We start from the raw sequence: 72,089 nt of genomic DNA, 5'->3' as shown, positions 1-72,089 counted from the left end.
CATTTAATTTATTGTATTCTATAGATCTTACATTAGCATTGAATCTTTAAGATGTGGAACAAGTCAAGAATTATGCAAATTTTTGGCGCAATACAATAAATACAAACGTATCAGACGCATTCTAGTACGAACTATGGGTGGCAAAACTATCATTTGATAGACTATAGTGAAATTTTTCATAATACAATGAATCCAAAAATATCAGACATGCAAGCGTCATGTTTTTACACTGTAGTGCAAGGTTTCACAGTACTATAAATAAAAACATCAGACTACTTTCAGATAACCGAAATGTATTATCTCAGAATCCAGAAGGAAGTAAGTCCAAAATCTCTTTGAAAGTTTCATTTTGTGTACATAGCTTTATGACTTACTTCCTTCGAATATCGAAAAATGTACGTAACTAGCCACCAATTTGGGAGTACCAAGATAAAAAATAAACAAAAAGTCCTATATATGAATCAACTATAGCCTAAAAATGCATATTTTGGCTTTTACTTTTGCTTTCTGATGCAAGAAGACTAAATCTGTTATAAAATGCAGCATTCCATATTTTTTTCTGCATCAGCGTTTAAAGGTATTCGAAATTTTTTTAAACAGATTAAGGAAACTCAGAAGAACATCTCCTATAAATTTTAATATTCTAGCATACACATGAAAATTTTAGTAAAATATTTTAGAGAAAATCTTATGAAAAAAAATGAAAATATTGAGATACAAATGCCAGTTTTTCTCGTAAGCTATAGGAAGGATTGAAATGATTTTTACATGATCTATATTCGAAATTTAATTTCGGTAACTAGAATCATTTTTCTACGTCAGTCTGGAAATTATTAATTTTTTTTATTTGAAAAATTAATATAATTATCTCAGTTTTTACAAGGTTTTTCTTCACGTAATTTATTAACATTTTTATATATTTACTAGGATTTTAAAATTTACAAGACGTGTTTGTCAGAGTTTCCTTAATCTGACTTTAAAATTTAAAGTGTATACTTTTAAGTTGATATGATACAGAGCAAAATCGGGCTGGTGTATATTATAGGTCTAATAGACTTAAATTTCCTGGTTACCTTAACGGCTTAACACGAGCGTCGAATTTAAGATCATTATCAATGATTTCAACATGATTATTACACTTAGAATTTGGGTAGAGGCAGTGGCCAGCAACAATGAATGCATAAGATCTCACTCCACTCTGTGTAAGGATAATGAAAAACAGTTAAAATTCGTTGAAAAAGTTTGACGCACTTCCAAAGTCGAAGTTTTCTATTGAAACACTCATTTAGAATTTAGTGACATATTTCTTAGGAGAGGTTCTATCAAGGTAATCTTTCTTTATGGTTTACGAGGGCAATAAACGTATTGGCGAAACAGTTTCTTTCCCCCCCCCCTTGCTATTCCGGCGTTGCGTGTCATTCTAACCTACGAAGCCACTTTACAGCGAACTTAACACTTCCTACTTGTTTTTGGTCTGCGTCACTTTCTCTGACGAGATAAACTAATGCTAGGGACAAGAATTCAGTCACTTATAAGTGCCCTGACAGACCACATGTGATGTCTTAATCTTCCCTGCACTTGCGGTTAATTGAAACGAGAGTTTCACGCAGCCGGCCGAAACGAATGTTTCGCAGTACACTCGTTTGTACCACAGATATAAACCGAACATAAAAACCGTTCTGTACATTCAATTGAACGAAACTACAACCCATGTCGAAACTTGTAATAACCGAGTTCCCAATTGTTTACTTGTTCATTTCGTAAGACTGAAATGAAAACGGTTTAGTACTGTTTGTAGATCAATTTAAACTTCATGTAAAATAATATGTAGTTGTCATTTACATGCCATTAATACGATGAGATGTGGACATGCAACTTACATGATTCATTTACTTCGAAAACGACATTGAGTGGTTTTCATCATGCTTTACACATAGACTTACATACCCTCGTCTTGAAAGGAGAAGGTACATTTGTAAAATCAACGACTTCGGTAACTTAATTCGTATTGAAAATAACTACTACATGCAAAATTATATATACACATAGGGTCTAGATTCACGAGGATTTACAGTCTTTACGGAGCTTGTTTCCAAAGACATTTTGAGCAAAATATGTCATATACACATAGTTCCCATTCTCAATATTTTCAGAGTAACACTAATTTAAAGTTGTTTGTAAAATACGTTTTCTCTTTAGTCTGAAGGTAAAAGAATAATGCAAATAGAGAATGAACCATTCAGAAGTATAATTTCTTTAATTGGCAAGTATTATGAAGCTAAAAATGTGCTGTCAACTCCTTAGTTGCTTCGTACTTACATCTTTTTCTATTTTTAACTAGAAAATTACATTATTCTTACGCACTTATCACAACAATTATTACAAACCACACCACTTCCACCGACTTAATTATTTGCAGTTCATTTTTGCATCCTAATTTACAGTCCTGGAGAGTTTACAACACATTTTAAAAGATGTCGCCGTCCGCTTGAGTACACCTAGCCGCACGCTTGTGAACGGCACTCGTCGGTCTACGTAACTACATACGGCTATCTTTTATTTCCGTAGCGCTCGCGCTGGCTGCCGACTGCACGCTGGCCAAGATCACGCGTTCACAGCAATGCGTTCCAATAACGAAATGTAACTCTATAAATATTGAGAGTAGGACCTATGTTTATGTAACACTTTTTGTTCAGAATGTCTTCGGAAATAAGCTCCGTAAAGGACGGTAAATCCTCGTGAATCACCCTATATATATATATATATATATATATATATATATATATATATAGGGACATCATTTTATTTTTACTTCAATTTTTATTGTACCTGAGTTTTTGAATGTACTTCACTCCCACCCCTTCTACTAGTAAACTTTCAACCGTTCACGACACAGAGGCGAAGGCGAATAAGCAGTACTGAGTTAGTGAGTATAGTACGTTCCAGAAATATGTTAGCGTTTTCCAGTGACGAAAGAGCTTTCAATATTGAATCATATTTTCGTACAGGTACTGTCGTCCGTTTGCCTACGTCGCATCCCGGTTTCCCCCCAACTGCTTCTGTTCACCCTCTGTTAAGTCTAGTAGCTGGGCTATCTTAGCTCTTTTCTGAAAACATTAATTTCTGTTAGGAATTGGACGTCTACGTAATTAACTGTCACGTGATTACCCCTCCCCCTTTCTACGACCCTGCGACAAAACCAATTGAACGGACAGTAGATAGCATTTCTGAGTAATTTTATCTTTTCGGGTCGGGCAGAAGTGAAGATTGAATTTACAGTACGTAAGGTATTCGTTTATAGAGTAGGTACGGAATTATTTCAACATGAGTTACTCGTACGAAGGACGAAATTGGTAATTGGAATTACGTACAATAGTCTATAGTGCGATAATATGCACAAAAGAACTGAAGCCTGTATCGAAATGAACGGCCGCCATTTTAAAAAATGTGTTTAAATATCCATATTATGATTATTTTTCAATTTAACTTCATTCTCTATATTGTACGCTAATGTGCTGTAACAGTACAATATACACTGCATAATTAATACGTCCAAATGGATAGCTCAATTCGTGAGTAAAAACACTGCGTGTTAATACAGTACTGTATTTTGATTAAACAAAAACCTAATGAAAATTATCAAACTCAAAATTGCGGTATTTCCTAGTTTACATAAATGGATGAACTACTTTTCTTCCCCCCTATACCTAGTAAAGTGATTTGTATTTTACGCCAGTAACATCGAACTCCAGTCGTGGAAGGGGGAGCAAATGGTGTTTCCTGTTTCAATCGTTAATAGAAAGGTATAGCCAGGTTAATATTAAAAATGTTACTAAAAATAAAATTATATATATATATATATATATATATAATTTTTATCCGTGACGCGTATAACCATAGACTACCAAATGCTGGCCTGATATTATTTTTGGTTATTTAGCGAATTTTCTTGTTTTGTTTCTCAGTGCGCCACTTTCAAGCGCTAGAGGCTAGTGCAATCGATAAGATAGATAATAATTGAGAATAGAGTTGAGACACAGAATCCAAACATCGTCTACCTTATTGCATAATCCAGTAACGCTTTGCTTAAAATGAATTCAAGTTAACAGCTTTTCCTTATTTCTTTTTTTTTTTTTTTTTTTTTTTTACTTGGTTATTTAACGACACTGTATCAACCACGAGGTTATTTAGCGTCGATGGGATTGGTGAAAGCGAGATGGTATTTGGCGAGATGAAGCCAAGGATTCGTCATAAATTACCTGACATTTCCCTTATGGTTGGGGAAAAACCTCGGAAAAAATCCAAACAGGTAATCAGCCCAAGCGGGAATCGAACCCACGCCCGAACGCAACTCGGGATCGGTAGGCAAGTCCATATTTCTCAGTGATAAACTAGTTGTAATTGCTTATGTTTTATAGAAAATTACATAATAAAATAATATAATACATTATAAAATTATGTGTCAAATTCGTTTAATATTTGTGTACAATATATATGCGTATGGTTTTACTTCTCATAGAAGTTTTATTTTTTCCATTTTCAGCGCTATCAAAACATTACATATTTTAATTATTGTTGGAGTCAACGTCGCAACTCTCATTATAAAGCAATTCTAGAGTCTAGACATTACAGATAATGACGGATTTATTATTTCATAGGTCCAAATTATTTTAGTTGAGTACATAATGTAACTAGATGTATTAATTGTATGTATGTTATATTCCGCTGTGTCGACTGCTAACTGGTGTAATGTCAGCGCCAACTCTAGGAAAAAAGCAGAATCTCACGCTTAAGCTGGTTTGAAGGTCATTGAAATCAGTTCTGTTACATCAAAGGTACCGACGCGAAGTGTCCATACTTGTAATTCCCTATACGCTGATTCAACTACCTACTCCTTTTCAATTCTCTCCTTTTCTTGTCTTATTGTTTCATCCCCCTCTTTTTTTCTCCATTTTCTTGTTTCTACCTCTCTGTTATTAAAATAGTGATCCAATACTGATCTGCTTTCATTCTAAGTTAGTAATATAATTTTACATAAAATTACGAGTTAAGCAATCATGTGGCATTGGTCTTGTTACTGGCAAATGCACCACGACTGCACCGTAAGATTTATTAATAGACAGTACGCAGTCAGGATATTGTTCTGTGAATGAATGGTGTTGTCGTGTTTGCAAGCAGATTATGGCATGTAGCGACGCAGGAGTGGTAGCCGTGTAACATAAGGTACAAGATCCTTGTTTTTTTTTTTACATTATTCCACGATAGATGGCACAACAATTCTTTGTTTATGGATCTTACGTACGCAAAATTGCTCACGGATTCCGGTTTAGATCAAAGACAGGAGCGAACTCCGGTAACCATAACGTTATGATAATCCTGCTCTAACTCAAAGTGTTGTCAAGCTATCACTGTCGACAGTGAACATCAGGGGAATTCCTATAATAATACAAATTCCAGCTGCTCCAAATATGGCTGAAGTTAGTAGAGGAACTTTCAAGGGCTTAAAGAAAACAGATGTAGAAGCTGGGAAATATTTAACATCAGTCGGATACGCACCCATGACTTTGTGGAAATCAGGTCAGCTCGGTTATTGACTTCAGCAATGCTTCTTTAAGGGGATACTATGGGGAAATAATGCTGAAAATTAAGAAAATCCACTTTTTATTATCTTAATTATATTTGAAACTGTTTTAAATGATCTAATCATATACAGTAAAATCTCTTGTATCCGACACCCAATTAACCGGCAATACCAAAACAACGGCATTTTTCGCTAGGCCAAAAAAATAGACATTCATGCGAAAGGGAAGAGTCAGACGAAAATGTTAGTGGTTTTCGTGGATCATACATGTATTGTGATTACTCTTTACGTTGTTCACGCATGAAAACAAAGACAGAAAACACCGTTATGTCCTTGGAGTAGATCGGGTAACATCGGTAAGCTGTCACTTGGGCCTTGCAAACAATGCACAGAAACGATATCTTTAAATTTACCACTTGAACTCGTCCGTTTCGAAGGGGTGTTGGATGAGTCTAAATAGGAAAGTGTTTCTACAGTGCGTAAAAGTTTCATTCCAGTGATAGTAATATTAATTAAACAAGCAGACATTAGAGATATGTTAAAGAAGTTCAAATCATCGAGTGCTACTTCATCATCTTTATAGTTGCGACGTTGGCTACACTGCTCTTCACGTCACATAGCCGCCATTTAAAATTGTCACAAGGTTACGAAAACTTTTAGTATTTTTTACGTTATTATATATTACTATAATTATGAACTCTTGAATATTTATTTATTTATTTACCTATTTATTTGTTTATTTATTTATTTATCTAGTGGCTAGTACATGATATTTACTATCATTGACTGTGGGAAAAACAAGAAAGTGGTGAACAAAACTATGGAAACTCTTGAATATAGATTACCGTATTTAGTATTAAAAATAAACATTTACATATTTCAAAACTATTTTTTAAATATCTAAGTTATATGAAAATTACTAAACTTCAACATGTAAAAAAATGTTTGTGCATTACAGTATGTCCTTATATAACCTATAAACGTATTTTCCAATTATCCGGCAAAATCAGTTGTCCGGCACTGGCTTTGTCCCACAGTTGCCGGATACGAGGAATTCCACTGTAATGAAATGCTGTCACACATACGGTGCGTGAGTGAGTTGAGAGAAATGGCTTTTTTTAATGCTGTTTTCTCGATTTTGAAATTGTAAGCAGTTTGTTGAGTAAAAAGGCTCCTTGCACAAAAATGGCCAGATTGCTCTCAAACTTCTCACAGTGGTCAATTAAATATTGATAAATAAAATTTAATTATCATATGTATGAAATATTATTATTAAGGTTCTTCGGGCCATATTCATATTGCATTTAGATTAGAAGTGCTGTAATGGTAAATTCATGCAATTTAAAAATGTATTGCGGCTCTCTATTTAGACTGAGCTCAAAAAGCTAATTCACTTTTATTCCCATGATTATTTTCAAGCGCTTGAGCAAATGTGAAGTAAGAAGTTTTAAAACTTTGACGCTAGAAGCTTTTTTCGTGACGTCAATATAAAATAAATTTAACAAATCTAATGTCAAAACTAATAATTCTAGTGACACCAAATTTTGTACAGATGATGATAGTATTGTAGGCCTGTTTATGTAGTTTAAATGTCACGAATTTTGGCTGAAAATTATGTAAGTTTTAAAAATCACAATATGTCCCCCCTTAAAATATCTGCACGTTAAGGGCAGAAATCCGTAAAATTTTTCAACACTTAAAACCTGTTTCTCCATGTATTATTAGAACATTTAATGGCTGTCTAATTCAAAACAGTTTGTTAAATTTCGTTTCTTCATGTCTTCAACTCTACTTCGGTTTAACTCCAGTTAACTTTTGAAGGATTTTACGCAGTTAACTCTTTGACAAATAGTTAAATATGGCAGATGACAACATAGCTATTCAAACAGAATTTCATTGTTAAACGATGTCCAGCTATCCACAATAAGTAAATTCCTGCTATCTGCATTTGGCCAATAGCAATTAAAGTACCATTCCCGCAACTGTTATAATCCCATTTTACCAGATGTTGATGTATTAGTACATGAACAAGTGCGAACAACAGCAGCGCCGGCTGGGAAGTCAGTGGAAGTCCGATAAATTCCAAAAGGAACTACCAGTATGATTCAACCATTGGACGTATTCTTTTTCAGACAATACAAAACATATTGGATTATGCAATCAAGGACGACCATTTTCATTCAAAACTTCATGACAGAGATACCATTGTTATTCTGCATTCATTTCTCTACAATCAATTGAAGGGTTCAGAGCCATAGTGGGCCAAGCGCCATTCATTAAACATGGAGAAAGCAAAGGTTAAAGTTAAGTGAATACCATATTTTAATGAAGACTGACATATCATTTATTTTTAACGTGCATACTTTATATTACTTGCTGCATGTTTCATTAAATTATGGTACCGTACTTAGAATTAAGAACCCGGGTTAGATCCCCGGCGACGGAGCGAATTTTTCTCCTCTAATAATCGTTGTATGAAAATTAATTACTATAATTTTCAATACAGTTTTGAGATACTGTTCACTAATACTATGAACAGATTCATAAGTGAATTGTTGAGTTATGAATGTAAAATTAGATTATGACCCTAATAATACATATTGGTTAAAGTCACAGCGTCATTTTATACTGTTTTACTGAGAAACTCTTGAGTCCCTCTTGTTAACAAAATATAAAACCATGTTTTAAAGATGCTTTTACTGAAGATCAGAAAAATCAAATCGATCATGATATCAACAGAAGTTAATTAAATTTGTGTGACATCACTCATCTATTACAAGATATAACTTCTGTTAATGAGAAAATTTTAAATTCTGTAATATAGGTACTACAAAAAGTCCTGTCTAATTATATAAAATGTTTATCTCCCAAAACGATCACAGCTCTTAATTCAATAAAACGGTAATATTTTTATGAGTTTTAATTATAATTAAAGGAAAACAAAGCCCTATAGTTTATTTAAGTCTTCTATAAAAGAAAAATACATAGCAGGACTTGCAATAATACGTATGGTGGTCGTGTTCCAGACTGTCATTTATTTCCTAACCTATACTGAGACTTGCCACTTGATCTTATCACAAACGCCAACTATTCGTAGAATGGAGGAGGAGCACTAAAACCGAGCGAGTGACCTTAGCAATAAGCGTATGATATTAATGATCATTCGTGACGTTAATCAAATGCGATTCGAGACTGCAAATTACTAAATCAAGAACTTCATAGCCAATAATAAAACATCAGACAGGTCAAGCTGACGCCTTCTTTTGTCGTGTCTTACAAATCAAACTCAATGTTAAAACAAGCGATGGTAAAACAAATGTTTTCCTTATACGATGGTAGGCATTAAAATAATTTAATTGCTGCAACATATTTACCATTTCATTCGTGTTTTAATCGTCTTAGATATTTTACATACTTAATATCATACTTATGTCCTATTTAATTGTATTGTACAGCTTTCATTATGCAGTGTCGATATTCTGCTCTTCCATGCAACAAATCTGTTCATTCTACTATTTTATGTCAATACTCGGAAGTGAATGTGATATCAAAAAACGCATGTAACAAAAATAAAGATTTATATTTACTTAATTATTAATGTTCGAATAAATGAGCTGTATCAGGACAGGCTGTATAGGACACGGTCTTGACTTGTTTCAGACTAAGTAAACACTACCCTCTTCCACTAGCTAAAACTCTACCTGCTGGGAAGTGTGTTTCCCACCCCCTAGTTAAAATATCAGCGAATGGACAGTACAACCGATACGAACTGAATATACGTCGTCACTATTGTCGGCTGGGAGACACGAGAAAACTAGTTAAGGTTTGTAAACAAAACGCACGGACCAAGCATGCCTATCCTGATACAACTACGTATCTTCTCTTTTCTTCTTTAACGACGTGAAAAATGGAAAGTAGAATTAAAATATTTTCTGAAATTTATATATACCCTTGATTAAAATTTCTTACAAACAGTAAATACTTTAGAAAGAAAACTGGGATAACTTTACATATAATTTCATCTGAACTATATTCATTGATATCATATATATCTTCCTTAGTGTCCAGAAGCGTTAAAATAAAAAAAAAGTCTACAACATAATAATATAGGCTATTTTCCATTGTAATGCGGCTGGAAGAAATGGAAAAAAAAAACACAATCTCATCGAGAATCGAAGTCGGAACCTTGCGGCTAGCCGTTACTCCACAGCGATAGACTATATCAGCGGTGGCCAAAACTCGAGCTGCAGTGATTACATGCGACAAACAGCCTATGATGTAAGGAGACGGAGGAAAGGTACTTGGCATGAAAACTACAACCAGTGGTGGTTCCTGTACTAACATCTTGATCAATCCCACGGATAAAAATCTCAAGCTTTGCTGTATCAGTAATGTCACTGTTGTCATTAAGAATAATATACGATTTTTCTTGCTTCCTTTTTTTTTAACCTTCCTCTTGAATATAATCAGGAATTTTCTAAATTCTTCTCTCGGTACTTGGTCGAAAAATTCCTAGTTTTTTTAAATTAAAAACTTCTTATGGACAAGATGTTTAAGCTGTTTTAATCATTATTCTTTTGAGAAATTCTGTTTAATTAAAAGGCTTTAGAGCACGAGATATTTAAAGTCCCATTAAGTAGCTGACTTCCTCACATTTATTTAACTCATCCTTCTCTTCCTGGCTATGATTTAAGACATGTCAATTCCTGGCGTTTAACAGTTCGTTGGCACATAATATTGAATCAGATTTTCAACAATATTATTATTAAACGAATAACTAATAAATAGTTACCCTCATCTAAAGATTAAGAAGATTAAAATTGAAATAAAGCCTAATAATTTTATCCTTCTAGGGATAAGATCTAATAATATCAATAAGTTATTCATGCATGTACAGAAGAATTATAGAAACACATAGTTAGTGGTCAGTAATAATAATAATAATAATAATAATAATAATAATAATAATACATTATTCAGCTGGCAATTAATGTTTCTATACACTCCTACTTGAACGGTTGAGCAAGGTAAACATATTACATTTTGTCCAACAGAACAACAAAAAAATTCTCCTTCTCATTCTTTACGACATGTCAATTCCTGGCGTTTAACAGTTCGTTGGCACATAATATTGAATCAGATTTTCAACAATATTATTATTAAACGAATAACTAATAAATAGTTACCCTCATCTAAAGATTAAGAAGATTAAAATTGAAATAAAGCCTAATAATTTTATCCTTCTAGGGATAAGATCTAATAATATCAATAAGTTATTCATGCATGTACAGAAGAATTATAGAAACACATAGTTAGTGGTCAGTAATAATAATAATAATAATAATAATAATAATAATAATAATAATAATAATAATAATACATTATTCAGCTGGCAATTAATGTTTCTATACACTCCTACTTGAACGGTTGAGCAAGGTAAACATATTACATTTTGTCCAACAGAACAACAAAAAAATTCTCCTTCTCATTCTTTACGAAACCACCTCTTACTGTTAGAGACAGAGTTTGTACAGCGACATGATACCGCCACTGCTTGTCTTCAGTACGTGAATGAAACACACAGCAATGTACAGGAAGCTCCTCGTACCCGTTTGAATGAATGTCTGTGATTACACAATGTAATCTTTGGTCACCGCTGGACTATATTCATATTACTGTTGATAATAACAAGTAAATACAGTTTACAAAAGCCACTCGACTCTACGGCATCGAGAAATTAAAACGAAAATATAATTATCCACTTTTTGTTCCTAATAACGGTAAAATGACTATAAAGGATAACTTTATGCATTAAATCTGAACACAGGAAAGGGCTATTTTATTAGGAAGTATTGGATAACTAAATATTTATGTTGTCTTACAATAATAACGGAGTATCTCTTATTTTTGTCCTAAAAAGTTGCATGGGAACTTCCTGTCCTCGTGCAGACTGTCTAAATATTTATCCAAATTTCATAACATTATTTACAGCTACAGTGGAAAATGTCTTAAAGAGAACGAACAATATGGAGGGGCGTGAAATAAAACTAAATAAATAAAAAACATAAAGAGCACAGGACGGGTACATCATTCTAGCACTTCCTACGTTAAATATATATATATATATATATATATATATATATATATATATATATATTTTGTTTAGTTTTCTCCGACAAACTTCTCTTCTAGAAGAACATGAAAGAATACGAAATGTAAACACAGAAATCATATAAATCAACTACCCATAATCAAACCATAAACATCAAACAATGTAGAGGATGTTAGTATTTCTATTCCTGCGGTTTTCACAAGACAGTAACAACTTGTTAACTCACCATTTCACCAACTCGAGCTCGAAGAAGAAGAGAAGGAGAAGCGGCCGAGATGACAAGGAAAGAAATGGGACCTGAAAAAATAATCAACATTAACTAATCACCTTCCTTATAGTTTATACAAAAAATGACACAGATAGTGTGTGGAGTCTTACTTTACTCATGCTGGGAAGTGTCGTCATGTCAGACAACTCTTCTCTTATCCAAAGAACCGTTAATTCCATTTTTTTAGGTACAAGATAACTATAGAAGTTGTCTCCGTATATTGAAATAAGGAGTTGTTCATTTAATACGTAGGAAGTATTAAAGAGTGCACAGTACTACAGTAAGAAAAGAAAACTAAAAAGAATATGGACAACGGGTCTAAACAAGTAGCTGGTATAGGATTCTTAAGGCGTCGCGACAGAGAAATCGTGTCAAACTCTGGAAAGTTTACAATGACAATGCAAGAGGGACCTAACTCAAATATATCTCTGGAAATAGTATTACATTATATTAAATTAAAATTCTTGAGGACAGGGCGTGGAGAAGGCTGGCTGTAAGTAGGAAAAAATGGAGGAACATTTAGGATTGTCGAGCTAATGATTTTATTCTTACATTAGTCTTTTGGATTGCAGGACAGCCAATTTTCTATAAACTATTTCGGATTAATTCAGTGCAATAATTTACTTTAAGTTACTGTCAATAAGGTAAATGTATTGTTTTTATTTTATCATAGATAGGAAACAGAAAGTTGAAATCAATACAAATATGAAATCTACATCGACATGGGGAACTATTAATAATGGAATTCCTCAAGGATCAATATTAGGTCCCCTACTTTTTCTAGTGTTTATAAATGATCTTGCCCCCCTTATAAAAGATGTAGGTCATCCCATATTATTTGCAGATGACACAAGTATAATAATTACAGCCAATAACTCCAACACATTCCAATCTTCAACAGAGGAAATTCTCTTCAAAATATGTGACTGGTTCTCAGTCAATAAATTAGTATTAAATTGTAACAAAACTAACATAATTCAATTTAAATCCTGTCCAAATTCAACGTCGCAAATTTATAGCGCAATAATTAACAATAGATCCCTATTAGAAACAACAACAACCAAATTTCTTGGCTTAAAAATCGATAATGTGTTAAATTGGAAAAATCATATTAAAGAAATTACCCCCAAACTAAATTCAGCTTGTTTTGCTATTAGATCTATGCAAAAGATAGTAAATATCAATACCTTAAAAACAATATACTTTGCATACTTCCACTCGGTAATGAGTTTTGGAATAATATTCTGGGGAAATTCCACAGATAGTAACAATATATTTCTATTACAAAAAAGAGTAATTAGAATAATAGTAGGTGCGAAATCTAGGGAGTCGTGTAGGACTATTTTCAAAAAATTACAAATAATGCCCATGGCTTGTCAGTATATCTTTTCATTAATAGTCTTCCTCGTATGTAATCGTGAAAACGTTGTATCTAATTCAACAGTTCATAACATAAATACACGTCAAAAAATGACTTTCATACTCCATCGGCAAGTCTATCGTGCTAACAAAAAGGAGTGCGTTATATGGCAGTAAAAATATTTAATAGCCTCCCTATCGATATAAAAAATGAAACTCAAAACATAAAATTATTTAGGGCCAAATTAAAGAAGTACCTAATTTCTCACGCCTTCTATTCTGTTGGTGAATTCATGACATTCAATAACACTTCATGAAATTGATACTAAAACTATGTGTTGTACTAGTAGACTATATTGTAAATCTCGTCTGTATATATTTCATGTAGACTGTGACTATAAATTAAGATTTTATAATAGTATTAAGTTTTTTGACTTGTTCCATATTCTAGCTGTAAGCATGTATGAATACCACGGAATGTTAATAAATACAATACAATACAATACAATACAATACAATACAATACCATCTTTGCATCACGTTGCTTTAAGGCTTTATGTTTTCTGTAGAGAAATGTTTTTGATTATGAAGAGTATTTATTCTCCTAAAAATGTATATACGAATATTATTAAAACCATACAGAATAATAATAATAATAATAATAATAATTATTATTATTATTATTATCATTATTATTATTACTATTATTATTATTATTTATTGCTATAATAAAGATATATTATATACACCTACATACATATATATATACTACTGAAGTGTGTAATGGTTGATTTCATTGTTAATTTTCAAAACAAATTTAGTATTGTGCTTTTATAAATCAAAGTTTTTGTAATGTTTACTTTGTCGCTCATTTTCTCTCAGAAACTAATGTAGTTAGAAGCACGACAATTTTACAGTTTATCTACAGTATTACATTTATTGCTGAGGATTAGTTTCAGGTCATTTTGGTAAAAACTTTGTTGTGCATGGATATTAACGTAATTTCATTTTTCTTAAAACGTAATTGCATACAAAAGAAATCATAACCTATTATTTCAACAAACTACACTTTCTAACCAAGAACTCAGAATTTTTGAGATAATAAAAAATCAGCAGTAACATATTCAAAGAGATGTCTTTAATAGTTTCTGATTTAAATATACCTAAAATGATTAATTTAACAATGGTAATATAGAGACCCTGATCTTACCTTAATTTCGACAACATCGCTATAATTATAATCTGCAAAATAATGCTAAATGTACAATGCAAAAAATAACAATTCAGATTTCGATTTTTCTGCAATCAGAGGACAATGCTAGAAAAGTCAAACATTAGAAACTAGAATGAAAATGTTAAGTTCATTGATAAAATCAAACCGAAAAATGTGAGAAGAATAGGCCTATGAAAAGCGAAGTCGAATGATTTGAGAATAAATCGATTGTTACGGATCTAGTTCTGGTTTAAAATAACATTTTCGTTAACATATATGATCTGATTTAAAATTTTTAAGGCCATTCTATAGGCGATCAAAATCCGAGTTCTGTTAATAACGGCAATGAAATTTTTTGTATCCTATCTACATTAATTTTTTGTACTGTTATATCGGATTCCTTAAAGGAGTTTCAGATTTCACTGCTTGGCGTCGAAGTGGAAAGCGTAGGTAACAGCAAGCCGGGTAAGCTTGTTATTACCGAGAGGAGCGTAATAAAATAGTACTTGGAGGCATGGAACAGAAGCAACAAATAACACACGCAACGAGAATAAATAAATAGAAAAATATTACAGTAAACAAACCCGTTTCGCTGTTTCACTGGAACAGCGAAGAAATTCCTCAACATTCACCTTGGACATGTCTTTCAATTAGTAACTTTACCTCATTTACTACTTTTATTTTATTTTACTTCTAAATAACTAAGATGAATCGGAGTAAGTGTAAATGTGGGGCAAATATAAGCATGTTATTAAACGGAAAGATATGAGTGTATAAAGTGAAGCCAACTATCGAATGTTCATGCTATTAGAAGCTACTTCAAATAATATTCTTGAGTGGAAATTTTTTCTCGCCCAAAATACAGTACAAAAATATGATTCTATGTGTCTTTTGATTATTTTGATTTGCCTTAAGCGTATGTTCTAAGGAATAGGCTGTAAAGAATGGTTTTATTTAGTTTGTGTGTTATTTTGTCATTTAAATATTTATAGTGTATTAAATATCCAAAATATGAAATTCTCGTTCAATGTGCCTTTTTATTCTTTCAATTTTTCTTAAGGAAAAGTTGTTATGAACATAAAAATTGTTTTTTTTTTATTTAGTTTGTGTGTCATTTTGTCATTTTAATATTTGCAGTGTATTAAATATCCAAAATATAAAATTCTCGTTCTATGTGTCTCCTGATTCTTTCAATTTCTCTTAAGCGAAAGTTCTTAGGAACATGAAGAATCCCTTTTTTATTTAGTTTGTGTGTCATTTATCATTTAAATATTTGCAGTGTATTAAATATATAAAATTTAAAAAAATCGTTCTAGGCTATATCTTTTGATTCTTTCAATTTGTCTTAATTAAAAGTTTTTAGGAACATAAAAAATAATTTTTTATTTAATTTGTGTATAATTTGCCATTTAAACATTTGCAGAATATTAAATTCCCAAACTTTAAAATTCTCATTCTATACAGAATGTAATGTTCTTTCATATCCAATTGCCTCAGACATATTCTGATCTTTGCAGCAGAACGGTACAGACCGATTATTTAGTCCTGACAGCTCAGCGACGCGAAAGGAAGGAAGTACTAGGAGTAGTGGTGAGAGCTCCGGAGTGGAGATAAGGGCGAGCGGTCAGTAAAGAAATGCAGTACAGCTTAACTGTACAGGAAATATATCGCTTTAACGCACGCATGACATCCGATCGCTCCGAAGGCAAGCGAGTGGCTAACCCAAACACCCCTTGGCGTAACTAAATGGACTCGCCTGACCCAGCGCACATCTCCAGCGACTGTCAGGACTAAATTATCGTACTGTACTAGGTTACACTAGCCCAGAAGTGGGGGCAAATGTAAACTATGAACCGACAAATATGTTTTGCATTCGTGGATCTCAAATTAGGCCTAATAACGTAATTTTTCCTCGTTTCATCATAGTTAGGTAAGGTATTGATGATCACCTGTTTAAATCTTAGACAAAATTGTAATATCAATTCAGCAAGTTTATAAATATCAAAGTTTAACTATTAAATTTATAGGTTCCGCTTAACTTATTTCCATATTCTCCTTTTAATTATATTTATTCCATATCATCCCCTGGGTCAATAATAGTTTATTCTATTAACGACTTCGTGCAAGTGTTATCAAAATTCCATCCCAGACAGGTATTGTGACATTCATAAATGAACTATTTAATTTTGGACAGGTTCTCGACTTGACTCAAAGATTTCATCAACTTCCTCGTTCTACTATTCCTACACTATTGTGTCATTCCCTTCCGTTCATGGTGATCTCGTGTCATGATGATTCGTCGTTGAACCAGAGTTTCGCGGTTTAAAACCGGCCGAAACTGATAAGATCCGGTGGATTCTTAAAAAATTACAGGTCACGTATGAATTTAATCACAAATTACATATTCGTCATCATACAATTTGTCTTATATTACATAGTCACCACCACACAGTCATCACAAAATGTTTCACATATTGAGTATTTGTCATCCCTCAAAGTCACATACTTTATGACAGGCTTCCAGAAATGGGCAACAATTGTGGCGTTGCGTCACTCATCGGATACGTCACTCACCCCTTCCTTCCATCCCCGCGTCATTGACTTGGTAGGGAAGGGAATTTGTATTCAGTGTCTGTCTTATGTGATTGCGTACGGGCCACAAATACGTCATTCAACGCCTGTGCACTATGGACGGGAAACCAACGCTTTCCCCATGCTTTCCACCCCTCTCTCGCCAGTTCTGTATCCCTGTTTTATGATAACTTACACTCGTCATCGCGCAATTCATGACATTACCGCATATATTTCATAATTTCTGAGCTCTTCAGGGTTGTTTGAATTAATATGTTGGAGGCTGCAATCAAATAGGCCTATAAGTAAAAAAATCACACATTATATACTTATTTTTACTTATTTACATAACAATTTTAGCTTAATAATCATTCTTCTTATTTTTAAAAGTTAACACAAATTTGGAAAACACATTCGTGATTATTTAAAAACGTATTTCAATTTAGACCTATTTCAGCAATACAAACTGTATCATAATTTTCTCAATCTATTTCCTTACACATAAATTATTACTTGGACATAAAGCAATTTTCTAGCATTGGCAGTAAAGTGTTAAAGTTCCAGTAAATTGTATAAATTTTATGCGAAAAACGGGTCATTACAAAAGCTGCTGAACCTTAGTCAAATTTAATGTGATTTCAACCAGACTTTTACAGATGATACATTAAGCATCTGTGTGTATCACAATAGTCTTTTTTTTTAACTAATGTCGGCACCGCAGCCGGAGGCTTATTGTGCCTAGACCCACAACTCTACTGAACACGTGCACACATTGCAGGACTCCCCCGTTTACTTTGTCAGGGTACCCGGGGGCCACTGCGAGACACCACACACACATTGGGGCAATGGACAGACAACCAGTCCCTGTGAAGAGGTCCGAATTAAATCCCCCTGACTTCAAGACCGGGGATCGAACCCGGGCCACCTTGATCAGGATCCAGCACGCTACCTCAAGACCAAGGAAGCGGACATCACAATAGTCTTATTTCATTACTTCGTATAATATGGCCAGATTTATAGCACTGTATGATAATAGCCCTCTAGGTGTAACACAGAAGGTTATTGCGATACGCTGGTTTTATTTTAATTTTATCTATTATTACAAATAAAGAGAGAGAGAGAGAGAAAAACTCATCCGGCCTTAATTAAGGATGACCACGAGGATCCGGAAATGAATAGCAAACAAATACAATTAATTAAATATGAATAGTGTTATAAAAATAAAGTGTGATAATTAAGCATCATTGATTATCAATTGTAAAATAAAATCTTAGAAGATGACTAAATTATACTGATAAAAAAGATGTAAATGGCTAAATGTAACTCAACTTCTTCATATATGTCTAAACAGCACATTATTTGATTTTTTTTTTTTTCAAATTTTTATATGTTTTGATAGAAAAATTACAGCAAAACATTGAATTTTTGTACAATAATAGTCCTACTTGTGTATTTTTTCCTATACCTCATAAAATTAATGTATAATTGAACCTTTTACCCGTTTCCTTGTAAAATTATCTAATCGTTTGTAAAAGCACTATTCAAATACGTCATAATGTTTAACAGTAAATAATTTAACTTTGTACAAGAACAATACAAGAATAACAAACATTGAGAAATCATGTGACGAGATGTTCTTGAATGGAGCTGCCGTGACGGGCCGTTTGCTTGGAGGGCTATCCTATCGATGCGTGGGAGGACAGACGACGGCCTCTGCCTCTAGGAATCGTGAGCGTCCCTCTATCTATAGGAATGAATTGCTTGTCCTATCGTGACGCATTCGAAGGTGAACACAAAGATGCAGCCTTGCGTCCACGAGCATGATGAGGCGGAACCGGCCGACCTCCCTTCGATCTCCAGCTTCGGTACTCTGGCCGTGAGGCACAAACTTGATGAAAAAAAATCCACAACACCCATCACTTTTCACCTACTTGTGTTTGTTGTTGTTTCCGTTTTTCTTTTTCTCCCAATTAGTTTTATAAAAATCTTCCGCAACATCTTTCGAAGTGTGTTCCCTGGTTTCTAATATTTCCAGACAGTCGACAAATACTCCCCGGAATTCTACTAGAGAATTGAGGTGACATGAAAAATTCCATTTCTTGGCTGGGGGATAGGCCTACACATTTATGAATTTATAACCCCGATGATCTGAGGCAAATAATGATTATAAAGCTTTTCACACGACTTAATTCATCCGTCTCATCTTCTTCGTGACTACAGCATTTTGTCTGGACGCATGTAATACTTATCATAACTAAAGGCCAGCGTTTGGTCACCGAGTGAAGAAAAGTTAGCTGTGCTATGAGGTATAGATGATAGCACACCACGCTTCACGTTCAGTATAGTCAGCGTAGAAGATAATAGAAAAAGAGTACCAGTGCGATTGTAGCATGGTTAGGTGTCGATCATTAGTCTTATTGAACCTGTTATTTGCCTATATGTATAGGAAACAGAAACATACAACCGCATCATACACACACAACCCACCCTACCACACCTGGCTCGATTACAACATTACTATAGTTTTGCATTTTTGGTGGTGGACAAGGGTCATGCAAAAACACACATCGTTGCATCATCTTTTATATATGCAACTTCTTGTGAAATTCAAAGAAGTTTCCCGAAGTATTAACATTGCTTACCCGAAAGAAAGATAACATTTTCGTTTGAACATTTTAAAAAATACATTTTCATTCATTGTAATGGATATAAAGAGGGCTGCTAAATATCACAGTTATATTTTTTTCATGTATGAACAGAAGTTATACATTTGTATTGTTTGAACGTTTTGTAATATTTTCATTACAATTATAATTTACTATATAGACTTATTTCTTTTTAGAAATCACAAACAATCATGCATGTTTTTTCTTATAATATAAACAACCATCCTTTCCTAAAACATTGTTTTGCAGAGGAATACATTAGTTTCTTTCGTAAGCTGACTGTACAAGTTTATCCACATCCAGTATCAATTGTACGATCCTTGCTGAATAATTTGTCGCACAAGACATATGTTCACTAAACTTAAAGTTCAATGTGACCAAACACTGCGTTCTTATCATAGCTAACAGCGCCGAAGTCTTACATTACAACTAGGCAACATTGCTTAAGCTTGATGACTCGATCTCTAGAAACTGAGTCGCATGAGAAGTAGCTTAGCAGAGTTTAATTGTTTACACCACCGAGAAAAAATTCTTATTCTTTTCACTCTACGGTTCAACACTAATTTTGAGATCATATAGTCCTCCATTTATTCGACATGCTCTTTCCAATTATTCCTGTATTAGTTCATTCTTTCTTCTTTCTCTCTCTCTCTGGGCTTATTTAACAACGCTGTAGCAATTTTGATGTTATTTAGCGTCGATGGGATTGGTGATAACGAGGTGGTATTTGGCGAGATGATGCCGAGGATTCGTCATAGATTACCTGACACTTTCCTTACGGTTGGGGAAAACCTCTGAAAAAATCCAACCAGGTAATCAGACTAAGCGGGAATTGAACTCGCGCCCAAGAGCCCTAGCCAACTAAGCTACACCGGTCGCTCATTCTTTCTATTAAGTTAAAGATATCGAATTTCCTTCTAATATCCTAATTTCTCTTCTTGTCTAGCAAAATATATCCAGCGATACTCCTTAAAAGTCTCACGTTTCTCGATCTTTCTCTGTTTATTGTCCAAAATTTTGTGCCGTATAGCCTAATATTATGGGAACCGGCATTATTTTGTAAAATTTGAACTTGGTCTCTTTCTGAAAGTTCTTATGGTGTATTTTATTGTACCGCATATATAATTCAATGTACTGATATTGTTTATAATATCTTCATTTTTAAAGTAAATATGAAATATTGCAGCCCAAGATAGTTGAAACAGTTAATTTGTTCCATAGTCTTTCTATAATTACCTTTGCTCTTAAATTATGCGAGCCTTTGAATCCTAAAACTTCAATTTTCACTACAGAAATGTTTAGATTGTAATCCTCAGTTGTGTTTTTTAATTTAATTACGGCTTTTTCTAAATTATCTTCAGAGTTACAAATCAAAACCTGGTCGATCTTGTGCAAATAAAATTATATTTATAACATAAATCTAATTTTAAAATGAGTTTCTAAATTATAATCAAAATTGAAATTGATGCTTGTGATTGATTACCAGGCAGCGCATTTTCGTTCCCAAACAGGTTAGGAAAGTTATCGGTTAGTACATCCTGGAGTTTTAGAGTTGAAACTTTGACCCTAAATGCTTACGTCAGGACGCTACGAAAGGTATAACCTAGTTCGGTACATAATAATAATGAAGCTACGTGGGATTCTGCTAAATTGAAATGGTCTTTCCAGCTACTTTTTAACCAAATAAACGCACTAACATTGCGAAACTAGCTCTGTACAAAATATTAGTGCTACATATGACAGGAAATATAATTAAATCGATAATAACACTGAACAAGTATATACAATATATACTACAGAACATAATAGTAAACATGATACACACTAACTGTAAATACTTTATAATATATACAATTAATTCATTTATCGAAATCAACTCCGTTACGGTGAACAAAAACATATAGGCCTATTCTCAAATTATGAAATTCATATATTTTACTATAACTGCCAGTAACAATTTGTTTAAGCTAATAAAATGTTCTTCCTACGTCACATGACGTTACAGGGACACCACAATAATAATAATAATAATAATAATAATAATAATAATAATAATAATAATAATAATAATAATAATAATAAAAATAACAAAAATCAATATACAAATTAGTTATATTTAAGTTTTACACAATATATACAAATAAATCATTTATCAAAACCTTGCAATTTTACCTTGCTTATGCATCCAAGTGACGTAATAGATGTACCAGAAGAAACTACTCGATCCGCTGTACGTTTGGTAACAGAAATGCGCTGCCTGTTGATTACTGACGTTAAATTTGTGATCTTTTCAATACTTTGAGTTTTTAGGCCTATATTTATCTTTAGAACCTAGGCCTATCTAATATGTAATAATGCCATGTTTTGGAATTGGTTTATTTTATAGATCTTTATCTAGCGTCTGAGTGAGATGAAGGTGATAATGCCAGCGAAATGAGTCCAGGGTCCAACGACGAAAGTTACCCAGCATTTGTTCTTAATGGGTTGAGGAAAAACCTAGGAAAAATACTCAACTAGATAGCTTGTCTCGATCAGGATTCGAACCCGGACCCGCTATTTTCACGGTCAGACATGTTAACCGTCACACCACAGCGGTGGATAATAGAGCCATGTCAGTTCACCTAAAGTAGGAACTTACTATAGATCTAACCTTTTAGAATCTGGCTCCTGTAGTCTAATATAAAAAAAAAAAACTTGAAATACTGACCAGAAAAGCAGTAAAGAGGTTGAGCACGTTCCTATTAGTAACGTCGAGTAACTGTTGTAGTGAATCCGTAAGTCACTTTTACACGAAATAATGATTTAAATCTTTACACGCCAGATTTAGCTTCTGGGACGAATTCTTCGGATGTTTCTGTGTCCTGTCTGAATGGAGCGCTTCCGCGTTGTATGTTATGTCGATTAGTGACAGTGACTCGACGTTTCGACGCCTGCAATTGGAGGATGAAGGAGAGAAATATGCGAGCGTACAAGCTGATCGTTAGCCGTTACTCTCCTTGCACGTGAAGTTAATGAACAGTTGTGCCGCAATGTTTATGTCAATGTGCGCAAAGACAATTTTGCACACAACATGGCAATTTAGACATGTTAACATAGTGATGGTAATAGTAACAGTAACAATTTCAGCGGTAATACAACTAATATGAATGACACTCGGGAGGAAATTAAACGCAGAATAAATATGCGAAATGCCTGTTATTATTCGGTTGAGAAGCTTTTGTCACCTAGTCTGCTGTCAAAAAACCTGAACGTTATAATTTATGAAACAGTTATAGTGCTCTGTATGGTTATGAAACTTGGACTCTCACTTTGAGAGAGGAACAGAGATTAAGGGTATCTGAGAATAAGGTTCTTAGGGAAGTATTTGGGGCCAAGAGGGATGAAGTTACAGGAGAATGGAGAAAGTTACACAACGCAGAACTGCACGCACTGTTTTCTTCACCTGACATAATTAGGAACATTAAATCCAGACGTTTGAGATGGGCAGGGCATGTAGCACGTATGGACGAATCCAGAAATGCATATAGAGTGTTAGTTGGGAGGCCGGAGGGAAAAAGATCTTTGGGGAGGCCGACACGTAGATGGAAAGATAATATTAAAATGGATTTGAGGGAGGTGGGATATGATGATAGATACTGGATTAATCTTGCTCAGGATAGGGACAGATGGCGGGCTTATGTGAGGGCGGCAATGAACCTTCGGGTTCCTTAAAAGTCAGTCAGTAAGTAAGTATCATTATTATTATTATTATTATTATTATTATTATTATTATTATTATTATTATTATTATTAGACTAGTTTATCTTTAGACATTTTAATAAGATTCACGACAAAGCAGACAATGTCCATGTTTTAGGCCTAATGCTCTCTTGGTTTCGCAATTAATTCTTCCTGTATGATGCAGATAGCCAAGAGATAACGTTGGTCACTGTGAAAGCTTGAAGTCTGTAGGCACTTCCCACAGTTTCTGCCATTTTATAAGAAATTCTTCTCCATGATCAAGATATAAATCTAAGTAAATAGATAGTATCAACTGAATGCGAGATGCTGGCAGAGAACATGAGGAAGAAGTAATAAAAAGACGGCAGTGAAAGCTAATGTTAGTCTGCTGAAATTATCAACGGCGCCAAGTAAAACACTGCAAGTGCACATTCCGATTTTACTCCTACAAGAATGTATCTGCGAAGAATAAAATTATCAATTTTGAGGATTTTAAACTAATTTAGGCCTAAAGGGTTCCATTCCAATGTCATTAAACTTCTTTGTGGCTTTAACTTCCGAGAACTGTATGTAAGCGAAGTTCAATCCCCTCTTCTCACTTTAAAGATGATAGAGTAGCTCATATGTTTTAAGCACTGACATGTAAATGTAAATTTTAAGCATAATACTCGTAGTTATGTGAGTATTACAGTACATATACATAGAATTAGATCACGTTACGGAATGCGCGCTGGTTCGAGTCCTCATGGGGGAAGAAATTTTCTCATGAAATTTTGGCCAGTGTATGGGACCGCTGCTCACCCGGCATCGTGATGCACTTGGGGAGCTACGATAGGTAGCGAAAATCCGGTTTCGCAAACCAGCTACAACGGCTGGGGGATCATCGTGCTAACCACACGATACCTCCATTCTGGTTGGATGATCGTCCAATTCTGCATGTGAGCGTGAGGCCAGCAGCAGGCTGGTCGGTCTTGGCTCTTCATGGGCTGTAGCGCTATGGATTTACTTTATTTTATACATAGAAATAGAACGAGAAACTGATAAAAATATATTGATTTATTACTTACTTGCTTACAAATGGCTTTTAAGGAACCCGAAGGTTCATTGCCGCCCTCACATAAGCCCGTCATCGGTCCCTATCCTGTGCAAGATTAATCCATTCTCTATCATCACACCCCACCTCCCTCAAATCCATTTTAATATTATCCTCCCATCTACGTCTCGGCCTCCCTAAAGGTCTTTTTCCCTCCGGTCTCCCAACTAACACTCTATATGCATTTCTGAATTCGCCCATACGTGCTACATGCCCTGCCCATCTCAAACGTCTGGATTTTAAGTTCCTAATTATGTCAGGTGAAGAATACAATGCGTGCAGTTCTGTGTTGTGGAACTTTCTCCATTCTCCTGTAACTTCATCCCGCTTAGCCCCAAATATTTTCCTAAGCACCTTATTCTCAAACACCCTTAACCTATGTTCCTCTCTCAGAGTGAGAGTCCAAGTTTCACAACCATACAGAACAACCGGTAATATAACTGTTTTATAAGTTCTAACTTTCAGATTTTTGGACAGCAGACTGGATGATAAGAGCTTCTCAACCGAATAATAACACGCATTTCCCATATTTATTCTGCGTTTAATTTCCTCCCGAGTGTCATTTAGCTTTGTTACTGTTGCTCCAAGATATTTGAATTTTTCCACCTCTTCGAAGGATATTGATTTATTACTAAAATGAAAAAAAGAATTAAGGGTGAACAAGGAAATAATGAAAAAATAGCACATTAAATAACAAAAGAACATCATCCATAGAGAAATTGGGTTTACAATTAACGAAAATCGATGGCATTTGGATAAAGGAACATAAGTCATAAAAATGAGTTTTGAGTTAAATGAAAATTAAACATCGATACCTTACTGCAAATAATGTTCTACGCAAATAAAACACATCAAATACTATTATTGTTATTATTATTATTATTATTATTATTATTATTATTATTATTATATTGAGAGGGAAGGTAGCAGGCAGGTGAACGATACGAAGCGTAAGCCCGCTCACGGACGTAAACAGTTACAGGCAAGCCTGATCGACAGTTTGCCTGTCTCTGGTAAAAAGCACGATGCTGGTTGTATGTTTCAGCAGCCACATTCCAAAGATGGGGTGTATTCAATATGTAATGGAGAGAATTGTCCAAGGTTACAGGGATTGCAGATTTTAGATTAGTTCTATGGATGTTTGTGACAGGACAGTTTAAGAGGATATGTTCCAAATCTTCTTCATTATTGTTGCACCAGCAACAACTACTAGAGTCAACAAGATTAAAGCGGTGAAGATACTTCTGAGTGATAATATGGCCTGTCCTGGCTCTTGCTAAGAAAGTTTGTATGTGCCTGGGAATGTTGCTGAACATTTGTAAATCATTAGGTTTCTTTTGAATGTTTTGAAGTACTTGGCCTTTATCAGAAGAAAGCCATAATTCGACCCATAAATTTGTTAAATGAGAATTAACTGCAGAATATGCGCTGGTTAAAGAAGTTATTTGCATAGGTTTGGGCCCCAAAGATTTTGCCTGTTCAGCAATATTATCTACAATCTCATTTCCAGTAATGCCACAATGACTAGGTATCCATTGGAATACTGTTTATTTTTGAAGATTTACTTTAAGGTTCACTCAGCCTTCTATAAAATTGAGTACCGGGTCTTTCCCGGGGGTAAAAGGCGGTCAGAGCGTGGTGCCGACCACACCACCTCATTCTAGTGCCAAGGTCATGGAAAGCATGGGGCTCTACCTCCATGCCCCCCAAGTGCCTTCATGGCATGTTACGGGGATTATTATTATATTATTATTATCATTATTTTTTGCACACCCACTTGTAGAATTTAACTTGTGTTTACCCATGGCGAATAAAGCTCTATTTGCATAAAAATGGCTTAACCTCCTTAACCCGAACACTATCGATATATCTGTAGTGCTCGGGAAAAGTGGCACAAATCAAAAATGTTAATTTTACAGGAGAAGGAAAAAAACTGTCTTCGCACTGGTTTATGTCGATTTGATTTTTTTCTGTATGAATTGTTGTAATGGGAGAAATACTTATGTTTCTTTTCTCAAGCGAGCAGATGTTCCGTAAGTTGTCAATAAATTAATAACAAATGTTTATGGAAACTGACTTATGGCACTTTTCCCAAGCATTGCAGATATATACAGAATGTTTCAGAAATACTTTGACAAATCTTGGAGGCATGTTCCTCACACCAAAACAAGAAAAAAAGTTAATATAAACATATGTCCGAAAATCCTTAGTGTTTTAGTTATTCATGAAAGAACATAATGAAACGTCTGTTAGATATTGTCAGCTTGGTAGCAAGTGTTCCAACTTTAATCAATTCAGAAACTCATAACAAATGTTCAAAATGTTCTCCTCTTCCTTCCATACACGCATGCACTCGTCGTATCATGGACTATCGCACCCTTTCAAATACTTCCACAAGGTGTCGAACGGTAATCATGAATGTACACAAATGACAATTTACTGTAGTGAACAAGTCTCCTTTGCAACATATAGCCACCTAGGATACAATGGGTGCATCAGTAGACTTGTATTGATAACATCACTTGATTATCTAACAAAATGAATATTATTATCGGTTACAAACTCAAGTTCAGTTGTTGGATTGTACTTCGAAACGCGTTGAACGTAAACTTTCATTGTTATGAGTTTCTGAGATGATTAAAGTTGCAACAGTTGCTACCAAGCTGAGAATATCAAACAGATGTTTCATTATGTTCTTTCATTAATAACTAAAAAACTAAGGATTTTCGGACATATATTTATATTAACTTTTTCTTGTTTTGTTGTGAGGAACATGCTCCCAAGGTTTCTCAGTATTTCTGAAACACTCTGTATATATTAGTTGGCATTACATGCATACATTCATACATACACAAAAAATACACATATACATTACAAGCACGCACACGCGCACACACAGTGGTTGCATATGATTTAAATAAATACATCTTTCTCTGTTTCATATGTTATAGTTTTGTCTAATTGTCATAATGGATATAATTAATTACGTTGCCGTTCCCCAGAAGAAGTTTTTCCTTCCACATAAATATTCTGCAGCAAAGTAAGATTACGAACCTTGCACTATTTAAGTTATTAGGTTGCTATCTCAAAGGAATTATACCTGCATGATTCCTCCTCCCCTCCCTAGAATTCCTACTCTTAAATGAACTGCCTTTTCTTCGGTTAAACTTTTGTATATATTCGTAGAATCGAAACGTGGAAAAGAACAAAGATCAGACTGAAATAAATTTGTTGGAAACTGTGTCGAGATATGGAGAAACAGATCAAAAAACATAGGCCTACATAAATATAATGTACTGTATGCATGCAATATACTGCAATTATAGATTTAAATATTTTTACTTTATTAATCACAAATAAAATTTGGTTCCCTATATAATTTGAAAATTATAATCCAATTGATAAAGAAGTGTGGATCGTCCCCACAAACGCTGTGATCGACATTTCCAAATTATTACTGACACATGATGGATAATGATAAGTTGTTTTGAAGAAAATGTAATACACACATAAATAAATAAAAAACATCATAATTAAAACTTATCGGAATAACAAAATTAATATTAAAATACTAATACTAGAATAATGATGAGGACGATATTATTATTATTATTATTATTATTATTATTATTATTATTATTGATGTGATGAGTAATAATTACAGTACACTTAATGCAGTTCATTTGTCTATTCTTAGAACTAGCCGTACCCGTGCGCTCCGCTGCACCCGTTAGAAATAAATAAAAAGTAATTACATAATTAAAATAGGACGTTTGATCCAGGGAACATTCGTGTTTGATAGAAGGATAAATCGTTTAATATGTTACTTAATTTAAATTGCATCCAAATAATTAAAATGCTATCATTTTGGTCCAGAGACACTCATTTGGTGCAATGACAATTCCTTTAACCTGTTTCTTAATTTTTATTACATGCAACCATAGTTTAATGAAGATGGACATCATTTAGATTTAATGTCTATACTTTATTTTACTTGTTATAGGTTTCCATTGAATTATGGTAATAACTTAATTTTAACCCTTGTTTTCTACGTATTCAGTAAATGGCGCTTGGCCCACTATGGTTCTGAACCCTTCAAATAACTTAAATTATATTATATAACATTACATATTATATTATATATTATATTATATTATATTATATTATATTATATTATATTATATTATATTATATCAGAAGTTACTGTAATAACATTATAGCATTATGCCCATCTAGAGAAACTACACTTTCCAATGGTGAAATAATAATTAATTATACAAATCGGTTAATTTAGCTTCCGATATTACTTCATACAAACACAGAAACATTCTCTGTAAGCTACCTTTCATAGCTTTCGATTGTTGCTGTCCAAGGCTCATTATAGACGAAGTCATTTGTTTTTTAATTCATTACACGGCCTTAGATGGCAGTTATTTTAATTTTAAAACTCATTTATCTCATTAAATATCAGTCCAATCAAAATTTTGTATGGAGTAAAACTTATCGCAAATTATTTTTAAAGAAACTTTTGTTATGTATCATGTTTCAGCAAAATCAATAATAAGCGAGATATTTCGATTTATTTAATTCAGGCCCCCTTATAACCCCCCTTTTAAATAAAGTATTTTGAATGCCATATAGTCTAAAATCTAAGTTACAACGAACTTAATTTATATTCCAATTTTCATATAAATCGGTTCAGTCATTATCGCGTGAAAAGGTAACAAACATACAGACAGACAGACAGACAGACATACAAACAAAAATTTCAAAAAAGCGATTTTCGGTTTCAGGGTGGTTAATTATATATGTTAAGTCCAATTATTTTTGGAAAATCGAAAATTACCAGAAAAATTTCGGCTACAGACTTATTATTATTAGTATAGATAATTCAAACAATCAAAACAAAATCTACCTCACAACCGAGTGATACAAGATAGCTTGTTTGCTCGTAGAGTTTGAACTGAAACGAAATAGATTGTCGCTGTGATATTTATCAACACCAAACACAAATCACTCTCTAACTCCAACAAAAACTTTGAACTTACCGCTATTTCTCTACGGCCTTGTTAAGGCTATACATTTTTCATCACTGAATATTTTATCGCACGAGGTGTAAATAAAATGTATGAATTATTCATAATAAACTTTCTCGCTTGAAATTGCTTTGCAGCATTCACGGCAGAGTGCGGTGAACTCGCCGTAGATACCTGTAAGTTGAAATAATGCATGAGGGCATGGCATTTTGTTACAGATGGGATAGAACTTATTCAGATCGTATATTAAACTTTTGAATTGAGGCGAAGAACAGCATCTGTCGGGTTCTGTACACTATATCATACACCACGGGAAGTGACATACAGCTCAAGAGCCTTGTGCGTGCTACTATGGTATTACAGTAAATATACCAAGAAATTTACGTCAGATTTATAAAAATATGGCGAGTGTGTCCAGAGAAATGCGAACAGTAGCCCTGAAATTTCTTCTTTTTGTCTTTCTTGTACTAAAATTATTATCACTTTTGTACCCACACACTCCTTCGCTATTATTCACTAAAATTCACATTGTGTTTATAAAATTGTACCTTCTTCATTTATCCGGTCTTAGCAAGTCTTTCTTCTTGTTCATTGTTTTTACCAGAATCCAATGAAGGATTAATTCAGGTCAGCTGTGGTTATCCACCTTCTTTCCTTGTACAGTATTATAATTCTCTCATTTATTATATCTGTTGTATCCATCTACTTCATTTTCTCCTTTTCATATATCGCATTTCTCCGCTCCTGTCTATCTCGAGTCCCGTTTTCAAAATTTATCAGCCTGCCATAATTTAGACACTATCACAGCACTCCACATTATCCATACACTCCCAACGAATATCTCATACTCATATTCTTTCACTGTAACTATTCCTAGACTTTGAAATTCACTACGGAGTAATGTCAGAGACTGTGAGACATCAAACGAATTTAAGAATGGACTAAGGAAGTATTTATCAATTAATTTTCGTTACAAATAGTAGTAGTTTCAAGTTTTTCAATTCCTTTTCTGATTATGTATATAACAGGATAATATATTAAATTACCTCATTATTATTATCACTATTATTATTATTATTATTATTATTACTATTTATCATCATCATCATCATCATCGTAAGTGTTCATTATTGTTTCACTAACACTACTTATCTAACTTTTTATTATTTACTTGTACTCTTACTATCCATTATTATTACTACGGATTCATCATATTATTGTTGTACGCTATACATATTATTGCAATTATTATCGTAATAGGTAAACCTAGTGTATTCAATTAGGGTCTGACTGGGCGAAACAGAAGGCTTACTAGCCATAGCTCTGCCAGATTAAATAAATAAATGATTTATTATTATTACTTCTAAGATAGTCTAATTTATATAGCAAATAAATTATTTTCAGACAGCTATTCCTAAAAAAAAGACATCTTTTAACGTTACGCAAACGTGCTAAAATTAACTATTATAGGGCAGTATGAGAAAAATACTTTTAACATTAGTGCGAAAAGTATTTTAACACTAGAGTGAAAAGTATTATAACACTAGAGCGAAAAGTATTTTAACACTAGAGCGAAAAGTATTGTAACACTAGTGAAAAAATTATTTTAACACTAGAGCGAAAAGCATTTTAATACTAGTGAAAAATAATTTTAACACTAGAGCGACAAGTGGTTTAACATTAGTGCGAAAAGTATTTTAACACTGCAGCGAAAAGTATTTTAACACTAGTGAAAAAAATTATTTTAACACTAGAGCGAAAAGCATTTTAATACTAGTGAAAAATAATTTTAACACTAGAGCGACAAGTGTTTTAACATTAGTGCGAAAAGTATTTTAACACTACAGCAAAAAGTATTTTAACACGAGAGCGAAAAGCATTTTAACATTAGTGCAAAAAGTATTTTAACTCTAACGCGAAAAATATTTTAACACTATTGCGAAAATTCCTCTCCGCATATGATCAATGCTTCTTAATGTTGCCTCTCATCGGTTACCTTTTCCTACCCCGAGTATTTATTCCGTTCACCATTCCTTCCAGTACATCCTTCAAGAGGCAATTTTCTTCTTAGCCAGTGGCCAGCCAATTTCTTTTTATTTTCCTGATAAGTTTCAGCATTATTCTTTCTTCACCCACTCTTTCTAGCACAGCTTCATTTCTTATTTTGTCTGTCCACTTCACACGTTCCATTCTTCTCCATATTCACATTTCAAATGCTTCTAGTCGTTTCTCTTCGGTTCGTCGTAATATCCATATTTCTACCTCATACAGTCCCACATTTCATACAAAGCACTTCACTAGTCTCTTCCTTAGTTTAGTTACATTCTATATACAAATATTTAAAAAAAAATGTACAAAATTTATACTTGGCACCATCTTTTGTCACATACAATTTTTATAAAAAAATTATCCCATTCAACAAAGTAAGGGACTCAATTTCTGTTTTAAAAAATACGTATTTCGTAACTAACAGCTTAACGTTGAAACTGGTTGCCCCTAAGAGATTAAACTTTTGTCTCTTCGTGGAAGTAAGGTCTATAACCTCCACCGTGTTAAATCTCAATAACTAATTGCCATGTCATAATTCGGTCACCATTTGTCTCCTACAGGTACTGAGATATAACCGATTCGTTAATTTATTGTACTCCAATATCCTAACACTCTACGTTCAAGTTCCTTAATTAAGCCCACCACAATGTTTTACAATCAGTTCATGTTTATAGCATTGTGTAACTTTCACGGAGCGAATCTGAGGATAGAAACCGAAATGGTATGCAATGCAATTAAATTTTATGGCTTATCAAAACCACCAATATAAAGCTCCTGGGCAATTTGGCTACCGAGATCACAGCTACACCTGCCAACTGTCATTATTTAAGCGGGCGGTAGCACACACCTATGCAACCCTCATTAAAGTTGTCTTTTGGGAAATGTACTGCTAAGAAATAGACCTAATTAAAGTAAACTATGCAAAGCCTCTCTATATTCTATGTCATACGCTTTACTTTGCATACACTACGTATTCAGATACCCTAAACATGGCTGTACGTTGATAAAACCAGTACTGTAAGTGGACGTGCTTTATCACTGCTAATTGACAAACTCTGAAGTATTTTATGAGGGTAGGTGCGAGAAAAAATTCGTTGTTCACTTTTTTTTTATTAATTATCCTAAATGCACTACCAACGCTTGTCTCCATTCTGACATCGTACCTGAATTTCCAGATTGCCAAATAATTACATTACACTAGTCCGTGAGTCATGAAAATTATTTCTAAAACCAACCAGAGAAAAAGCAAGTTCTAACTCTTTTCCTGTTCCATAAGGACTGTAAGCGTGGCATTCGTATACATTATTTCACGAATATAATCATATATAAATAGCATTAATAAGCTAGGTATGAAATGTCGTTTAAAACAATAAATTAAGTGCAATAACAAACCCACGACATTTCTTTACATTTATGTTATTTTCAATGTAACTTGATCATCGCCGAACTTAAGTGCTTTGGGTTTGTTCGTTTCCCTGTGACGTCATATACCGCCAGATTAAGCAGATTTAATAACCTACCTCACTATTTTGTCGTTATCCAAAAGTTGAAATGAATGTGTCAAAAGTTATTAGAGGCCTACATTATTGTCATGATGTTAAATATGTTTACATGCCAAACATTCCACAAGCTCTAACAAGCGTTTAGATTGCCACGATTTCGGTTTACGAAGTGGAGATGACCTTGAGACCTTGGCTACAAATGACGTATTACTCGACCAAGGCCATTGGAATCCTGCAGCCCGGAGCCGTGGCGCTACTGCTCCTGCGTTCTAATACTGCATCGCGATAGTTCACATTACGCCCGCAGCTCCATTCGCCTCGGTCGAGTAATACCTTACATACAGATTTAAAAGTCAATATACTTTATTTCTATTACTTAACAGCAGTACGTTCAAATTATGAACATAATATTAGGCTTATAAAGAAGCTATTGAAAAACAACTGCATGAAGATCAATCATAAATATAAACATTTATTTGATATCATTCAAAATAAGTAACAAATAATTTAAACTCACAAGACTTTGCGTTTCTAATGATTTTCTGTACTTTGTCTAAATCCATGAGTCATTATTGTTTTATAAGTCACTGCATTTTACAGCCTACCTATTATAATTGTAATGTTGATTACTATTGATTCCATCGAAAAAATAATTGCCGGTTAGGTGTTATAATTTTGCGTTGTCCTATACGACTATGATTACTTGAAATTCAATGGATTGGTGAATAATGGTTCTGTGTGTAAATTAGTCGATACAAATGTTTTCATTACTCATACGGCATGGAGTCAAACACTACTAAAATATGAGATACAGTGATCATTAACGTATCCTGTCCAGTATTATTTATTTATAAATGTGACAAAAGAGTGAAGTCTCTATGGCTTTTCCACTCTATTTCTATTCATCTCACCTTTATAATATCTTTATTTTTGTCCTACTCTGGTCCCTCTTCCTACTCTTCTCTTTCTTCTTTACTTCATATTCATTATTTCCCCGATATTTCTTTCACTTTTCTCGTCTTATTTTCATTTCATCATTTCATTTTTTCTTCCATTTTTCTGTCCTTCCTTCCTACTTTGCTGACATCTTCCGCTTTCTATAATATATTTATCTCCATTTCTTTCGCAGTTCTCTTCCTTTCTTACCGTTTTATTCTTCTCTTTACTTCATTTTATACTTCCTTTTCTCACTTTTTCGTTCTATCTATAGATTAACCTAAGATTAAGGGTTACATACACATTAAACCGTTAAAAATTACATTCATGATAAATTTTATTCCTCCATTTTCATAAATTATATGTTTATGAAATTTCTTATGTCTAATGTTTAAAAATTCCTCAACATGAATACAGATAAAATATTTACTTATATTTTTCGGAATTGTGAATTTTAAAAATTTTAATTTTGCATTTTGTACCAAACAGAACTTTAATAATTTTGCTAAATCTTTCTTTTTCGCCTTAAAGGTATCATTCATATTAACAAGTATTAGCACAATGGAGAGAGTATCTGCACTGTAAGAGCATTTTTTTCACTTTATAAATATATTTAAATTTTTAAGATATTTTTCAACAGTAATCTCACTAGAGGTCATGATTTATCTAGAAAAAATTAAAATTCGAGTGGGATTTAATTGACTATTACACGATTAGAAGAGAGTATATAAAGATTAGAAGAAATAAATTACTCTAATACAATGAAATGTTGAACGACTTACAAAAATATTAAACTGTCTTGAAAATGTATTATTATACCATCTCATCACTATAATTTATTCCGCTAGATAGCAGTAGTGTGTTATGATGAGCTATTCTCTTGTTACCAGTCGTGCCAACTATACAATCTTCATTGAACTGTATGGACGAGTACTAGTCAAGAAGGCTTTGCTGACTCAGTTTCATTTTTATTAAAACACTTGCATTCCACTTCAATTATCAATATATATTAAATAATCTCTGACATGTGACTATTCATAATCTCATACAGTAGAATCTATAACATAACCTAAACAATACAAACAAGATAAATGCTAGAAAAATTTTAATTAAGGGTGATGAAATAAACATGAATCATTTTAAAAGGTACAATTATTGAAAGTAGAATGTTGGTAAACAAATGCTAGGGAGGTGATAAAAACACACAAATGTTAGGAAGGTGATAAAAATTGTGGGATAAGCAGCCATAATTGGTTGAAACACGTCGTTTCGTACTGTTTTATTGGTCAAAAGTTGTATGACATAGTAAAAGTGTAATAGTCATTAACTTTTTTTTTGTTTCCGAATTTATATTAAAGAAAAGATAAAGGTTAAACTGCACCTTATTGAGCTTATTATGGAAAGGGACACGCAAAAGTCATACAATTATCTCAGCAGTTGTGTGAGATACAATGTCAACAATTTTGAATAATATAGTTTTGATAAAAAGAAAGATAAAGATACAGATTGCTAGCTGGTATTATGTTTACATGCCAGGACTTTTAATGCGTAACTTGGTGAATTTTATAGGTATCTTAAAAGTTATTTCACAGATATAAAGCTTAAAGTTCATACTGAATTATTACAAAAAATGGAAAATATTTTTTTACCCTCGAAGGTATATGTAACCCTTAACATAAACACATACGTTAAAATAAATTCTTGGGTAGTATCACTACATGCACTGCGCTATTCCGTCCGTCCTGGCGGCCGCGTATTTCACAGTTGAATGTTCCCGGAATTCGCTGTAAACACTTGAAACAGGGCACGCACCTGTGTCCTCGCCTCATAGTAATTGCATCATTATATCCAAGTGCATCTTTTCTTTGCGCGGCGCGTCGAACACAGGATACTGCGGATGCTTACGATGTCACACCCCGATTGACGCCAGGAATGTATTCCTGAAGCCGTATTTCTAGCCAACAAAGCGCCGATCCTTTACTGGTTTATTTAACGGAACGCTGTCACAATTAAAATGCTACCGGAGGATAAAGAGAAATTCAAGATTGTGGAACTGAAGGCAGAACTCCGACCAGGAAGAAGTGATGATGTGAAATTATCACGGTCACGATAAATAAAGCACAGGTATGAAACTCAAGCAAAAAGGGTTTGGATTCCACTTGGGTTATTCATGTTTATCCGTTGTCTGACGTCCTCAACACCCTTGGATTCGACGTAGTTGCATAGCTGTCACCGGTAAATTCATTAGGGTAAGGTTAAAGTATGCAAATAAAGGTAAAAGCGTGAACTCTAGCAAATATGAAGACCAACTGAATTCCCTTAATTTAGTTATTCATTTATGTAGCCTAATTATTTATAAAGTACCCTAGACTTGAACATGAACGCACAGAAAAATCATCGACTATTTGCTAATAGAATATTTGAACTGTTGACACACAAAAGTTGGAGCCATAAATTCATTTCATTTCACTGAATTATAATGAATAATTTGTGAAAAAATTCAAATACGTTGGATCAGGGGGGAAGGTAAGCCTCTCTCTGAGCGCGCTCACGCTCGCGCTCACAGAGAAACCAGCAAGATAGAAACCAGGTGGATAGAAACGATTAACAACGCAGAGGTTCAGTGACGTGACATTCACAATGAGTGCAAGACGTGCTTCACATACGTATGTACATAAATACTACATTTAATTTTCTGTTTACAAAAAATGTAAATGTTGCTTACACAATGCACGCCACTGATCGAGTCATAATAATATGTCCTCGATGAACACAACTGGGAGAGCAGAAGGAGAGCACTACCTGAAGATCGCTCAAGCTAACGCAAAATTCCTCAGGCATGCTTTGGAGCAACAGTAACAAATATAAATAACGCTCGACATTAAATTAAACGCAGAATAAATATGGGAAATACCTCTTATTATTCGGTTGAGTAGCTTCTGTCATCCAGTTTGCTGTCTGTCAAAAATTCTGAAATTTAGAATTTATAAAACAGTTATATTACCGGTTATTGCGTATGGTTGTGAAACTTGAACTCTCTCTTCGAGAGACGAACAGATGTTAAGGGTGTTCGAGAATAAGGTTCGTAGGAAAATATTTGGGGTTAAGATGAAGTTGCAGGAGAATGGAGAAAGTTACACAACGCAGAACTGCGTTCGCGTAACACAATTAGAAACATTAAATCTAGAAGTTTGATATGGGCAGGGCATGTAGCAAGTATAGGTGAATCCAGAAATGCCTATGGGGTGTTAGTTGGAAGATCTGAGGAAAAAAGACTTTTGGGGAAGCTGAGACGTAGATGGGAGAATAATATTAAAAGGGATTTGAGGGAGGTGGGATATGATGCTAGGGACTGGGTTAATCTTGCTCAGGATAGGGATCGATGGCGGGCTTATGTGTGGGTGGCAACTAAACTCGGGTTCCTTAAAACCCCTTTGTAAGTAAGTATAATGAATAATTTAAGGCTTGAGACATAACTTTCATTGTACAGATTTTTAAGAACATCAGTGCAAACATCTAAAAAAGAGTTCATTTTTATACCTTTAGTTCTTAACAATCCCATATCGAAGCAACTATTATAGTAATGTTTCTATGATTAATTGTTTTAAAAATTGTTTTCCAAAAGCACTCAATTGCAATTTATAATTCCTGTAAAGACACTTGATATTCTTATATTAACATCATAATAATATGGCGCATTTGATGTAGAGTTTTGAAAATCGAAACAAAATTGGAGCTTTCTAACATAATTTGCTTTTTATATGTAGGTATGCCTTCATACCCATATTTCGAAATTTAAAAACATTTCTTTCACATTGTATATTAATAGTGAGTGAAGAAAGCTATGCACGCAGGAGATATGTTTACACCTTAATATATTCTTAAATAGTCCATTATAACGCTGTCAAAATTACGTCACGTTATGGCTGCAACTTGTACACTACCAGTTTTTTTACCACATTTGTAATTTTTTTTCATACGCTAACTTACAAGTCCCCTTCACGCAAGCCAGCGGCAAGAGATAATAAAATACATACATACATACATTACATACATACATAACATACATTACATAAAATACATTAGGAAGACCTAGGAAACGGTGGCAAGAGACCGTAACAGATCCACTGGGGTCTAATACTTGAAGGCTGACGACGATGATGATGACATACAATACAATACAATACAATACAATACAATACAATACAATACAATACAATACAATACATACATTACAATACAGTACATACATACATTAGAATACAATACAATGCATAAATGCATACATACATTACAATACAATACATACATACATTGCACTACAATACAATACAATCAATACATACATACATACATACATAACATACATTACATAGAATACATAAGGGAGACCTAGGAAACGCTGGCAAGAGACCGTAACAGATCCACTGGGGTCTAATACTTGAAGGCTGACGATGATGATGATGATGATGACATACATACATACATACATACATACATACATACATACATACATACATACATACATACATACATACAATACAATACAATACAATACAATACAATACATATATAATTTACAATACAATACAATACAATACAATACAATACAATACATACATACATACATAGTGTTCTGCTTGAGGGCAGGTTTTTCACTGCGATTCCAGAATTCTCCAATCTTTCCTATTTTCTGCCTTCCTCTTAGTCTTTGCACATGATCCATATATCTACAACTGTATCATTATTATTATTGCTATTATTATTATTATTATTATTATTATCATCATCATCATCATCAACAGGAGCAGCAGCAACACCATCATCATTCTTAGTACATTAGAAGAGGTACAAACTGTTAAATATCGGTACTTGAGAGTTTCATATAGGCCTACAAACACAAAGTGCGTAAAGCTGATAGGATCGTATCACAGATTTACGTAATTACATACAGGACTCCTGGCAAAATTCTGATTCTCATGCTATTCTCCTTTAGAAATTTCTCAATTTACAGTATTTTAATGTGAACATGTTAACGCTATTAAACAATTCTAATAAATTTAAAAATATGTTAAATAAACAGTGAATAAATACCACACAGACTGTATGAATTGCAGGTAAATGAGATAAAATATGATAGCACATATCTCAAGTACTAATTCACTACGCTACTCCGCGGTTAACCTATTTCAAGAAAATTTATGCAAGAGAGCGGAGTTCAGTGAGCATGATTTACCTGATGTAATATATTAAGAGTAATATAACATTAATTTCTTTTTCTAAATAAATACATTCAAGATTATAGATAGCGTATAACAAAAGCCGTGTGTTGACATTCATTGTCTTAAGAAATGATGTTGACAGGAAGAGATGTAGTCAAACATGTGGCTCTCCGTCCTACATAGCTCTTTGTGAAGGGCTGAGGCACTAGTGGACATTTCATGTCGGACCCACTTTAACGGTCCAGTGCCGGACTTCGCTATCTCCTCGTGAAAGAAAAAAAAGTACGACCGTGATGGATTCTAAACAGCTTACTAGTAAAGTAGTGAAGTTGAACCATCATTCAAAAGAAGAAGAAAAATTGCTCATACGCTGTGTTAGTATAGACAGCTACATGCTTTCTTGATCATCAAGTTTAATTACCTAGAAACAGATTTCTTTTTTGTTTCGTGTGTTGGTTCCTTGTTCATATCAATTCAACATCTGAAGACTGAACTTCAAAAATATCTCTGGCCTTGTTATATATGAAATAAATAGCGAACAATTGGTCATCGTGTGGCTGTGGCAATGGAGTTTCGAGTCTGTTGGAGGTCACCTATTCAGTTGAGAACGAAAAAAATGTCTAGTCACAGACTTAAGTTTGTTATCGACCTTTGGCCAACATTTGATTGATCGAAGCTTTCTCTGTTTATAAACAGACAGCAAAAAGAGCATTAAAATTGTGATAGTAACATGAATAATTAACACCTCTTTTCGATAACTGTCGCAAAACTGAAACGACTCACGACCTGTACATGTGTAATGTAGAGTCCAGTCCTCACAAGAATAAGGACGAAATAGTACGAATATTCCAATTCCAGAAATAGCTTGTGGTGGTGTTGGTGGGCGTTATTACTACAGTGACAGCAACAACATTGTAATTTTTTTTATGTTGGGGGTCAACTATTTATTTGAGAGCAAAACTCCTGCAGGGAAAGAACTAACTTGTGGCAACTTCGTAACATATATCTTTAAACTTCCTCTTATTCACACCTCGAATCCCTCAACCAATGTGAACTAGATACGTCACTGTTTTTTTCTGGCTCCACACAGAACGTGGACACGACACGTTGCAACGTTATGACGTAGATATATTCCCTAACTTTTTTCCACTCTTATCTGCTTCCCCGTCTACCTGCCCGCCATACAGCTGACTCTACCATCGGGGTGAATGATTTTAGTCCCAAAGTTGAGCTCTGGCCTTGTACCTTCCACGTGCTTCACTAGAGTTGTCAGACGTTCAAGCTTTCTCCGTGACCACTTAAGATTGTTACTGATCTTTTACCAACTTTTGATTGATCCATGCTTTCTCTATGTAAATAAACAAACACAAAAAAGAGCATTAAAATTCTAATTGTAATATTAATTCTTTACTAACATATTTTTAAGTAATGGTAGGAAGACTGTTTAAATCATTGACGAGAAGACGAGAAAAGCTCTTGGTAATGTTGATGGTTAACTATTCAGTTGAAAACGAAGAAAAATGTCGTCACAGACTTCAGTTTGTTGCCGTCCCGAACTTTGATCAATATTTGAGTGATCGGAGCTTTCTCTATATTAATAAACAAACAGAAAAAATAACATTAAAATTGTGAAAGATACATTAATTATTTACCAGTGTTTATAGCCAATATTACTGTATTACAGTAGCAGAAATAATATCAGATCTGTTAGAGGTCGAATATTCAAACTATTCAGCTGAGAACAAAAAAAGTATATTCACATACTTATGTTTGTTACCTACCTTTGACAACATTTGGTTCCTCGAAGCTTTTTCTGTGCCAATAAACAGTGAAAAGAGCATAAAATTGTGACAGTAGCACAATTCTTTATTAACACCTCTTTTCAATGACGATCGCAAGTCTGTTTAAAATATTGATAAAACTACTCAATACACCTGTGAATGTATAATGTGGACTCCACTCCTCATACGATTAAGGGCGAAAGAGCATCAATGATCCAATCTCAGAAGTAGCTAGTAGTAGTTTTGCTAGGCATTATTATTGCAGCAGCAACAATATCAACACCAGCAGGAAAATGTTTAGTCTTCAACTAAGTTGTATAATACATATTTAACGATAAAAGCAGTTCAGAATATAAAATGTAGTACTAGATAAATGAAAATATAGAGAATATCTAGTGTATGTATGCGTATATGTGAGGACAGATTAAAACCCTGCATTCACATCATTCAGGTATGTACTTCAAGCATACAACGCCAAGAAAATAGGGGTAATATAAGTATAAAATATTATAACGGGTGGTTCTATCAAGTCCGGAGATACTCCTAGTTCCTAATTGTCACCAGATACCACATACCGCTATCATTCAAGAATGCCAGGTACGCCACTAAGACGGTCTTTGATTAGTATCATCTCCATCCCTCGAATACAAGCGAAGTATACCCACGAAGTAGTCTTTTACTAACACCAAATGACCAAGATATGGAGCTCTATAATAAATTATTTTGACCAATTTTTAGATAAGTAATTCAGTTCAACATATTTTGAAGCAAGATCCTGATTTTTAACGCGAGATTAACGTGAAGAAATTAAAAAAAAAAAATAGGCGAAATTTCCGTCTTGAAAATATGAAGATGACGCTGTAATGTTTTCTAGATCTCTGTTTTTGACATTCCGCAGTCGTATTCGCATTTTGCGCATGCTCCAATCTTGGCTATGTAAAAAAAAAACAACCAGGAGTCAAATGCGCGCTATATAACAGAGTTTTACAGCTTACAGCGGGCTATAGTTTTCTTTCGGTGTGCATGTTAACAATTATATCACAATGCTGCACTAATGTTGACTATAGACTATTCCTTTGTAGTATAGCTACATAGTATAGCGTCCGGTGTGCGCTAGTCTTTAGTCTTCCATGGGCTGTCACGCATCTAATTTGCTTTTGAATAAGTATGTAAGGAAACGCTGCTTTCATAAAACAAAGAAATTATAGGTTATAATCTTCAATTATAATATAACCTCATGATATGATATGATGTGATATGATGATATATGATATGATATGATATGATATACGAGATATGATATATATATATATTTATTTATTTATTTGTTTGTTTCTTTGTTTCTTTGTTTCTTTGTTTCTTTCTTTCTTTCTTTCTTTCTTTCTTTCTTTCTTTCTTTCTTTCTTTCTTTCTTTCTTTCTTTATTTATTTATTTATTTATTTATTTATTTATTTATTTATTTATTTATTTATTTATTTATTAGCTAACTTCACAATTCAGAGTTACGGTGGACCTTAACATTTGTGCTTTTAGATACACCATCCCTTTAACATATGCCATCCTTTTATATTAATATATTCATTTACCAAGTATTTATTGATTACTTTCTATTCTTCTGTTTTAACTGAATTGCTATATGTTCTTCTCTATCTAACCTCTTCTATTCTCTCTCATACCTAGACTGTCTCCCTTCCATTTCTCGCTTTCCTATTAAATATTTCATATTTATTTCCTTAATAATTCACATTTCTTATTTATTTTCTTCTCTACTCTCAATCTACCTAATCTTAATCATTCTTTACCAGCTATTTTTTCCTAAATTAATTATTTACAATTCCCTTATTTCTATTTCACAGCACTTACATCACTTTTTTCTTACTATTCTATCCTCTGTTTATTCACGTATTTATCTCTTTCTCTTCCCTTCACTCCTAAAGTTCCTATTTCATTACCTATTTCCATATATTATTTATTTCTATAATACTCCTATAGTTACAGTACCCCTGATACTACTCCCAACCCACAACACTGAAAATATGATATATCTAATTCACTTAATTACACTTCCAATTTCTCTCTCTTCCACTTCACATTTGTTCAGATGTGTTTTCACTTTAATTTTCTTTTATTCATTGTTTGTACGTATGTATATCTGACTACACACTTACACTATCTTCTTACACTTACCACTTTCTTCTCTATTCCTATTCTATCACTTTTGCCACCCCTAACTTCCTTGCACTGACTTTTTAGCACTCTTCTTCTTCGCTAATTCCATCCTCCTCACTATTCTGTCCTCTATTTCGCCTTTTAATAACCTCTCAAAAGCCCTATCTATTCTGTCCTCACAATCACTAATATATGATAGTCGCTTCGCTTCTTCGCTTGTTCTGATGTCTTCTCTTGCATTTCCTCCATTAGTCTTGTCTATGCTCCTCACATGACCTAATATATATTTTACATAGTAGAAATAGTCTTTAAAGAATTTGATGAAAACTACTCTGAGCTGAAGTCGTAAGGTTATTGCGTCCGAAGTTCCTAATGTCTTATTAAAATAAAATAAATATATTCAAAAGATGATTGTAAAATCCTGTGTGCATTTATCTTTGAATCCGGTATGATATCTTTATTAATCTTACATGAAAACACAGCTTCCATTAACGCATTTCTAGGAAATAACATCGCAATGACATCCCATTACAAATGTGATAATAATCACAAGCGCTACTGAACAAATATATGAATCCTATAGAGAACTTATGGAACTGTAAAGAGGAAAACCAAGTTTCACTTATCAGCGGTCAAGTCAACTTATTACTGAGCTAAATATACATAAATTAAAGTACTTCAACATGCAAGTAAAATGTAATGGAAAAATACGTTGCAAATGTATTCAGTTGCATGTTAAGCGAGGATTTGCATAGATGAACGCAAGACTTGTATAGCTGACATTACTCCTTTAATAATCTCTTTCCATAATCGTCATATTTTCTCTCGGCCATAGACCAGACTGACTTGCCTGCCAGCTACGGAGTGAGGTATGCCAACACCTGCAGTTACTGCTTCAAAATGACTAAATAAAATTGCATTCTTAAATGGAGGTGAAAACAGTAGAAATTCGCGTGTAACGGATACGATGTGAGAAAATAAGTGTCTATCTTCTAACTTTTACCACGAGGATAGAATGAACAACTACAACTTCGCACGAAAGTTATGTTTATTATTATTTTTTTCACAACAGCAGGTTCAAAACACAGTATTAGTCTAGGCTCAGATTACATAGCCTAACTTCATAATGAAAGTGCATCCTGAGTTTTCAACATTTTCTGTTAAATTCAATTAAGTTACTAAACATCTACAAATAAATTATACTTAAATTGACTATGTATAAAGTTTATGTTCTTTTTTTTTACATATGATATGATATATGGTATGGTATGGTATGATATGATATGATATGATATGATATGATATGATATGATATGATATGATATGATATGATATGATATGATATGATATATGATATATAATATGATATATAATATGATATGATATGATATGATATGATATGATATGATATGATATGATATGATATGATATGATATGATATGATATGATATGATATGATATGATATGATATGATATATATTCCACCAGATCACATTTCTGTATACAATGCCATCACTTCTTTGGATACATATTCTGCTTACGTCTTTTTTTTCTTTCTTTATCAACCGGCTATTACATATAAACAGGGCTGGCGGTTTCGGAAACCAAACAAAAAAAAACAGTTACATGTATAACCTGACTGAAGAATCATTGCAGACGGCAGGTAGAGTAAGCATGGACATAAACATGCAATCGATACTGCATTACGTTACCCTGTTCTGACGTACTATGCACAGCGCTGCAGTAAAGAAATGCCTCGGTTCAGTTTTTTTAATAGCATTGAATAAGTAAATGCTGCCAATTATTTTTTTTTCCTTCTATATCCAGCCAGAGGCCATTTTCGTAAATATTGCTGTTTTGCATATTTATGTTTTTCTGTTTCTTTTTCCTAAACTAACACAAAAACAACACCCATGTCAGGCGGACTGGAACCCACAACCCTTCGGACCAAGCCGTAGAGTCATTGCGTGCCTCTACAGCTTGCGCCACCCAGGTCGGCTGTTCGTTCAGTCTGCTAGTCGGTATCGGAAGTGTGTGTGTACACAAGAGCGAATGGAAACTCCGCCGAGACACTCGTCACGCGAAGTCTTACACTCGCAAAGCAGAAAGATTATACACAGTGTGCTAAAAATTTTGTAAAGAAGAGAAAAAGAAAGTTCTTATCATTCCATTAATGAACGCTGTGGAAAGAACAGCAACGGCGGTGGGGTAGAATGAAAGAACAATATATACTATAGCTAAGGAGGTGAGCAAACAAAGCGCATTGGAGGACAATTTTCAACTCCTGGCGAAAGCCGCCCACATCGAAAGAAAATTGTACTTGATGATTTTGTAAAAGTGGGTCATCCGCAGAACTTTATGGAAGTTTTATGAGAAGAGAAAAGAAATTCCGACCCTATGCAAGCTTCTGAATGCTGTTAAGAAAAATATACAGTTTAATGACGGAAAAGATACATTCTGGAGCCTGTCAGTTTTGGAACAAATGACCGCACGATCAATAAGCGAAATCAGCAAAGAAGTCTGGATAAAATGCTGCCAATCTGTTAAACATGTCGAGGACGAATATTGGCGTCGTGACGCGTTAATGGAAGAGGAAGTAGAAAGGATAGTAATAAACATAGGCATTGTAAGTAGTGATGAGGAGTGTGATGAAGATGATGATAGGCTAGGTAGCAGCACAGATACAGCAGACGAAGGCATTCAACTGGTAGTGCAGATAAAATTGAGACCTCTGCCTCGGGCATACAGCTACTTCTGGAATAAATTACGTGTATATACTGTACATGACAGAAAAAGTAAATTCAACTATGGTATTGGTAATTTTATTTGATTATGTTCATAACAGCTGTTGATGTTTTTATTGTCAGACTGTACCAACATTTCTCCACCTGACTCGCCACGCATCGAGACTGAGTGGATCGCATTCGCGACACACGAGCGCCCTCATCTGAAAACTCAATGTTACCTCAGACGGATTATACATAGGGTTGTGATTACTGATCTACGTCATGCAGTTCCTGTTTACACTCATCATAAGACAACCATCGATTACAGTGATCTTAAGGAAACGGTGTTATATCAAGGTATCCCGAGTTCAGTTGTTCAGTGCATACAGCAGAAACAATATGCTCAAATGAATAAATATGAAGTAAAATCCTGTGAAGGAACAATAAGAAATTCAGTGCAAAGTTCAGTTATAAGAGACGAAAACTTGTGTTTATATAATATATAGTTCTTTGTATTAACTTTTGTATTTCTTGTATTAGATGGAACTGCACCCGAATTCAAGCTTTGCTCATAGGTGTGTTCCTGATTTTTTTTTATGTTTTATGTTATGAGGCACTACATCTCACTTGACGAAAATAATGTGTCAGAGGAAAAATAGTTGTTTGTATAGGGTAAAGCTGCCTAATTCCGTGATATTTTTTTTTCATTGAATATCACGGGTTTGGGTATCTTGCTAGGAAGTTCACCGATGTCTCAAAAGTAGCTGAAAGATGCACTCTTACGAGAAAGATGTCTGGCGCTATGGTCGAACGGCAAAGCTTTGACTGACATTCAATTTCAAAAAACTATCACAGGATTAGGGGTACACGGAAAGAGGCAACTATTGCATATATACCGGCTAGACAAGGTTCCACATCGCTTCATTCCCTGAAGAAGGTGGGAGAGCTAGCCATCGAAAGCTTGGAAGCAAATCTCCAACTCACCTGGCTGAGAACCCGAGAAGAGTTATTCTACATCAAACGCCGGGAAAGCCTCAAGTCATACAAATTCTGTAAACATTACAGCAAATGCTGGATACCTTTCGGTGCTGGATCCCGGACTTATTTCACCGGCATTATCACCTTCATCTCATTCAGACGCTAAATAATCTAAGATGATGATAAAACGTCGTAAAATAACCTACTAAAATTTTAAAAAATTCCAGAGAAAATGGAAAATTAATTTGTTAAATTCAACATTAGTGGGATAGGCTTTCCTACTACCCTTAATAAAGTTAAAGCTATTATTAGTTGCTTAGGAAAGAGTAATAATAACAGGAAAGAGTAATCGCCGATTGGTAAGGAGTGATAAATTCTAGCATATGATCAAGAAGAGCGTTTATTAAAAAACTACTGGCACGAAAATCTGGGTCGGTTAATGTAATTCCATTATGAAATTTAATTCCCTTTTCTTTTCCAACGAAAGACAATGCATACGAGAAAAGGTATATGAAACTTCTTTCTGGGCTTTCTTTTTCTATTTTTAACATCCTTCTGGTTCCGCCTCCGAAACCTAATGACGTAGTCTGAGGGGAGTTACTTGATACACGTGTTTTAATTTTTATTCCGTGAAATCAGGAGGCAATATTATTATGGACTGACCTAATTTCCAAGTTCCTTTTCCTGCTGACAACACACTGTTGGAAAAGAAACTGTTTTAATGCATATAATCAGTAAAACTGTAATTGAAAAAAGGAATCCAATGACAATGAATTGTAGGCTTACATTAATTTCACAAGTTTTACTGCGTTCACGAATTAAAAAACACCCTATTTGTGTTCACCAACCGCTTGCTTCATACATTTACTATTTTAATAGAATACTTGTGAAAATAAGTTTTTCCTTCACAAATTTTTTAACGTCAAGTAAATAATCTAGGAACAACATGAATGCATATCTAATTTTAATACGAGCATACAGCCATGGGTAGTGAAACACCTCTAAATCACATTAGCATTCGCCCGGTTAATAAATTATATGTCAGAAGAATGCAATAATTCGATATGCAGATCGAGGGTGAGCAGATTAGTGTAAATCGTACGGGCACCAGTCAGTAGGTTAAGTTTAATAGCCGCGATGATTTCCAGCGAGTTCATATTTATTTCCTTGCAGCGGTGTGACCCGGATGCTAGGGGATAAAGAATAAAAAGAAAGGCATTCGGTTCTTCTTAAACTAATGGAGTTGTTTCAACGTAACATTTTCTAATATTCATGAAGCGAATCGTCATAATAATGCGCATAATTATTGTACTATAGCTACTATATCTACTACAACTGCAACTATTACTATACCTACAACTACTACTACTACTACCACGACTACAACTACAACTCAATTACAACAACAACAACAACAACTAGTACTACAACACTACTACTACTACTACACTACTACTATTACAACAATACTACTACTACTACTACTACTACTACTACTACTACTACACTACAACAACACTACAACACTACTGCTACTACAACAACAACACTACAACTACTACAACACTACTACAACACAACAACAACAACACTACAAATACTACAACAACACTACTAAAACCACTACAACACTATTACTACCACCACCACCACAACACTACAACACTGCTACTACTACTACTACTACTACTACTACTACTACTACTACTACTACTACTACTACTACTACTACTACTACTACTACTACTACTACTACTACAACACGGCTACTACTACTACTACTACTCTCCATCGTCCCATGTTTTCATATATTTATCTGAAATAGTTAATGCTCATTGCCTACAGATGTCGGTAGTGCCGAAAAAATGTAGACCAGATAGTTAATCAGAAATTATCCAGAATTCACCACAGGCAGTGGTTCCACATTACTCTCGTAATGAATGATTATGAAAATGGAGAATTCTTGAGATGTCAGAGACAACCGGAGTACCCTGATAAAACCCCTGAGCTTGCCGAACACAAGTTATAAATTCAGGGGAGAACGAGACTTTGTCCCGCGCCGTGGTGTCGTGGTCTAAGGCATCCTGCCTGAGACTCGCGTTACAGAATGCACGCTGGTTCAATTCCTCATGGTGGAAGAAATTTTCTCATGAATTTTCGGCCAGTGTGTGGGACCGGTGCACACCCAGCATCGTGATGCACTTGGGGACCTACGATAGGTAGCGAAATCCGTTTGCGAATGTCAGCTATAACGGCTGGGGGGATCATCGTGCTAACCACACGATACCTCCATTCTGGTTGGATGATCGTCCACCTCTGCTTCGGCATGTGGGCGTGAGGCCCTTCATGGGCTGTAGCGCCACGGATTATTACGAGATTTTAACCCGGGCCCCCTGGCTTTTTTTTAAGTCTGTTCGCTCCATTACTGTGGAGTAATGCTACATGCACTTTAACTTAAACTACGTTCGTATAATTACTTTATATTGTTCTAAGAGTTACGGTACTTTATAGGCAATATAGATGGATGAATAATTTTGTACTTTTCTTTCATTGTAATTTGTCAAATTGTATATTGTTAGTAAATATGATCAAGTTCTTACGGTATTTGTGCACTAGTTTGTCTTTATTCACTGGCCAGTTTTTAGTCTTTAGAACTGCCGCTTTCAGAATGTCTCTTTCTCTCTCAAGTAATTTACAATTGTATAACAAATGATCTATCGTTTGTTCGTCATTGTTGCATGGGCATAATGGGCTATCTATAATTTTATATTTATGTAGATAATATTTTATATTTCCGTGTCCTGTTATTATAGTTGTGAAGTTTGGGGTTATGTTAAGTTTCAGTTTTAACCGATCGTTTAAATTTGGGAAAAAAGATTTTGTGATTTGTCCTTTTGCTGTGTTGTCCCATTCGTTTTGCCACTTCACTAAACTGAGAGTGTGTATTTCACTTTTCACTGCACTTTTTGGTATCTTGCTGTAGCTCTCTGGAATATCCTCGGAGCGTGCTGCTTCCTTCGCAAGTTGATCTGCTAATTCATTCCCCTCGTGTCCATCGTGGGCCTTAATGCCTTAATCCAGTTGAATTCTATTTTCCAGTTCTTCCTCTCCGCTTCCTTTACTTCTCTTCTCATTTCTTCTATATGATACGTATGATTTGTTTGGTTTCTAAGGGAGTCTAATATTATCCTGCTGTCTGTAAATATTGAAATTGTTTGCTGTTGACTTTCCAGGGTCTGTACATGCTGAATAGCTTTTAATATGGCTAGTTGTTCAGCCTGATTGTTTGAACATTTGTCACTCATCCTGTATTTAAGCGCTTCCTCCAGTTGTCCTGTTTGAATATAGGCTAGCTATTCCTGCTCCAACACCGAGTTCACCTTTGCTCCCATCTGTGAAGATATTAATTATATTATATTCGTTGTCCTCTTTTCCTTCTCTGATTTCTAGCACTGAGCCAATTTATCTGGAAAAGTAAGGAACACGAATACCAGCCTCAAGTATCGAACGCAAGAGTCTTGAATTTTACACCAGTGACCTATCATACCGTGAACTCCTAAAAATAAACCTGAGTATCTTATACAAATCCAGATTTGTATGAGTTGTCAACACCTTAGTCAAAGATTGCGACCTGCTTCATAAATCAGACAACTTAAATTATAAACATTTTGGCAATAGACTTGATAATCCGATTCTAAAATCCTGCATTATTATACCCAACAAAAGATAATTCACGTCTAAATAATACACAGACGTAACTAAAAATATCCTTACGAATGGATGCCTCTGTGACAGATATTAATATTAACTGACTGCTTCTCCTACTAGCTTTAATATTTAACACAAGTTTCGGCGTACGTGTTATTGAGGTTGGAATAAATTTGAGACATAAAAAACTTCGGAATTTCGTTATAAATTGAGATTAGTGTTGTTTCTACCGCGTTAAGATACCATAGAGTGCATTTTATTGTGGAGAGATATTTATAGAATGTGTCTGGATGTTATGTATGGAGCGAAATTAATGGTTGAGTGTGAAAGTGGACTAAATGACAGCACAACTGATAAACCACAGAAGAGAATGTGACTTTGTGATGAATCTAAATAGATAATCTAAACAGTTGTGAGTTCATTTTCATATTAAATCATGTTACATCATTATATATATATATATATATATATATATATATACCTACAGAATGTTAAAAACATTCAATATTTTAAGAGGGCCCTAAAATTAAATTTTGTACGAAAAAAGGGCACTGAAATTCATATTGTAAGAACAGTATACCTTCTGATGTGAGCTCTTTGCTTGTATCTTATTGGATATTTAAGGTGTGATTTCCTAAGACGTAGGGCAGAAGCATCTGAAAATCACACTGAGCCTCTCATATGATGTTCATGAACAAGTATTCATATCTCGGAAGATATTAATTTTAGAACCCATGTTTATTATACTTTGTGTCTTGTGTTTCATGAATACTACCACCTCTCAAAATACTAAATGTTTCTTTTAGCACCCTGTATATATATTGCGGTACATATTTTTAGATTCTTCCCAGTTCAGACAATTCTGTTTTCGTTTACTAAACGAGTATAAGCGAGTTTCATAATTTTCACGCGAACGTCTTAATTACCATTAGAGGCAAGATGCATACGACTATTTTTGTTCGACCATAATTAAATGCCTAAGTTTTGAGTTTTTACAAATATCTTACCTTGTTACTTTGCTGATAATGAAATGGCGACTATGAGTGTTTTTTCAGTGTGTTCCCGAGTAGTGCAACAGATGGCAGCCACTTTTGTGTCGATGCAGTATTTATTTATTTTTTGCAGGGCTTTGATTTGGAGATTATAAGCTCAAAGCAACACCCATTAAAACACAAGAAATGAACTAAATTTATTAGAATATTAAAATTATCACGAATATAATTTATTTTATTTTAAATACATGTTGTTGATTGTGCAGTTTGTGCCTGCCATTTTGGATTGTTCTTTTCAATGCTTGCGGGTTGTTGCGCGTACGATATTAATCAATATCGCATATGCTTAGTTGGAATAACATAATGAATAGCAGGACTTTAACGTACGTCATTAAGGTACAGTTACGTATTATATGATGGAGCAAAAAAAATGTATTATTGTACAACAATTAGAAAAGAAACATTTTAAGAATCTTGTAAACCGATAATTTTCAGCACAACTAGTCTTCCACTATATCATTTCAAATCATGATGACTTTGTATCATTAAAGTAAACATAATAACTATGGGAAATCTATCTTTTTTAATTTTCCAACTGACATTACTCACTTATCTGAATTATATTATTTACAAGTTTAAAATTAGTAATGTTGCTTATGTTTTTACTGTTTAATTGCATTTCAATCATCATCGTTAACATGCAGGAGAGAAATAATTGCATTCTAGCCGTAAGTGCTTCCTTGATAGGAAAACCTGAAAAATATTTAAGTACAATAATAGGTCTAAATGATTGATTAGAAATTATGTCCAACTTTTACTGAAAACGTACTAAAGCAAATTAAGGCATCAAGAATACTGCAAAAATGCTGATGTAAAGTTTAAAATGTGTAATACAGAATATTTAATTTTGTCAATAGCCTAAGGAGGTGTTTATTTAACATTTCTACGTTTGCATACTATTTTATGTTGTTCAATTAAAATTTTCTGTCGTCGGCTTGCAAAATGAAGTTTTTCTTTGATATATTGGATCTGATGTCTTCATACTTGCCCCACTGTGTCTGATACTCATCCATTACTTCGTAGTCCACACCTGTGGAGTAACGGCTTGCGCGTCTGGCCGCGAAACTAGGTGGCCCGGGATCTGATATCTTTATACTTGCACTGTGTCTGATACTCATCCATTACTTCGTGTTAATTTCTATTGTTTTATCTCTGATATCCATATTCATATACCAAATTCAAATAAATCGCTTGAGTGACCAACACATCTTGTTTATGCACTAGGTTTTAATGTAATATAGCTTATATTTCACTGTATTTATATTCCTATCTACAGAAAGAGATAAATATTATGCTCTGTATTTAATTCCACAAGGAAATTAATTAATTCCCGAATAAATGCGAACAATTCAAAGTTATGTCTGCCTTGCTGGTCTAGATTATGACAATGTGTCCATTCCGAATACAAAGAAAGCCTGATGGCCTCTCATTAAAGTCCCTTGGGGAAATATTAAGAAAAATGTTTAGGGATATCAAAGAGAATCTGCAGTGAACATTATATAAGTAAGTTTCTTGTTTTGAGGTTAATACTTTTTTAAACATGAATCCGTATCCTGAGGGGCGCACGTCCCAGTTGAGACTCCCCGGCTGTTATTTTGATCCCACGTAGACAAAAGCCATTAGAGTGGGACAGTTCATTATACGTACCGACATAGACGGCGTAATTAGATATCTGCAATGCGGAATATTGTTACCTGACCACCTGATCAGTTAATAGTTGGAGTTTGAGAATGTACTGGTTCATAAACAAAGAAATTGAGGATATCCTCACATTTACAATGAAGTTTGCCTCATAGTTACACAGGGTAAACGGTAAGTAATGTCATTAATAGATTTCAGGTGGTTATTTTTGAGATATTTCAAACAAATAGTTTCAAACAGTTTTGCTCATTTTTGCTTCCTTTTCGAGATAAAAAATTGTTTTATATGAAATATTTCATAGCGCATTTTGGGAAAGCCATTGTTTTAATTCCCAATATACTCAGTCAATTTAGGAGAACAGTGTATTATAATAATAAACGAGTGAAAGAATTTGAGTTTTGTCCTTTAAATGTACAGAAATTTGATCCGAACAAATGTAACTTTTCGTCCTACAAAGGAATGTTACAATGTTACATTTGTTCGGATCAAATTTCTGCACATTTAGTTTAAAGAACAAAACTAAAATTATTTCAATATTATTTACTATCATAATACACTGCTCTCTTAAATTGACTGAGCATATTGGGAATTAAATCAATGGTTTTCCCAAAACATGATATGAAATGTTTCATATAAAGCATTTTTATCTCCAAAAGGAAGCAAAAACGAGCAAAATGGTATTAAACGTTTTTCTCTGAAATACCTAAAAACAAAGAAGGAAAGAAGGCATATCTAGTTCTTGTTTCCCATTAGTTAAGAGGACGGATGACTGAATTGTGGAGAAAATTTATAAAAATATATATTTTTTTTTTATTTTCTAAACACATCTAGAATCTTCCCTCTTTCCAAAATATAAAGTTTCACAATTTGGAAGACCCTGACATTACAGCAACCATTTTTAAATGATCCGGCATTTAAATGCCTGGGTTCGGTACACCCTTTTCTTCATTGCTTTTTTTATTTTAAATTTTCCAACATTCTTTGCATGCAAAATGCTCTTTGAAAAACTATTCTTAAACTTTCGTTTTAAAATTTGGTACAGAAATGCAAAATATGTAATATGTTGAAGTTAAGCTAATAAATATAAGTAAATAATTATTACTTTTTTAATTTAAAAATATCTGTACAGAATTTTCGATTTAATGGAATTAAAAAAAATTCTCAGCAATAAATATTCATGTGACATCAATAGTCAGCATAAATTAGAATACTGTATCAATGACAAACCTAAAGAAAAAGCATGGACTTAAAAATTAAAATTAATTCACTGGGGGTGTTATTTTAAGAATAATAAAATATTTACAAAATTATAATATCCCCAAAACTATTGCGCCAAATTAAAAATATTTTATTCACTACAGGCTTCTTTCCGATCTCCGATAACGAATTTGAATGACATCATATGCGTCAGGAACACACGACAGCTGAACTGTGGCGCGAGGTGACAGACCAGTAGTGAATGATCTCATAGTCAGAGTGCACGGCGACTCACAGCAGAAATTCCCAAGAAAATCGAGCCTTTTTGAAATGGGTACATAACAACCCTTTCCAATGCCAAGTACAGTTACGTGAAAATAAAATAAGCCTGCAATAAACTATGTTTCGTTATTTCCAAGAAAGGCATATTCTATGTACTTAATAAAATTGGTAAAGATCGAATGGAATTAATTTGTATCATATCGTGGGGTGCGGCGACTTGTGACGGGGGGTGGATTTGCTTGCTTTTTCCACTCTGAAATTAATCCCATTCGAGCTTTGCCAGTCTTATTAGGTAGGCTACACACAAGATGCCTTTCTTGGAAATAACGAAACCACATTTTTTGCAGGCTCCTATGATTTTCACGTAACTGTACTTGGCATCGGAAAGGTTTGTTATGTCCCCCCTCCCACTCCCAAACAGTCTCGATTTTCTTGGGCATTGCTACAGTGGTACACCGTGCACAGCGTCCTCGTGTACTTTCTTTTAACGCCCACGAAAGAACCAAAATGGCGAGCAATTATATTAATTATTTATCGAGCCTTAGATAGTGCATAACGTCATCAGCAGCTAACGACAAGGCTCACACGTTTAAATGTAGCCGCCCTGCAACGTTATTGGCTGCCACAAATAAGAGCGACGCGAATTTTTTATAGTGCCTTTATCTTATGACGTCACACGCAATTCGCGTTCCTTTTCAAGTTTTTTTCTTTTCTCGCCTGGTTTGCGTTATGGTAATCATACACCATCGAGGTCGACAACAATCGCAATTCAATTACAAATTAAAATTAATTACCTTTAGGTGATTGTTTACGTTGAAATAGAATTCAAATTAACTTATTTATAGCTATCTACAGTATTTCAAGAAATTTTACAGAAATCTCATCTGTAGTAAACATACTTTCTATCTCCTTTTAGATATATTATTACTTATCCTGTCTACGTGACTCTATAATGGAATTGAAACAACAGACTCGTGATATTTGATTGCGCCAATGGTTTTCCACGACACCATCCCTTCCACTCCCTTTGTGGCCAATAAGACGCTGCCGCTCACTCATCCCTTCACCTACAAAAAGAGGGGAAGGGATGATTCCGTGGAAAGCCTTGGCGCCTTCAAATGTAACAAGTCGGTTGCTGTTTCAATTTCATTATAAGTTCACTTCGAAATTATCGTAAGCACTGTCTGATTCTGAAATTTCACTAGACCTACTTGTATTTAATTCCGTATTTATTAATCCAGGATATCTAAATCTCTGTAACTTGTCACTGCGTCCGATATTCGCGGGTCCAAACCCAGATAAAGGCGACGCGACGAATTAAAGGTGACAAAAATACTGATTATATGGCTTCCATCGGAAGTGAATAATACCCTGCATCTCACAGATTTAGAGCACCTAAATCAACCCTATTCCTGATAAAGGACTCCAAACAAAATTTACCAGTGCCATCCAAATCAGTGACGAAAATATCTGAGCTGAACTTCCCAATAAAACAATTACATTTTCTTGCGCCTTTGGTCTCCTACCATAGACAAAATCAGAGAAGTTCGAGAGGGCCACCCTGTGCCTATGTTGCGTTGACAGTTTTAGTGCTCATGCGATCATAGAAAGCTCGCGAGATACCAATAGCACGAAATACTGTCAGTCAAACAGCTCCTCAGACGAGCAATCTGAGGTACCAAACACATCTCAGTCCTACGTAAATATTGAATGTTGTTTCTATAAATGTTGTTACTGTCTGGTTTTATTTAGTTATTCATCATCAGGCAGCTCATTTTCATTCCCAAACAAGTTAGGACAGTTATCGGTTAGTATATCCTGGAGTTTTAGAGTTCAGAGTCTGATCCTAAATGCTTACTTCAGGACGCTACGAAAGGTATAACCTAGCTTCGATAAATAATAATAATAATAATAATAATAATAATAATAATAATAATAATAATAATGATGGAGCATGGACACTGTAAGTGGGATTGCTACTAAATAGAAATAGTCTGTCCAGCTACTTTTTGACCACATAAACGCACCAACACTGAGAAACTAGCTCTGTACAAAATATTAGTGCTACTTATTACAGAAAATATACGTAATTAGATCGATAATAATACTGAATTAGTATATACCATATATATATATATATATATATATATATATATATATATATTATAGAATATAATAGTAAACATGATACACATTAAGTTAAATATAAATACTCTATATATAACATATGCAATTAATTCATTTAACGAAATCAACTCCGTTACGGTGAACAAAAACATATATTCTGAGATTATGAAATTCATACCTTTTACTGTAACTGCCAGTAAAAAGTAGTTTAAACTAAAAAATGTTCTTCCTACGTAACATGGTGTTAAAAGGACAAAATAGTAATAACAAAAATTAATATACAAATTATGAATATTTACACTTTACACAATATATACAAATAATTCGTTTATCAAAACCTATCCCGTTGAAGTGAACGAAAACATATATTCTGAGGTTATGATATGAAAATCTTTCACAATTATCATATAAAATTTATTTAAACTAGGAGAATGTTCTTTCCACGTCATACGACGTTACAAGGGGCGTATTTATAATATATTACATCATTATTATTTAATGACCCCAAGCGTACCTGCTTGCAATTCTACCCTGCTTATGCATCCAAGTGACGTAATAGATGTAGCTACCAGAAGAAACTACTGGATGTTCTGTACGTTTGGGAACGAAAATGCGCTGCCTGTTCATCATTTAATATAACGTCCTTTATCAATTTACCATTATCTCTCACATAACATGTCTGTATCTTCTTTCTGCTATGTAGCGTCACACTCTACTCCAGTGGTCGTCAGCACTCGCTGAAATGTGCAATGAGTACGTGGTGCTGTCCCGTGTGCACTGTCGTGCAACAGGGAGAGATAGAGAGCATACCCGCTAACAGCTACGGAGTGCACCCTAGTGCACTGCGTTTTCCGCGGGTAAGAGAGACTAGCACCAGCGTGCTCTGTGCTGACGACCCCTGCTCTACTCCATTGGCCACCTACTTGCATCTTCAATTCGCCAGCTCATTTGTGTTTTAGACGCCGCTGTTCCTCTGACCTGTTCTTGGGTTCCACCGTGTTAATTTGTACGTCCATTTGGATAGGTCCATTCTTGACACATGTCCTCTGCTATAGTACCATTTGATATTTTGAGCTCTTTCTTTTTGCCACATCATCTAAGCCGATTTTCTTATTATTTTCGTTCTGGATTCTCTCTCTTAAAGTTATATGCAGTAGTTTTCTCTGCATTTCACGTTGGCATCAGGCTAGTTTAGACAAATGATACCAGACAAATATCCATATTTTGGGAAAGTTTCGAAGCCACGACAGAGGCTTCCACTCAACTTTGAAGCTGCGTGTCTTGGCTGTTACTCACCAGTACGTCATGATCAGCTGGAACAGTATGAAGCCTTCAAATCTTATATTTGTTAGCTTTCATACTGAGTACTATCCCTCGTGCTTTGTGCGGCTTTCCACTTCATTATACTGCCGTCCTGTAACTGCATTGATAGGCTAAGTGGGGCCGAAGTATGAATGGCTCTTGTCTGACATACCGCATTAAGCCCCTTTCTCCCCGCTACCCCAGTAAAAGAAAGACAAATGCTTCAGCCACAACGCCCACGAACACAGCCTATTAAGACAAGAACTGCAATTGCAAAGTAATTAAGGGATTGTAAATTTCTTGTGCAAAGTTCAGGAGTGGTAGTTTTTGTCTCGCAATTGAAAATGAGAGGTCATAAATAACGAACTGTCTTTACCTTCCACTTCCAAACGAAACAAATTGCAATTCGTTATTCATGCACGTGTCACGTCGGGCCTACAAATATAATTTCATATACAGTTGGAAGCGACCTCAAGTATATGCACACAGACTTCTTCAATATCATGAAGTGTTTGAGGTTAGCTGGCCCAGCTGTAACTGTCAGTTGACGGCACCTCAACAGAAGAACAGAAGTTCATTCCCAGGTAGGTCTTAAAATTTACTGAGGAGAAAGCGGGTTTGAGACAAGTTTTCATTAATCACCTCCTTTTCTCTTCCGACTAAAATTTGACCAACGCTAGATTTGTTGTATCACTATTGTCATCTACTCAGAACAGCATCTGTATTGTACAAGGTTTAATAAATAAGTAATGCCCTCTTTAATTATCACAAGCCTTGAAGTCATTATTTTACACCACTGCAGTTTACAGGATTGCAATACCTACTACCAGATTCTCTGGATATAGGTATACTTTAAATGTCGCCAGTGTTCATTAATATACATGGATAATGTCAAGATTTTATGATAATATTAATTATTACTTTACTCTCGATTATTGGTAACTGAATCAAGCCTCGTAGAAAAGTAGGGACATTTAGATTTTGAATTTTAGTGGTTCACAGACTCACCAGTATATTCACTGCATGTTACCCCATTGTTCGTTAAGGTACTGTTGTGTTTAGATAGCTTGGCCGGAGTTATGCGCGAACATTTCAGTAGAGGTGATGTCGAGTGAGTTAGTTTCTGAGCATATTTAGTGGGGCAGGAGGGGGAAAGAGGAGAACTGTTTTCATGCTGACGTACGTTGAAGGTATGTTGGAAACCATTGGTCACGTACCTGTACTCCATGGGCGATCAGAGTTTTTCCACTCATTGCTATCCAAAGACTAGTAACTAACACAATGCAGTCTCCTCTTTTTACCTTTCTACTTACAATGAAGTAAACTACAATGTCTTTATTGGTTTCATTACGTTACTAATGTTTTTACAATAGCTAGTATACTAAGCACTTGCACAAACAAAATAAGCGTATTCTGAAAGAGCTGCACAGCAAATAAACCATTCATCCCTTTTTCCGTTATTATTATCAAATGGTTTTACCTGGTTTACTGCTCAGACCTCGGTTCAGGGTACCGAAACCCATGAATATTCAGTTACAGAAGAACACAAAATAAAAGTTCACGTTTACAGATATAATAATATATTATACAGTGTATTTCTAGCACAGAAAAGAACTGCCGAACATTACATGTTTCAATTTACATTATACTATGCATATTTTAACAATATAAAATAATAATTTGACTTTCTATGTCTCATTTTGATGTTGAAGGCCTGTCCCTTTGATATTTAATATTTTACATGTGCTTTTGCTACTAAAGAGTTTTTCAAAGAATCTAGTTCTGCATGTCCATAAATCATTTTTAAACAATTTGCAAAATGCAGTATTCTTTCCTTTAAGAAGAAAATATTTCTTTTCGAACTTCTGTATAAGTTCGTTTTGAAAGGAACGCTTGGTGCTCTTAATTTTCGACATGTTCCTCAGTAGCCTACTGTCAATTATAAAACAGCGAAATTAACACTAACATAAATATGGAAACATAAATAATTATATAAATAAATGAAATGAGATAAAATACACGTGTTTACTCACAGAATTCTAGTACGTATGGTGATCGCACGGACCCACGCCAAGCAGCAATAAGAAAGACGGTAATGCACTTTGTTACAAAACCAACTGTGCTCTCGCAGTGCCACCCCACTCCACGTGTTATGCAAACTTCAGTCTGGTGATTCGGTGACTCTAGATCGAGGCCTAGTTAGGACCGTTTAAGCTATCTAAACAGAACAGTAAATGTGTATGAATTCAATGTCTCCACTATTTCCTCTTGCACTGAAAAGTGGCTACCATCGTAGCCTAAAATGGCCTTATACCTAGTGTTTCTTACCACTCCTTTATGTGGGAATGGTTATTGAATCCAAATGGCCACTTTCTTTCTAAATGTGAATAGGCTATGAAGTCCTATCTGTTGATTCAGCCATGTAGGCTCAGGGCCGGTGAAGTTCCACTAGAGTGCTCTTTCACTTCCCGATAGCTAAGGCTATCTCTACGCCAGTCATAATATTACATCACGCTGCACTATTTTGGCTAGATAATATTTAAATTGTGATGAGGAATACTGAACTTGAGAGTGACGGATTGATGGAGGGAAACGGAAGAACTCCGAGAAAATCCCCCACGCATTTTGAGCTTGCCCAGCACAAATATGACTCCGACAACACCGGGGATTTAAACTCTAAACCGTTCTCACTATTACTCCGTTATCAAATCTTGGTGACAAATAAAATCATAGTAACAATTTTGGAAGCTCCTTCCAAGAAACAGTAAGAACATGTAGGCCTAAGATTCAAACTGTCAGTAAGATAACAGACTTCGTTGATACCGAAAGCTGCTTAGGTACATATACAAAGTACTGCAATTAAAATAAGTACTAATTAAGCTAATTTCCATTTTCCTGGCATTGGAAAGCAATCAATATATAGGCCTACATACATACGTACATAAAAAAACACACACACTTTTCTGCCAAATGGCAGATCCAGCATTCTCCGATCTTTCCTATTTTCTACTTTCCTCTTAGTCTCCGCATATGATCCATATATCCTAATGTCATCTATCATCTGATATCTTCTTCTGCCCCGAACTCTTCTCACGTTCACCATTCCTTCCAGTGCATCCTTCAGTTTCTTCTTAGCCAGTGACCCTTTTCTCTTCCTGATCAGTTTCAGCATCATTCTTTCTTCACGTACTCTTTCTAACACACCTTCATTTCTTATTCTGTCTGTCCATTTCATACGCTCCATCCTTCTCCATATCCACATTTCAAATGCTTCTATTCGCTTCTCTTGACTTCGTCGTTTTGTCCATGTTTCTGCCCCCATATGCCATACTCCACAGAAAGTACGTACTTCACTAGTCTCTTCCTTAGTTCTATTTCTAGGCTTACCATAGGCATTTTTTTAATGTAAAATTTTACATGAAATAAAAAGTTAACTGATATTGTATATCGTTGATTAGTCAACTGTCCGGGCATAGGTTGGAACCTCATAAGTGGCACCAATAACGCATCACTTAGGAGGCAACTAAACTAGCAAATAATGGGGTAGGGTTATCAGTTCTTTTCCACCTCCATTGCATACACTGATGACTAGTAACATAATATTACACTAATCAGACTTCAGATGTATACAAACAATTGTTCTTCCTCTGACACATACCATCAAGTGAGATGTACAGTAGTGACAAAAAACCGGACCGACCCTTGTCGCTGATTTCAGAGCCTTGTTCACTCCAGAGCACGATAGACTGGTAACTAAGACTTTCGTGGTTCGAATCCTGCGTGGGAAGGAAATTTTTTTTGTTCCTTATTCAAATTTATTCCCAATACTTTTCGATTGCAGCCATATTTTACTACTTAATTAACTTATTATTCCCAGAACATGAATTTTTACCAGCTTATTTTCTAATGGCTTTCGAAATGGGCTACGTCAGCTGTCGAAACTACAACAATTTCAATAGATTACTCGCTATCTTGAGAATGGGGGCGTGGCATGCGCAGTGGCTCATTTCGGGGACTTTGATTATTCCGTCGGTCTGGTTTTTTTTGCCACTACTGTACTGTATGATAATAGATGAATTTATGAGCCAGAACCTCAATCAGAGTATATGTATGTAGTATATATTATTTTATACTTATTACCATGTCACAGTCATTCGTGATAAATGAATTGCTCAATTTTTATGAGGTGCTGGCTATACTGAGAGCTGTAGATCAACAACCTGTACCTTCCAAAGCCTCCTACACTCATCTCGTTGCCTCTATTTAACGAAGAGGACTACACCTCTTGCTCCTCCTTTGCGTATATGCAAAATTATGTCAGGAGTATGCATTTAAATTTCGTATCGGTTTCGCTGTGAATATATGTATATGCCGTTGAGGTATTTATTTCAGATTTTTCACGCACACCTTCTCATCTTTCGGTCTGTATCACTGACCCCGTATAATAGAACTGCTGCAAGCAATAGTGGTCTACATGTCAGCAGTAGAGAACACAAAGAAAATGATTTTACTTTTATTTTGAGTTAATACCGAGCTGATGTTATTCAAAAAATTTGTTTGTAAAGATTGAACAATTTTTCGAGATTTTTGGGTTCATATATTTTACTTCTAGAGCCATTGTCTTAGTTTTGGTGGTAGATATATTTATATTGTATGGTTTTAATATGTTATGTTGGGTGCGAAGGATTGAATACGTATGAAGCAGCGTTAGGAGCTAGCAACTCTATGTTAAGCAAAGGTTAAATAATGTATACAGTAGAGCGTCTCGTTTAGGCACAGTGAAAACGTAAAGAAAGTGCAGGTAATGTATGGGGGAGGACGAGCCGTACGATAAACACGAGGGATGCACAAGGTTTTAGTTACAACATTTATGGCGAAGCTTTAATTGAAATTATATTTTCCAAAAACACAGAAAACAAAAGAACACAAATTGCATAATGTTATCATATATACATTTTAACAAACAAGCAATTGTAACGTTGAAATAATTCAATATAACAAATCGAATTTGCTACTTGTATGATGTTGCTTTCAAGCAGCATTTTTACAGTCATGAATTTTATTCTCTGTATGATTAACTTAATATCACCGACTTCTCTGGCCGAATTAACAAAACTGCAGTATATTGGTCTGGAATGACAACACTTTCCTAAACATAATTATCCCTTCTCAAAGTTCAATTTATTCAGGCACTGTATCTGACCACTTCAGACCTATATATTGTAGTCTTGTTAATTCGAGCACAGAAGACGGTGATATGAGGCCTATGCTAGTCGTACAGAGAATGAAATTCATGACCGTAAAAATGCTGCTTGAAAGAAACGTCATATAAGTAGTAAATCTGATTTGATATATTGAATTACTTCAACGTTACAATTGCTTGTTTATTAAAATGTTGTAACTAAAACCTTGCACATCCCTCGTGTTTATCGTACGGCTCGTCCTCCCCCCACAAGTTACCTGCACTTTGTTTACGTTTCCACTGTGCCTAAACGAGACGCTATACTGTAGTATTTACCGAGTGTTTATATATTTATTATTTCCCAGTTGAATACATTTGGGCTGAGTTAATTTCATTTTTATTTTCCAAAATTGTATTGATATATAAATCTAAGGGGATAGGGGATGGATCATATCCCTGACTTAAGACAAAATTAACTTTTAGGGGAGTTCCTTTCTATTGCTAGTTTGTTTTTTGACGACTGTACTGGGTGTTTTCATAAGGCGTTTTAATGGCATCTGGCTAAAGATAACATTCATTTGAGATATTCCACAACTTACAGCGATCTATTCCAGGCATTTCCAACTCCTGGCTCTGTGACGTCATACGTCTCTACTCCCAAGGTTCTTGAGAGGGGAAGCATGGCTATAAGAGCAAAGTAGGGGGAGTGACAGTGGAAGGAATGGAGATGTTTAAATAGCGGAGACATAACATTACCCCCCACGTGCTACTAGCTCTGCTCCGAGAGTGGAATCGCGCTCCGATGTCACTTGTTGGCCTGTTGGTAGTGACTGATCTACTCTATTATATGCTTTTCATAGTCTAGAAAAAGATTATATTCACTTCCCTTTTACATTATCTCTTTTATAATGAAAATGGCATCAATACAAGAATGGCCCTTACACAAACCATGCTCTATTCCAATAATATGCATATAATTTTTTTGCTAGCCGTTTAATTTTGAGTTAAATATTGACTCATATTTTGTAACCAGGGTTTACAACAGATATATCTCTATAAGTGTATTATAAAATTTTGTTTTATGTACTTTTTTTAAATATTTATAATTCTTGCTACTTTCTATTCGTTATATATTTATCCAACGTTTCATATGCCATTAAATAATTATATAAATTTCCTTTTAAATTTTATACTTTAATGTTTGATCAATTCCGTATTAATTTCATGCACTACGGGTGCTTAATTAAATGTGCATGTAATACAGGAATAGTTATTTATGTGACAAATATCTGTGTGTCATTCAAAGTTTTGCTACGATAGCACAAATTTACATTAAATAAGTGTTTCAAATTTAAGACGTTATAATATCACAGTGTCAAGGCCGTTTAAACTCAGAACCATTAAGAAGTAAGTATCCATGGAATAGCGACCTGTTTTATTCATGTTCGCAATTTCATGGCCGTCTAAAACGCCCGTATAATCAACAAAGCGGTTAGGAACAGTTGAATGATAAATATTGTTACAGTTTAATACTAGATGTAACTTTAGAATAATAAGGGCTAAAATGTAGATAAGAATATTAAATTTGTTACCTATTTGTGTGTGTAATATTTATGTAATGAGAAATCGAGAAAATGCATTAATTTCTTATTGAATGAAGTTTGTACATTGAATATTAATTTTTTTTGGCAGTGAGTAAAATGAATACCAGTGCCTAAAGTGATTACTTACATTTTTACGCACTAGTGTTTTAAAGGCTCTTTTTATGCACTGATAACAGTGGGTAAAATGCAACTTTACGGACTATCGCATAAAAATACTTTACCATTCATATAAACTGTTGGGCACTCCGCTGCATTCTGACTTCAGTAACATGTTACGTGTATTTCAGTAATTTTTTATGTAAGAAAGGTAGGCAAGTTATCAATTTTTGTATATCTTAATGTATTCATAAAGTTACACTGATGCAATCCTTTTCATAAATTATATATTCACGAGACTAAAGTGATGCTTTAAGGTAGTAACTGGTGTTTGGACTTCTGAATCTGAAACACAGTGTTTAATAGAAGACTACCGAATACGGAGGACTATGAAATGTGATACAAGAGATTTATGTGGGTAAATAATTACCATGAAATTGATAAACCTACTCTTCCAATCCGGTTGTATATTAACCATAACACATCACGTGTCAGGTGAAACCGGCCAAAACAGTTACAACGAGCAAGATCCGCATTTTCTTTTTATGCAAGCAATATCATTTGTTACACACCCATCACAGATTAACCGCTCGAATCTACGAAGTTGATTATTTTGCCTTAAAGATACCGGTAAACTAAAGTTTTTCATAAAGCACTAGTAGCACATATATTTATTTGTAATGTCAATATCAGCGGAGAAATGAAATTATTCAGCACTCACGCTATGACAAATAGATTTCCTAGAGCACTTTCAGAAATAATCTGCTACTACATTCCCTACATAAATTGTTAAATACGTCGCGATGGAGTTAGAATGGCACGGGAAATTGAAGTACCCGAAGAAAACACGTGCAATAGTCCTCTTCTTCACAATTCATTAACTTCATAGGTTCTGTCCACGAAAAACTTCATCACACGTCACGTAATTTGAGCTGCTGCTGGTCTTCAAACGTAAAATAGTAAATAATACATAACATAGGCTGTAACAGTTGTGCTCATAGCTTTTCCGCTTGCTTACGAAGGAATGCCGCTCTGACTGTCGCGTTTTTGTTGAGGTTTGACGGACATTTATAATTCTTTGTGCATATTATTCAGAGTGAACAGTATGTAATGTCATTCATTTTTAGCGGACTATTCTTTTATATATTTCAAACAACAAATGCTGTGAGAAATACAAAACTGTCAATATAAAAATTTTAATTCGGAGGAATATTTAAATTAATATGTTGGCTAACCTACAAAGCAGTTTGGCGCCAAATAGGAGTAACTGCTTAGTTTTTTTTAGTAGGTTATTTTACGATGCTTTATCAACATCTTAGGTTATTTAGCGTCTGACTGAGATGAAAGTGATAATGCCGGTGAAATGAGTCCGGGGTCCAGTACCGAAATTTACCCAGCATTTGCTCATATTGGGTTGAGGGAAAATCCCGGAAAAGACCTCAACCAGGTAACTTGCCCCGACCGGGAATCGAACCCGTGCCACTTGGTTTCGCGGCTAGACGCGCTAACCGTTACTCCACATATGTAGACAACTGCTTAGTTGTGAACGAATGTTTTGTAAGAGTCTACAAAAAAAGTTCAGAAAGAATTTTGCTTCACCTTCATTTTTTGTATTGTAAGTAAACATACACTGCTATTTTTTAAGAATATGTTGTTTCTATGAGTAATGTATAGTAGTTAACATTTATTACAATGTTTTTAAGATCTCCCATAACCTCAGTTCATTAAATTATGACGTGTTTACATTTACCCCATAGTTTCAATTGCTTGGAGGTAATTGTAAACATGTTTTACTATGGTTATATTTCGTACTTTTCAGTAATAAAAATGCCAAGAAATTATATTAGAAAGAGACCCCCACCCAACTACACTGTGGAGGATTTAGAGAGGGTTGTCACAGGTGTGAAAAATAGTAACTACAGTTATCGTGAAGCTCAGGAGAGGTACTGAGCTCCTATATCGTCATATATCATAGGTTGAGGGTACGAAATGTACCAGTGACCAAAATTGGAGTTGGAAGGAGTACAGCTCTTTCTCCTGAAACATAACTAAAAATGATCAGTGTCTGATAGCCCCTCTCAAAGGGGTAAATATAAACTTGCAATTAAAATATGAAAAAAGTCAACCTTATTATTTTAAACCCATTTTCAGGGAAAAGAAAGATCTAAAAATAACAAAATTTTTCTTTGTCATGCTTACCGTTACTGAAGATTGTGTAATGTTGAAATATATTTGAAATCGGTGAAAAGTGTTTACAATTACCCTGGTCTACTCTAATAATACAATTTTTCTCATATTTGCTTCCTTTTGGAGATAAAAATTTGTTATATGAAACATTTTATAGCTTGTTTTGGGAAGTCATTGATTTAATTCCCGATATTCTCTGTCAATTTAAGAGAGCAGTTGACACAAATTTGTCACTAAGGAGAAGGAAATTAAGAGCGTTCGTGGAATGAAACTTGGAGACGAAAATGTGAGATTCCGGTAAAAACTTCCGTCTTCTAATTTTTCTCTATCTGTTATTTAACGACACTGTATCAGCTATGAGACTATCTAGCGGCAGTGCGTTTGGTGACAGTGAAATGGTATTTGGCGAGATGTGTGAGAGAGTTTTCTGTGGAATTTCACGACATTCGCTTTATAGCTAGGAAAAACTTCGGAAAAAAAAACAGATATCGGCGTAAGCGGGACCCAAACAAACACCGTACGTAGGCCTAATCTTGGGTCTTGAGTCCTCAGGTACCCTGTGATTAAACCTGTGGCCTTTCAATTGGTCTACCATAAACATCACAGCAATCAACGGCGGAAATCGAACTCGAGATCGTATAGATCTACTGACGGGACTGCTCACTATGTCCTGGATCTCTTGAAGACTGCGTGCGGGCTCCTTTCGTTGAGAAGTCATCAATAAAAGAGAGAACTCCGACTGAGGTTCCGGCTGTTGCTGAACAAACTCTAAATATATGAGTACAAAGGTGGCAGGAAATTAATCTCGTGTGGTCAAAATTTAGTATCTACGCATAAATAATTCCAGATGAGGAATAGCTGAAGAGTTTTCAATGAGAGACATGGAGGCAAGAAAGCGACCGAGCCAGTCCAATACCAGGCCGTCATTTGTTGTTGACCCGCGGATGCTGCTTCGAGAAAATTTGTTTTGCGTCCTGGAGACAGGTTCATTGCCTGAACAACCTACAAAAGTTATAGCCTATAGACCGATTTAAACCTATTGACCTTACAGGTTTTGGTGACCCTCATAGCACGAATCTGTGGGTCAGGGAAACAAACAACTTCCCTAATCGAGGCAGGTGACATGCTGAAGAGATGGACAATAGCATAATTAAACTAAATAGCTGCAGTAGACTTAACAAGGCCCTTCGAAAGCACGTAACAAGCAAGCTGAATTCTTAATCAACCGTTAGAGGAAGACAGGTCCTTCCTCATTCTATGAAGAAGAATAGATCGATTTTGTCATTTCATGCAGGCTACATATCAAATTGCAGAAATACCAGAAACTTGCAGTTCTTTTCTTATTTAATTCAGGTTGAATTTTTAATCATAATTAAGGTATTTTACCAGAATTATAAGGACGACTCATCTGTGACTAACTTCATGTCAAATGAAATTCATAATACTGATTTTAATTTTGCTAAACACTGGGTGACTGTTCATTAAATTAAGTCATGTTCTACAATGATGGTTAACAGCAGCATAACTTTATACTCTTTCTTTTCGCCTTTTGCTACTTTTTTCGTATTTATTTCCCTCTTTCTCCTCCACTTCCTTGCTTTCTCCCCCCTTTTCTTCTTCCCTTAGCTTTTGTTCTTTTGTACCATCTTCTCTGATTCTTTTTTCTCATTCTTCCTCTTTCTTCAACTAACATTTTTATTCTTTTACTTTCTTCTATCTTTCTCCTCTTTCTCTTTCCTTTTTCGTCTTTCTCCTTTTTTACTTCTTCCTCACTCTCAGTTTCCGTATAGTCACCGATGTTGCTGAGGTGGCGCGTGTTTTCCCATATTTGGATTAAAAATACTTTGTGATTACACAGTAGCCCCTACGTTCACAGGAAGTTACCATGGTTCCTATGGCAAAAATAAATGACGGCCGGTTCTGAGTTGCAACATTGTAGTGTTGTTGCCGGTTCATCTTATAAACAAAACCACGCTTGTTCGCATTTGTATTTCTTCTTTTGTGGGCTTGTGCTCAGTTCCTAGCTAACGTAAATGAATTTGTTTTATTTTGTTATATACTTATTGTCTGTGTTGTAGTTTAATTCCTTTTCAATCTATTTGTTTCGTTGTTCTTATTGTTTTATCATTTTATTACTTTATTTTTTGGTTCTCGCGGCATGAGTTCGTTTAGTTTCAAAACACACCGACAAATCTCGCCCACGTGTCAAGTACTCGAAGAGTGAAATATACGCCAACATTCCTCTCAGGATGCATCAACTGGAGGTGACAAAATATGTTTAATCCAAGTGTACTAATCTTAATCTGTGCTCGGGCGCAGGATCATTCCCACTTGATACCTGGCTCAGTTATTACGAAATTTTCCCCAAATATAAAACGAATGTCAGGTAACCCCATGGGGAGTTTCCTAACTCATCTCGCCAAAAACTCATCTATTATCAATTCTATAGACACTAGTTACCCTAATAAGATAAAACAACGTCGTTTTGTAACACATTTAGTACATTCATAAGTTTCCTATAAGGGAGACTCGGCAATTTCCGCAACATTAAGAAGTAAATCTATCATATTTTTATCAAAATGTTTATTGAAAAATATTATCAAAGCATGTAGACATGGATGAAACCTTTCATTACCAAATGTGATAGAGAGACCTATTAAAATACAAATATATTTAGTTGTACATACATTACATTTGAAAAAGAACTCGGGTAATTCCGCAACAGTGCGGATAAATCCGCAATAGGACTTGGCTCATTCCGCAGTCGTAAATAATTACGAAATACATTATGAAAGTATGAAGGAACAATTTATATGTAACAATGCTCACTTGCCTCACAGCTGTGTAGCAAAACACGAAAAACAACCAACTTTCGATGTTTCACTGTATTGCCGACAAAGGTATCGACCAATATCCTTCATTTTTCTATCGTACTGCAAAGGACATGCCTCCTGTTGACAGCCTCTCAGTCGACCTGGTTGGCGAATTGGTAAAGCGCTGGCCTTCTATGCCCAAGGTTGCGGGTTCGATCCCGGGCCAGGTCGATGCCATTTAAGTGTGCTTAAATGCGACAGGCTCATGTTAGTAGATTTAGTGGCATGTAAAAGAACTCCTGCGGGACAAAATTCCGGCACATCCGACGACGCTGATATAACCTCTGCAGTTGCGAGCGTCGTTAAATAAAACATATATTTTTTTTTTTGACAGCCTCTCAAAACTTACGTTCACGCTTTTGTAAAGCCGCAGTAAAATCATATATGCACTACTGCGGAATTACCCGTACTGCGGAATTGGCCCAGTTTCCCCTACATGCCCGAAGATCTCGCTTTTGATTCTTGACGGGGTTATGCATTCTTCCAATTAACATAATCCTTCCATCTGCACTATAGCCCTGGGATTTAGTCAGTCATTAAAATGAAAGAGAATCAGGCAGTCTTTTTTGGTAGTCTAGTAAAGGCGGGAAGCACGCATGACTGAAAACACTGATGCTATTAATGCCGATTTTCTGAAAAGATGGGAGCCTTAATCAATACGCTGCCCTGTGGGCCTTCGTGGCCTCTATCAGGGATACTTACATGTCCACACACCTGTGGAGTAACGGTCAGCGCGTCTGGCCGCGAAACCAGGTGGACCAGGTTCGAATCCCGGTCGGGGCAAGTTACCTGGTTGAGGTTTTTACCGGGGTTTTCCCTCAGCCCAATTCGAGCAAATGCTGGGTAACTTTCGGTGCTGAACTCCGGACTCATTTCACATGCATTGTCACCTTCATTTCATTCAGACGCTAAATAACCTTAGATGTTGATACAGAGTCGTAAAATAACCCAATAAATAATAATATACTTGCATCTCTCTTTCCTCTTTTGTTATCCTCTTCATTAACTTCATCTTCTCAACTTTCTTCTCTTGCAGCTTTCACCTCCTTTCTGCTTCTTCTGTCCATTTCTTCTCTATCTTCGTTTTCTATCTTCTTGCTCTTCGTTCCCTCTCTCGTCTTCACATTTTTACTATTAGTTCTTATCTTACGCCATTCCTTTTCTTCCCTTTTTTCTCGTCCCGTTCATTTCCTATCCCTTTTACTTTTCTTCTACCTCTCATTCTTTCGTCTCTAATTCTTCATCTTTTCTCTCTTTCGCTTTTGCTCTTTCTTCGCCATGTCTACTTCCCCTCTTCATATCCTCTCATTATTGCCTCTTTCTTCTTCATTCTTTCCATTTCGCTTTCTTCTCCTACCAATCCTTTTACCCTTGTATTCCTCTCCCTTCTTCGTCTTCCCCATCTTCCTTTTTTGCTTTTTATCATCTTCTCTTTCTCCCTCCTCTTTCCTACTATCCAAAGTATATTTTATATAGTGCTGCTGCCGGAGTTACAAGCTACAGAAAGTGGGTCTTTCCCGTCGTCTGTATCGGAGCATTCTCCTGCGCTGTCAGTAGCGATTTATCTTGGGAGGCATGAGGAATTCCCCAGGTGTGAGGACAACTCGTCCATTACCGTCTGTGCAAGTCTGACTATCCGGTTTGAATCTCCTTATGGATAACGTGCTCCATCGCTATTAATATGAGCGCCTCAATAGTGTAAATACCAACAGGTACCGAGAGGAATGAAATTCTACAGTGAATAGGACAGGGGCTCTCAAAAAGCAATGAAATGAGATGTGTCAATAATGAAGTAAGTTCGAACGAGAATGCTAAGGCGAACAGAAGTATTCGGAGAAAACTTGACACGTACTCG

This window comes from Periplaneta americana, chromosome 7, assembly GCF_040183065.1.
Source record: "Periplaneta americana isolate PAMFEO1 chromosome 7, P.americana_PAMFEO1_priV1, whole genome shotgun sequence".
Classification (NCBI taxonomy): Eukaryota; Metazoa; Arthropoda; class Insecta; order Blattodea; family Blattidae; genus Periplaneta; species Periplaneta americana.
This window is presented reverse-complemented; position numbering follows the sequence as displayed.